Source organism: Phoenix dactylifera, unplaced genomic scaffold (assembly GCF_009389715.1).
Source record: "Phoenix dactylifera cultivar Barhee BC4 unplaced genomic scaffold, palm_55x_up_171113_PBpolish2nd_filt_p 000146F, whole genome shotgun sequence".
NCBI classification, from domain to species: domain Eukaryota; kingdom Viridiplantae; phylum Streptophyta; class Magnoliopsida; order Arecales; family Arecaceae; genus Phoenix; species Phoenix dactylifera.
In genome coordinates, this window is record NW_024067700.1 from 405,640 (window position 1) to 477,728 (window position 72,089).

At 37.2% G+C, this 72,089-nt stretch overlaps 2 protein-coding genes and 1 pseudogene across 5 annotated transcripts; 1 reads left to right on the plus strand and 2 right to left on the minus strand.

The window, feature by feature from the left end:
- The first annotated feature begins 998 nt into the window (after positions 1–998).
- Positions 999–25,911, plus strand: LOC103705671 (phytochromobilin:ferredoxin oxidoreductase, chloroplastic). Of its 4 annotated transcripts, none has more exons than XM_039116943.1 (8): positions 1,001–1,270; positions 3,094–3,213; positions 8,545–8,639; positions 20,512–20,605; positions 20,699–20,839; positions 24,818–24,922; positions 25,398–25,448; positions 25,547–25,911. In XM_039116943.1, exons 1-8 carry the CDS (start codon positions 1,178–1,180, stop codon positions 25,730–25,732), a joined length of 885 nt encoding a protein of 294 aa, XP_038972871.1. In that variant the 5' UTR covers positions 1,001–1,177; the 3' UTR covers positions 25,733–25,911. The 4 variants fall into 4 exon arrangements, with proteins under 4 accessions (XP_038972873.1, XP_038972870.1, XP_038972871.1 ...); XM_039116944.1 differs by having other exon boundaries at positions 1,002–1,270; positions 20,708–20,839; XM_039116945.1 differs by lacking the exon at positions 20,699–20,839 and having other exon boundaries at positions 999–1,270.
- Positions 25,912–27,056: 1,145 nt separating this feature from the next.
- On the minus strand, positions 27,057–34,705 carry LOC103705627 (annotated as a pseudogene).
- Positions 34,706–44,818: 10,113 nt separating this feature from the next.
- On the minus strand, positions 44,819–45,990 carry LOC103705626 (probable calcium-binding protein CML10). Its single transcript, XM_008789426.3, has one exon. It carries the CDS (start codon positions 45,714–45,716, stop codon positions 45,153–45,155), a length of 564 nt encoding a protein of 187 aa, XP_008787648.1. The 5' UTR covers positions 45,717–45,990; the 3' UTR covers positions 44,819–45,152.
- Between the last annotated feature and the right edge of the window lie 26,099 nt (positions 45,991–72,089).

Genomic DNA, 72,089 nt, shown 5'->3' on the forward strand with positions numbered 1-72,089 from the left:
CAGGCCCCAAGTGTGACCGCACATGATATTTTGTTTGAATTTTTAATTGGTGAGGACAATTAGTACAAACAGTGGTTGTTGATTTACTTGCTCATCTAGCATAAAATGTCTCATTTAGTTCACAGCTTTTACGTACTAACTCAGAGGCTTTTTTAAGATGAGATATAGAATCATGCTTTAAAAGACCAGACAAAAATATATTAGGAATATCAAAGTTAAGGATGTCCATTTGATGGGTTGGCTTGGTTAGTGATATGTCTGGTCTTGCTCTTTAAAAAAAAAAAAAATCTTTTGTAGCTTTTATAATTAAACAATTAAAAAAAATCTGAAAAAAAGGTGCTTTGGTTATATTGTTGGGTAAGTGATTCTCAATGAAGCAAAAGTATAAATATACCAGCTTCTTACAAGCTAGTCAAGCATGATTTTGGCCTCTCTTGATATAGCTAGAAAAATGAATAAATAAAACTTATATTATTCTCATTAATATATTATAGATAAACTAGTAGCTCAACCATTAGATTTACAGCTCAAATGGCTCTAGCATCTTTTTGGCCTACAAGCATCAGAACTGCTAGACATCTAGCATTTCTATTTAGTGGGAGGAAACTGGAGATTAATTGATATGCTTATTTAGAAGAAACTATAGAATTTTTCATAAAAGGAAAAATAGTTATTACCTTTATCTAATTTATTGGCATTTATACTTTAAGAAAATATTGACATTGCCGATATGTATCTAATCCATGTCTTTGTGCATACAATAGAGATAATTACTTTAGTAACTCCAATATCTAATAGCATTGCTATCAATTACCCATTAGATCACCACACAGTTCACATGGCCGATGTGGTAGTCAAAAATTAGTGCGGTACATGGGAAAGTCACCTTCTTATCGGTTTGCCGATCACCGATTTTTGTGTTGGATCAACCGTTCGGAGCGGTTATCTAAGAGGTGATCTTTCCACATCCAAAGGATGTACTTATCTATACTCCCCTCCTGATTTAATGGTGGATATGAACTTCAGTTCCAATTTTCAGATGATATCCATATCCATATGTTCCGACTAGAAGCGGAACACTGATCACTTTTAACGGAAGCCCAATTTTTAAGGGCTCTAAAGAAGCGCGCACCGCTCACTCTAGAAGTGCTCGTATCCCATCGCCTCCTTTCATCCAATGGATCTCTCTGCCCTGTCTTACCAAAAATTCGTGCACTTCGCGCTGGAAGAGACCCAACGCCGCACCACCCTCGCTCCCCTCCCTTCCCAGGTCTCTTCCCCCCTCACTCACCCCTAAATCCATCTCTCTTAATTTTTTAATTTTATATTATATTTTATCTTTTTCATTTTTTCTTACTTCCTGTGAACTTTAGTGCAGATCTTTGTGCTTGTAATTTCGATTATGGTGGTTATTGCTTCATATGCTTTCTAAACAAGTGTCGAATATTATCCTGTTTGGTGCCATTCTCCCTTTTTTTTTCAAAAAAAAAAAAAAAATTATAGACCACAGGAATTTGGGGCAGGGACAGGTTGTATCTTTCGCGCGAAAGAAGGATTGTCACTGGGGGCTAAATTAAGGCTTCTCTTTTTTATTCTAGGTTTTAGAATTCTTTTGGGCATTTTGTTGTCCAGTTTATATGGCAAGGGTGGCGCTGCTTTCTTTCCCCCTTTTTTTTGTAGTGTTCTGGCTGATTATTTTTGTTTTTTTGCTCTCTTGCTTGCTTGTTTGGTTGGTATTTTCATGACAAGTTGGGGGAACCATCCCTAACCGCCCAATTTGGGGCGTACCAAATTATACTGGCGGCGGACCGGGATAGTTATGACGGCCGAAACGAAATAAAAGTCAATGGAGGGGGCGAAGGAGAAGGAAAGAGGGGAAAAAGAGAGGACGAGCAGGGAAGAGGGGAGAGAGAGAGGAAGAAAGAGAGAACGCTGTGGCCTGGCCAGCGGAGGCCGGCGAATTGTGTGGAGTCGTGCGAAGGAGGGGCTCCACTCCGAGACCCCTGTTTCGAATGTAACAGGGGTCCCGGAGCGGAGCCCCTTCTCCACACGGCTTGCGGACCTCCGGCGGCCCTTTGCCGGCCTCCACCACCCTCCTCTCTTCCTCCTCCTCTTCCCCTTCTCTCTCTCTCTCTCTCTCTCTCTCTCTCTCTTTCTCCCATTCTTTTTCTCTTCTGCCTCCTCTACTGTGTTGGTACGGGCCCGGTATGGAGCGGTATGGGGGCATACCAACCTATGTCGCCGGACAACCAGTCTGGGCTCCAGTTCTGGCATAACAGACATAGCAACATGCAGTGTTAACGAACCTTTGAAAATATAATGCTATTTTGGACATCGATATGCAGGTTTTCGCAGTTGCTATCCCGCCTTTTGTTTCTTCCCTCGCAAATATATTTTGCAGACAGTTTTTCAATACCTAACTTTGACAATTTGTAGATGTAGGATTTAAGAGTTTTGAATATAGAATCTTTGAAGTGAATATGTGGTTAAGCTAAGAGGTTAAATTGTTTACCGGTGTCATCCACAATATTAACATACAGTTTATCAAATTATAGCTCTAGAGTGTGCAATTGCTTGCTCTATGTTTGGACCTCTCCGCTCTTGTGTATCCTGACCATCCATCTAGTACATTAGTTTGATATGGCACAGCAATTCTCTCCCAATCTTTTCATTTTAGCGCAACATGGATTTTTTTTCCTTTTGTTTAATTTTGAGCAACATGCGATGTAGATTCTTTTGACTTTCCCCTCCATCATATGACTCCATGTGTCTCATATTTGCTGATTTCGAATGTGAAATAGTTGCAATGAGGAGGGGCACCCTCAAATTCAGGTCGAAGGTTTAGAGATGAGAAAATGCAATGGAAGGTAGAAGAATGAATAGGCGCTAGTAAACTTATCAGGGACAGAGAATCTGACTTTAGATAGAACAAGACTAGATGCATCAAGCTACATATATAAATGGATAATGATTTTGCATGATCCTTGCCACCATCGATGATAAACGTCAAATTCTTAACCTTCGTTTATCTTCATTTGTTTAGCGGCTTGTTTTTGAAAATTTTGATGCAGCAAATTTAATTTCTATTATCAGGAGAAATTCAGGTCCATCAAGGCCAAGGATGACAAGACCATGCTTCATGGACTTTCATTTTCTGCCCCCAAAATTAGGCTTCTTCGTAGTTTGACAATTGAAGGAAGTGAGGCCGTGAAGGTATAGTGATTTTAAATTTCTTTTTTATTTTACTTGCTTGCATCGTTTGTTTCAGTAAACTCCTATGTCATTATTTTTTTTGGGTGAAAATCCTATGTGATTATTATTCTTCCCATTCAAGGAAAATCACATATTCCATTCAATTATTCTGGCAATTTTTTTTAAATGTTTGATTCAGCAATCAAAGTGATAGCTTGGGCCTTTAGATCCACAGTAAGTTTGTACAGATTGATATGTATGCTATATATCTACCTTATATACAATTTTAAACATTTATGAACAATTTTACAAAATGAAGATTTAAGGAAAAAGAGATATGATAGCAAAGTCAACCAACTTCTATGGGAATATTAGACATTATACATACTTTGTCTTGGGATAACAAGAAATGGTATATCATGTTTTACACTTTTCCAAGGGATGAGGAAATCTTTGAGGATTGATATCACCAAAGAGATAAGAGATGCTTTCCAAATGATGACAACCCATCTACCAGTAGATCTTCTTCAGGAAGTGGTTGTGCAACTTCAAACCTGTCTGGAGGTAAGCGAATAACAGATGCTTGGATTGATCCATCTGTTAGCTATAACCTAGCCTGTTGAAACTGAGATTTTGAATGGTAATATAATTTCCTGTACATGCTTCGATCAAGTGAATTAGCTATCCGTTTATGGATGAACGGTGGCCTGATAACCTTGCGGCTAGAGTGGGATAGCCGTATCAAAAGAACAAGTCACACCCCACTTGGAAGACTATGCGCATGGAAGTTTTATGTTGGAGGGTATTATTATCTTATTTCTACTTGGAGATTCTACAAGATATGGAGCCGGATCATTCGGATGATTAACAATCCTCGTACGGATTATGGATAGTACGAATCTCAATTCCATACAAATATCGTTGGAAAATTAAAAAAATGATAGATTCGGTCTAAAAGTGGAAGAAATAAATAATATGATAAATATTATTATTTAGTGAGAGTAAATTCTATTAAGTTTTGGCCAAGAGGTCAATACAGAGAAACAATAACCTACTCTTATCTAAGGCCCTCTCACAACTCTCTTTAGTCTCTCCCACTCTTCCTAGGAGCTTGGGACATTGGCTCGAAAGCAATTACCCTATTGAAGAGGGTTCAAAGTTGATGGCTTCTAGTTGTTCTTAGGCTGCATCTAGGACTGAATTTCTCCTTGGTCTCGTGTTCCAGCTTCATCTATTTTTCCTTTAGGAGTTGTACTTCTTAACAATCATCGGTCAGCTCTGCTTCAAAGGATGTGATCTAGATCTCTTGGGTTAGTCGATGCATGATAGTTGTTAGAAATTTTGGCCAGCTTGTGTTGACGATCATTGGCGCAATCTGCAAGAGTTAGACTGAATTGTGATGGCCGAAGCCATTAATGGAGGTTGTCAGGATCAAGCGCTACCATTACACCAAAACCAACCGGTGTTAGTGAAGGCGCAACTCTATTTTCTTAAACCCCACCAAAGGCAGCGCCTCGAGTCGACTCCGACTAGGCCTCGCCCGCCCCGGACTCCGACCTGGCCTCGCCATGGGTTCAGGGATCCTCGGGTATAACCCACCTACTAACTAAGCCATCGCCGTTGGCAGGCGGCAGGACATGCTGACAGTGACCCTCCCTGTGCTGCTCAGGGACCCCGCAAGGTATGGCCCGCACAACGGCAGAATATGTCCAACATTTTTCCCCCAACGCGATGCCTGGGTTTCGAAGTCGAGATCTCTGGCTCTGATACCAGTTGTCAGGATCAAGCGCTACCATTACACCAAAACCGACCGGTGTTAGTGAAGGCGCAACTCTATTTTCTTAAACCCCACCAAAGGCAGCGCCACGAGTCGACTCCGACCAGGCCTCGCCCACCCCGGACTCCGACCTGGCCTCGCCATGGGTTCAGGGACCCTCGGGTATAACCCACCTATTAACCAAGCCATCGCCGTTGGCAGGTGGCAGGACATGCTGACAGTGACCCTCCCTGTGCTGCTCAGGGACCCCGAAAGGTATGGTCCGCACAGCGGCAGAATATGTCCAACAGAGGTATTCAAAGAAAGCTTTCAAGGTGCTTACTTCACTCCTGATTTGGATTGATAAGTCCTTCACCATTGTTGGCCCGTTTGAGTTGCAAGATGATCTAATGTTTTGTCCACCGCATTTCATCGTTAATTATGATGGTATTCCAATTTGGTAATACAATCCATTTGCGACAATCGGTTTATCAAGATCAATAGATTGCTTCGGCTAAAACTCAGTCTTACCATGGTGGGTGAAAGGATATTGGTTGGAGTCATGAGGTTAGTCAGGAAGAAGAAGGATAAGCACCAATCAGAAGGTTGCAGGGCTTATTTATAGAATAGGCATGCCTCACCGGAAGATGAATCAAAATACCCATTAATGTGGAGAATAAAACTGGATCCCTATGAATGTAGAAGGTCCTTTGAGCAATGTGCAGACCGTTTTGGTACGCAGAAGTTGTTCCCTAAAAGGAAACATGGCAAGAACAAAAGATTCAGAGCAATTGGAAAAGATGTGATGAGATTTCCAAGAGCAGATGTAATGCTACAATTAAAGGGCAACAACCAAGACCGAAATTGCAAGATCTTTATTTTGCAGCTACCGAATTAGACAGACATTCCTCTAGCCTCTTAATCAAGGTTCGTCGTTTCGGTATCGGACTCCATACCGGTGCCACACTAGCATAGTATTGATATGGTACGTTATGATTTTTTTTTGGCGTACTGATACTCGGTACACTACTCGTACCGAGTATTGATACGGAATGGTACGATACGGTACGGTACGCCCTGTACAACCAGGTTCTGGCTGGTACAGTAAACCATGCTTTTGATCATCAACTAATGAGTTGTAAAGGCCATTGTTTATATCACATCTCAATAATCCAAAAAGTAGCTACGAGCAAGTGTCATGTGGATCGATTTGAATGATGTCAAAACAAGTGAAAGTCATGTGACCTTTGTCGGGTTTAATGGAATGCAGTCGTGATAAATTTTACCAAGTATGAAGGCACAAGCCAAAGGATGAGGATTTGGCCATGATGTTGATAAGTAGGTTGAAAGACCAAGGCAGCCGTGATCAGCTATAGTACAAGACGGATGAATCGGTCTCAAAGGTGTTCCAAAAATGACCGTACTAGAGGACGTCTAAAGTGAGGCGGCCAATATTGAAGCTATGTCAAAATAAGCCGAAGGAAAGTAATGATAGGCTGAGGTTGCTAAGATTTGAATATTAGTCTAGTAGTTGATGCTAAGCGGCCATCCTAATGGTCGTGCAGCAGTGGGAAAGCAACCTTCATCAGTTACTAGAACTGCTAGGAGTGGATGGCAACCATTAGAGTAGGCAGTTATTTTATTAATAATGAAATTGTACTTTGTAGAAAAACCTTCCAACAATCAATCCGATGTATCTTTTTATCTTATCTTAGTTTTACTCTACTGGTAGCTTTTACCCTAAGAGTAAGTGTAACTTAAATTTCAACCACAGCCTAGCTCTATATCCTTACCGTAGCCGAGCACTATACCTTTATCCACCTTCGAACAACGGTATGATGGTGGCAAAAGTTCTTGAAGGTTAAGGCACCTAGACCCATGCTACTACTCTCTATCCTCCCTTCGAGCCCCATTATCAACTTTCCGGCTGATCCAATGTTGTGGCATGCCTGCACACACTTCGTTCCTATTGAGAACTGACGTCTTTCTCCACCGGCCAAATTGAGTTCCCTGATGCTCGCCTGGATGGGATGAAAAAATGGCCAACAGTTAGCATCAGCCTAGATTAGGCTTTATGTTGATGCAAGATAGGAATGTATAAATGATGGGCCCCTGGAGATATAAAAAAGTACACAACATATGGTAAACAGGTTGTGGAGCTTTAACAGACTTATCAAATGCACTACCCCCTTTGATGGCGATGTGAAAAATGGTATCACAGAAAAAGCCACCCATAAAATTACTATAGAGTGAACCACAAGTCTCGCAACATTTAGTAGTGAACCTTCTGGTTGATCTTCATCAAGTTATGAGCAATTTGAGTATTAATCAGACAAGTATATTAAGCAGATCAGAGGCATACTATTGTTATGACAAGAAGTAGCCTTGATAAGAGTGGGCAATTTCAGGTCCTAAGTAACGAAGGTTTCCAAAGTCTTTCAGCTTAAAGTACAATTAGGGATGCTGCTTCAAATGACCGATGGTGGAAGTTTCATTACAGATGATCAAACCATTACACAGTTGAAAAACTGCAATGGTGGAAGGAAAGTGGGTATTGAAGACTGCAGTTACGCTGGAATTGTAGTATTCAATATTTTTCAAGGTTTGTGATGGTATGTGATGGAGAATTTTTCAAGGCTTGTGATGGTATGGAAGCTCTCCGATCATGAAAATTATTTGCTGAATCATTTTCTCTTGCATACAAATCTGTATCAAAATTCAATTCATCTTGTCCTGCAAATCAATCAAAACATGATGCTCTTCCATTATTCTAATACTTCAACTCTGTGATCTATTATTGTTTCAAAAATTTTGGTGCACTTCTAATTGCATGAACCTCTCAGGAAAACAGATACAAGAGAATGTTATAAGAAAGAACAGCTATAAGAGAATAAGTGGCATTCTCCTTCAATTTTTGGGCATAAACATGCCCTGCTTCAATATTTGGCTTCTGCTATTGGATGAGAAACTGTAACATGCTTCATGACATGCTTTTAGGTCTTCCAGTACTTCATGCCTTCATCTTGCTCCAACAGGTTTGCTCGAACGGTATCCAAGTCCATTACCATGTTGGATTGCTAAATATGGAGAAACGAATGCAGCATTTGATAGAGGAACTGTCCTAAGATAAATTCAAAACAATACGCTATAAGGGCTGTATAACTTGATAAATTGTACAACCTGTCAGACATTGTATGAAATTAATCTAGGAAGTATAGAATTGTGTACTAAATTTACTTATTTATTGATTTTTGTTCAGCATTCTATCTAGGTTTGCTAATTATATGCTTCCTAATAAGAATCAAGGACCAGCATTACATTGTTAGGTAGATCTGCAGTTAGTGTTTATTTTTGCAGTCTATCATTTATGATTTTTATTACAAATAATCTTTTAATTGCATATATTATAGGGATGCAATTATATTGGGATATGTTAAGATATATTTGCTTCTATTATAATTCAAAAAATTCTCTCAGTCATCAGATGTCTCATTGTATTAGCAGTTTTACCCTTCTTTTGTAAGTTGTCCTATAAATAGAAAGTAATTTTCTTGTAATTGATCTATTCATTAATTTCCGGTATCTTTCCTTTGCAGGTACTCGATTTTGCCGCATTCTCTAAACCAGAATTTGATCTGCCTATATTTTGTGCCAACTTTTTCTTGAATGCTAGCCTGAGCATTGTTGTCTTGTAAGTTGCAATGAACTAAGTAAATTCTTTTCAGGCATGATGATGCTGACATATTACTATGAATGCTTAAATTTATTCCAAAGTATATTGACCACTCATTTTGATTACCTGGCATGAAATTACTAATCTTATCTCAGTAACATGCAAGTAAACTCAGCCTTCTTTGTCAACCTGAAAGGTTTGATTGCTTTCTTGAGAGTTATTGGACAAAAAGAATAGTTGATTCAAGTTAAGGGAATTTATTGGACAAGCGGATGACACCAGCCATCAGTGTTTGGATCCCATGTCAAAATGCAACCCTTTTTAATTTGCCTCACCCTAGTGGTACAGTTTATGTTAATCTCAAAGTTTGACTAGCTGATAACAATGCAGACTGGAAATGATGATCCTCTATTTAGTTATATGAACAGATGGAGAGAAGTGATGGTAGTGACAATTGTGCCTCTAGCATATGCAACAAAGTTACAGAAACAGACGATATTCCCTGCCTCCTGTGGGTTCCATAGCATGGGTGACCCCAAATATGATTCAATCATCGATGTACTGTTGGGGGGGAGGCCCCATAAATATGTAACTGTGAAGAGTTGCAATGCAATAACATGATTTTTTGCGGGCATAACAGGCCTCTTGGTTGGTAATAACTCTTTTAGAATGGGATTTCTATTATAAATTTATATATGGTATTTAAAGAATTTCACATCCATACTCCACTGGAACTTTATATTGCAACAATTCTGACCCAAAAAGTGACTCTTGTTTCGACTATATTACAAAATGCATTAGTTTAATATATGTTGTTGCCCAAGGTGACAAGCCAAGAGGGGGGGTGAATTGGTTTCTCTTAATTTTTACTATCTTACTTATGTCAATTGATGAGTTAGTGAAATAGAACAATGCACAATACAAACACACAAGAAGTATAGTGGTTCAGTGCTCTCCTAAGCACCTACGTCCACTCCCCAAGCGACCCCTTGGGAATTCACTATAATCCCGCGGATTACAGTTGGATTGTTTTCCGGGCTCACAATCCAAAAACCTTTACACTTTGGTTTTGCGGGATCACCAAAAACCTATGTTGGTTTTACGGGCTCACCAACGAACCTATGTTGGTTTTACGGGCTCACCAACGTACCTTCACAATTGGTTTTACGGGTTCACCAATAAACCTACACCGTTGGTTTTACGAGCTCACCAACAAACCTTTACAAGGTGATTAATGAAAGAAGGAAGAAAATTGAAGCTCCTAGATGAGCAAATATAACATTTATAATCTACAAAGAAGAGTTTAGAGAATAGTTATCGCTTGATGAGACTTTTCTCTTCTTTGTCAAGAATGCTTCACTCTTCAAGGGTGGATGGAGCTCTTAATATCTCTTGGAATCTGCTCAACCACTTTCTTTTGACTCTTGAATGAAGCACTTGGATGAAGAAGATTAGGGCACTTGTCTTTCTTGTGTAAGCTTTGATATTTTGCAAAAGGATGTTTCCTCTGATGAATAGTGTCACTTTAAATAGTTTCCTTCATCCATTGGACAAGCCCAATGGTTAGAATTCAAAAACTAGCCGTTACTCACTGTTGGGAGGTCAAAAAGTACTTCTGCAGAACTAGCCGTTATGCTTCTGCCCGTGCTTGGGTCGACTCAACTTTTACTGGGGTCGACCCAACTTTCACTTGGGTCGACTCAACATTTACTAGGGTCGACCCTATCAGAACCACAGAACCTTGCATTTCAGCCTTCCTTCACTTGGGTCGACTCAACATCTTTTTGGGTCGACTCAATGTTCAGTTGGGTCGACTCAACTTCCACTTGGGTCGACCCTCTCAGGATTTCCAGAGAACCTATTTTTGAATGTCATTGCCTTTGGGTCGACTTATGTTAACTCGGGGTCGACTCAAGTTTGGGTCGACTCAAGTTTCATTTGGGTCGACCCTCTCAGGGTTTTCAAAGAACTGTTTTCTTGAGGCTTGAGGATTGGGTCGACTCATCCTTTACTTGGATCGACCCAACTACTGTTCATCCGTGCCATTTTTGCAGAAGTGTGCCAGATGGTTTCTTGATGTGCTGGGGTCGACTCAATCAATCTGGGGTCGACTCAATCCACACTTTGCTGCAACTTAAGGTTAGATTCATCCATATAAACAATGAAATGCATCTTTATCTTATTATACTAATGTATAGAGAGCGACAGACTTATAAATGATGTATCGAATTAATTTGTTACATACTCTTGATTATTGTATTAATCATCAAAATACCACTATCATCCTCAATCTCCCCCTTTTTGATGATTACAAAATATAGAGTATGAGCCTATTGATACTTATCTTAAAATTAGTTTTAAAAGGGCTCAAGTTGCTGAATTTCAGCTTTTCAAATTTGAAAGTGAAGTCTCCCCCTTTTTCATCCAAATGTTTCCAATTTGACCTTTTGAATTACTCTCCCTTTCTTTTATATTTCATTAAAGATGAAACTTCAAAAATTTGAGATAAAGCACAAGTTTCAGATTATGTATCGAGGTGTGAAAGGTATGTGCCAAATTCTGAAATTCTATGTGTCAAATTCTGAAATTCGATTTAAATCTTAGACTTTAACATTTTCATTGTTACAAATTGCTCCCCCTTAAATGTATATCCTTTCCTATTATAATGTTCAACTTGTTTGTCAACTTATTTCTCTTTCCTTGCTCAACTTATTTCTCTTTCCTTGCTTCTCCCCCTTTTTGTTATCATCAAATAGGTGCATGGGAATAGACACAATAATTAACAAACATTTCAGTTTCATTGATCAAAATGGAACATTGTAGTACAATAATGCCAAAACAAAACAAATACAATGTTCCTCAATCAAAGTACAAAGTACATGATCAACACAAAATACATATGAGAACTAGATATATATCCTAGGCTCTAATCATAATGCTAATATCAGCCTAGGGGGTATCTAATGGCTGTGATCTAGTCCTCATCCTCCTAGCATAAGTGGCGAGGGGAGGTCGAGCCTGATGGGACTGAGTCTGGCGTGGAGCTCGGTGAGCTGGATGACTCTGTGCCGAAATCTCTGACTCAGCTGCCTGGGACAGATCGTCCATGAACCTCTCTCTCTCCGTAGAGCTCCTATTTGCTCTCTAAGATCGCTGATCTCAGCAGTCATAATATCCAATCTGCTCGTCAGTCCATCAGTGATAGTCCTCACCTGAGCTGACATAAGCTCAGTCATCCTACTCCAAAACTCATCTGTGTATCTCGCATGAACAGATGACGAAGGTCCAGCCTCTGAAGGTGCTGTAGGATGATTCGTAGGCTCCTCATCCTCAGGGATGGGGTCTCCAATCTCTGGTGCATCACCCTGAATCCCAGCTCCTGCACGTACTCACTGCCCGTTCACCTTCTCATAACCCATGCGAATAAGGGATCGTGCAGTGTATGTGTCAGTGAATAGTAGATGCCTGGAGATCTCTCTCTACTGATATATCATGCCGTCGGAAGATCAGGGTGAGTATCATACCATAAGGCAGGGAGACTCTAGAATTGCATATGACCTTTCTCATCTGCCTGAGTATCATAGCTGGGAGATTCAGGGGAATGCCCTGAATAATGTGCTCCATGACAACCAGATCTCGCTCAGAAATGAGATCAAATCTTCCGCTCTTCGGAAATAAAATCCGACCTATGAAGTTGTGCAACAACCTCATTTCAGCTGAAAGAGAGCTTGCTATTACATTTTCAGAATAATCGAAGTCTTCATTCTCAAGAATCAACTGCAAGGCTCTCAACTTGTTTTCGGGCTTTTCTGGAGTTGCTCCTTCGCAGGGGAGATGAAGCAACTCACTCAAACTCTCTTCGGAAACCTAACCCTTACTCCTCGAACTTCAGATATAAGCCCTCCCATTCCAGTTTTGAGGAAGGCATAGAACTCACGGACCAATCATGGGTAGATCACCACATCTAGGGAGCAAAGATACTCCCATCCTTGCCTTCGGATCCATTCCCCCAAACGGAACCCTTCTTGATCCAAAAACTCGGAGTGGATCCTTCTCCTCGTGGTAACCGGTCTCCCCGCAAATTTCGCAAGTTGGACTGAAGGGGAGGGAGGAGGAGGCTCTACACGTGTCTCACCTTGTAGAGACACTGTAGAAGGCTCTGTAGCAGCCCTATCCGCACGGGTGATCCGTGAAACCCTCCCGGATCGCTTGGCTACGGCTCTCTTGGGTCCCATTTCTTCAAGATCTTGATGTAATCTACTGTTTGGAGATGATTGGAGGAGATTTGAGAGTGGGGAATAGGGTTTTCGGAAGAGGACAAAGTGAAAACAGTGCCCTAGATTGCTCACGGGTCCCCCTTTTAACAGTGGGGTCCCGTCGTTGGGTCGACCCTAGATTTTTCTTGGGTCGACTCAACGTTGGGTCGACCCTATTCTAGGTTGGGTCGACTCTAGTTCAGAAATTTTTCTTTCTCTTCCTTTTTCCTTTTAAAAATTTTTCTTTCTTCCAATCCTTACAAATTCTTACTGGGACAATGACACATGAGTAAGGAATCTATAGATGACTAGTTTGACTAATGTTTCATGGGTTTTTAGAAATGGGAGGAGTGTATCATGAGACTGCTTGCTCCCTTTTATATCTCCTCAATAAAAAGGATCACATATGCCTAATTTCCTCCTAAGCGTGCAAAATCTATCTTCACTCGAAGGTTTTGTGAATATGTCAGCTAATTATTTCTCAGTACATACATGCTCAATACATATGTTTCCATTTTGCACATGATATCTAATAAAATGATATCTTATTTCAATGTGTTTGGCTTTAGAGTGCTGAACCGGATTTTTAGTAAGGTTGATGGCACTAGTATTATCACACTTTATAGGAATGTTATCTAGTTTAATTCCATAGTCCTCTAGTTGTTGCTTAAGCCATAATACTTGAGCACAACAACTACCGGCAGCTATATATTCAGCTTCAGCCGTCGACAGTGCTACTGAATTATGCTTTTTGCTAAACCATGATACTAAGTTATTTCCTAAAAATTGACATGTTCCACTAGTGCTCTTCCTATCTAATTTGCATCCAGCAAAATCTGCATCTGAGTAGGCAAGCAAATTTAGACAGGAGTCTCTTGAGTACCATAATCCTATGTTTGTAGTTCCTCTTAAATATCTAAGGATTCTTTTAACAGCACTTAAATGTGACTCCTTAGGATCTGATTGGTATCTAGCACATATTCCCACACTAAACACGATGTCTGGTCTACTAGCAGTAAGGTAGAGCAATGATCCAATTAATCCTCTATAAAGCTTAATATCAATACTTTTTCCTTTCTCATCTTTGTCTAGCTTACTAGTAGGATTCATTGGAGTGCCTACTCCCTTGTGATTTTCATTCCCAAACTTTTTTAATATTTCCTTTGTATACTTAGTTTGATGAATGAAGATACCTTCTTTAGTTTGTTTGATTTGTAATCCGAGAAAGAAACTTAGTTCTCCCATCAAACTCATCTCGAATTCTCCGTGCATTAAATTAGCAAACTCTTTGCAAAGATTATCATTTGTGGCACCAAAGATTATGTCATCTACATATATTTGTACCACTAGCAGATTTTCGTCTTTTCTTTTGAGAAAAAATGTTTTATCTACATTTCCTCTACTGAAGTCATTATTTAGTAGAAATTTGCTTAATCGATCATACCAAGCCCTAGGTGCTTGCTTCAATCCATATAATACCTTATGTAGTCTAAACACATGATTTGGCAATTCATGATTCTCAAAACCAGGAGGTTGCTCTACATATACTTCTTCCTCTATAAAACCGTTTAAGAATGCACTTTTTACATCCATTTGATACAATTTGAAATCCATGAAACATGCAAAAGCTAGAAGTAATCTAATAGCCTCTAATCTAGCTACGGGAGCAAATGTTTCATCAAAATCTATCCCTTCTTCTTGATTGTATTCCTTAGCTACAAGTCTAGCTTTATTTCTTATAACTACTCCATTTTCATCTAATTTATTTCTAAAGATCCATTTTGTTCCAATTACAGAGTTATGCTTTGGTCTCTCAGTTAATGTCCATACATTACTTCTTTTGAATTGATTTAATTCTTCTTGCATAGCATTTATCCAATTGGTATCTTTTTCAGCTTCTTCATAAGTCTTAGGTTCTAACTGTGAAACAAAAGCAAGATAATCATTTAAATTTCTAAGAGAGGATCGAGTTCTTACCCCTTGAGATGGATCACCAATGATTAAGTCTTTAGGGTGTCCATATGCATACCTCCATTCCTTTGGCAAGTCTTGAGATTGTGGTGGCACGCGATCATTTTCCTTATCTTGATTTGGCACGCCATCAAGATTTAATTTTTCAAAGTTAATAATTCCTGCATCATCATCAAGGATATTTTCTTTCCTAGCAGACTCACTATCAGACTCATCAAATATGATATTAACTGACTCTTCGACTACAAGAGTTCTTTTATTAAACACTCTGTATGCCCTGCTAGATGTGGAGTATCCTAAGAAGATACCTTCATCTGACTTGGCATCAAATTTACTTAGATCCTCCTTGCCATTGTTTAAAATGAAACATCTACATCCAAATACTCTAAGATATTTAGCGGTTGGTTTCTTATTCTTCCAAAGTTCATAAGGAGTTTTCTTGGTTATAGGTCGTATTAAAACCCGATTTAGAATATGGCAAGCAGTGCTTATAGCTTCAGCCCAAAAGTACTTTGGAAGATTTGACTCGCACAACATCGTGCGTGCCATTTCTGCCAAGGTCCTATTTTTTTTTTCAACAACCCCATTTTGTTGAGGCGTTGTAGGTGCTGAAAATTGATGTGAGATACCATTTTCATTACAAAATTCTTCAAAGTGTTGATTTTCAAATTCAGTTCCATGATCACTTCGAATTGCTATTAAGGTGAGCTTCTTTTCATTTATGATATAATTATAATCTTTCAAGAATGCTGAAAATGCTTCATTCTTATGTGCCAAAAATGAAACCCATGTATATCTTGAAAAATCATCTACTATAACTAGTCTATACTTCTTCCCTCCTAGACTCGCAGTTCTAGTGGGTCCAAATAGATCCATATGTATGAGTTCAAAAGGCCTAGTTGTTGATACTATATTCTTTAATTTGAAGGATGATTTTGTTTGTTTTCCTAATGAGCATGGTCCACAAATTTTGTCCTTTTCAAAGATCAATTTTGGCACATCTTTTATTAATTCCTTTTTGACTAGTTTTGATATTAATTCCATACTAGCATGTCCTAGTCTACGATGCCAAAGCCAACTTGTTTTATTTTTCTTTTCTTCATTAGTAATTAAACATAATCCATTTTTCTTGCCTAATTCATGAAGATCTACCATGTAAATATTTCTTTGCCTTTGTCCTATAAGTACAATGCTGTTATCTTTAGGATTTGTGATTATGCATACTGATGCTTCAAATGTGACTTTAAACCCTTTATCACAAAATTGACTTATGCTAAGTAGGTTATGTTTCAAACCATTAACTAATAAAACATTTTCTATGAAGGTAGATGGAGTAATGAAAATTTTATCCTTTCCAATGATATACCCTTTTCTATTGTCTCCATAGGTTACTACTCCACCCTTCTTAGACTCCAAGGTGACAAATTGGTCTACGTCACCGGTCATGTGTCTTGAACAGCCGCTATCTAGATACCATCGTTTATCCACCTTATTAGCTGCAAGACACCCCTTCAAGAATGAGCTTTAGGTACCCAAACTATGTTGGGTCCTTTAGGGTTAGTACTTGATGTTTCTTTTGGAACCCAAACTTTCTTGGATTTAAGCTTATAATTATTTCTCAATTTGTTGTAGCTAGACTTTCTATAGTTACATTCATATGCTTTATGCCCTAATTTATTGCAACAATGGCAAGTTATATTTTCATTTTTAGCTTTTACAAATATGTTCTTTAAGTATTTTTGTTTCCTATTTGTTTTATATCCTAATCCAGCCTTATCATATACAGCTTTTTGACTAACAAGAATCATATTTAATTTGGTTGAGCTAAGTGTAAACTTGTCTACTAAGGATTTATATTTTTCAGCATCTTCTTTCAACTTGACATTTTCAGTAATTAGATTCTTGGTTTCATTTGTGAGTCTCCTACTTAATGTTTCATAGTTATTAGATAGTTTCTGCTTATCTTTGATAAGAGATTGATTTTATTCTTTTAGAACTTTATTTTTATTGATCAGTTTTTTGTGTTCTTCCATGAGTTCTAAAAATGCATCATGTAATTCATCAACAGTAAAATCACATTTAAGTTCAGAATCTACCTCATCGTCATTGGCCATATGGCAGATTTGGGCCGTCTTTTGATGATCTTTCTTTTCCGAACTTGACTCCTCACTTTCACTCCATTCAGCCATGAAGTTCTTCTTCTTAAGTTTTCTTGCCATCCACTTTAATTCCGGGCAATCTATCTTATAATGCCCGGGCTTGTTACACTCATAACAAATTGGTGTTTTCTTTTCCTTTTCTTTGTCCTTACCCTTTTCTTTGCTTGAGCTACCTTTGAAGAAGGGTTTCTTTTTATGAAATCTCTTCTTACCTCTCATAAATTTTCTGAATTTTCTTCCAAGCATAGCCATTCCTTCTTCATCAAATTCATCATCATCATCAGATTCTTCCGATTCAGTTTCTTGTTTTGGAGTGGTAGACTTTAAGGCAATGGTCTTTCTTCTCTTGACCTCATCTTCTGAATTTTGCCTCATGGTCAACTCATGGGTCATGAGTGATCCTAGAAGTTGCTCCAATTGCAGTGTATTGAGGTCCTTTGCTTCCTGAATTGCTGTTACCTTGGCCTCCCAAATTCTTGGTAGAGACCTGAGAATTTTTCGCACCAATTCAGAGTTAGTATAAGACTTTCCTAAACTCTTTAGCCCATTTATGATTTCAGTAAAACGAGTAAACATTTCAGTTATGGACTCAGAGGATTCCATTTTAAACAATTCATACTTATGTACTAATATGTTTATTTTTGACTCCTTAACTTGATTAGTTCCTTCATGTGTGACCTCAAGTTTATCCCAAATTTCTTTTGCAGAGATGCATGTAGATATTTTATTGAATTCACTTACATCTAGTGAACAGTAAAGTACATTAATCGCTTTAGCATTTAGTTGTGCTAGTCTTTTATCACTTTCATTCCAATCCATTTCTGGTTTGGGTATGATAGTGCCCTCTATACTAATTGTGGGTGTGTGAGGTCCTCTAGTTATAATATACCACAATTCATAGTCTAGAGCTTGAATGAATATCCTCATCCTAGCTTTTCAGTATGTGTAATTTGTGCCATTAAATAGAGGAGGTCTATTTGTGGATTGCCCCTCACTCATAGAACATCCCACTTGGGTTGTCATGATCTTTGACTCTTGATTGTGAGATCAACAAATACTGTAGGAGCACCTTGCTCTGATACCACTTGTTGCCCAAGGTGACAAGCCAGGAAGGGGGGATGAATTGGTTTCTCTTAATTTTTACTATCTTACTTATGTCAATTGATGAGTTAGTGAAATAGAACAATGCACAATACAAACACACAAGAAGTATAGTGGTTCGGTGCTCTCCTAAGCACCTACGTCCACTCCCCAAGCGACCCCTTGGGAATTCACTATAATCCCGCGGATTACAGTTGGATTGTTTTTCGGGCTCACAATCCAAAAACCTTTACACTTTGGTTTTCCGGAATCACCAAAAACCTATGTTGGTTTTACGGGCTCACCAACGAACCTATGTTGGTTTTACGGGCTCACCAACGAACCTTCACAATTAGTTTTACGGGTTCACCAATAAACCTACACCGTTGGTTTTACGGGCTCACCAACAAACCTTTACAAGGTGATTAATAAAAGAAGGAAGAAAGTTGAAGCTCCTAGATGAGCAAATATAACATTTATAATCTACAAAGAAGAGTTTAGAGAATAGTTATCGCTTGATGAGACTTCTCTCTTCTTTGTCAAGAATGCTTCACTCTTCAAGGGTGGATGGAGCTCTTAATATCTCTTGGAATCTGCTCAACCACTTTCTTTTGACTCTTGAATGAAGCACTTGGATGAAGAAGATTAGGGCACTTGTCTTTCTTGTGTAAGCTTTGATATTTTGCAAAAGAATGTTTCCTCTGATGAATAGTGTCACTTTAAATAGTTTCCTTCATCCATTGGACAAGCCCCAATGGTTAGAATTCAAAAACTAGCCGTTACTCACTGTTGGGAGGTCAAAAAGTACTTCTGCAGAACTAGCCGTTATGCTTCTGCCCGTGCTTGGGTTGACTCAACTTTTACTGGGGTCGACCCAACTTTCACTTGGGTCGACTCAATATTTACTAGGGTCGACCCTCTTAGAACCACAGAACCTTGCATTTCAGCCTTCCTTTACTTGGGTCGACTCAACATCTTTTTGGGTCGACTCAATGTTCAGTTGGATCGACTCAACTTCCACTTGGGTCGACCCTCTCAAGGTTTCCAGAGAACCTATTTTTGCATGTCATTGCCTTTGGGTCGACTTATGTTAACTTAGGGTCGACTCAAGTTTGGGTCGACTCAAGTTTCATTTGGGTCGACCCTCTCAGGGTTTCCAGAGAACTGTTTTCTTGAGGCTTGAGGATTGGGTCGACTCATCCTTTACTTGGGTCGACCCAACTACTGTTCATCTGTGCCATTTTTGCAGAAGTGTGCCAGATGGTTTCTTGATGTGCCGGGGTCGACTCAATCAATTTGGGGTCGACTCAATCCACACTTTGCTGCAACTTAAGGTTAGATTCATCCATATAAACAATGAAATGCATCTTTATCTTATTATACTAATGTATAGAGAGTGACAGACTTATAAATGATGTATCGAATTAATTTGTTACATACTCTTGATTATTGTATTAATCATCAAAATACCACTATCATCCTCATATGTAATGAAGCATTTTATTTCTCAGGTTTGGATCAGCCAACTAACAGCAAAATCCAGCTAACCCTTGCCTGTTTAACTGAGCCTGACAGATTTATGATTGAATCCAACGTAATGGACATTTGGGGCGTTCTTTTCTGCACTTCTTTGACATGTGAGAGTGCTCCAAATAATTATTAATTATGTTGCCAATGGATCTTGTAACATCCCTTGAGCCCTTAATATCTTGAAGATGGAGTTCTAACCACACAGACTGGGGTAAGAAATTATAGAGGGCAACATATATCATTGCATTCTCATCAATATTTTCTTTCTCATTGTTCTACATATAACTGATTACTTTTCTCACTTAATTTTTTTCTTTCATGATTCTTTATATATCAGAAAGGGATACTTCATATTTATCAGGGCTTTTTTAAATGAATCTTACACATCATTACTTGAGCATCACAAAGACATACTTATTAATTTTATTACACAAGCGATTCTTCTTTTCCACCTTTTAGGGTGCCTAAGCCCAAGCATCTGATATACTGTTTTTTGATTACTTTATTTGTACCATAATTTTGATCATTTGGATATTCAAACTAAAGGTTAGAAAGTTTATAAGCATAACCAAACCTAACTATATCTTTGTTTTGTATCATATTACCTTTGTGAATGATATATAGAAAATTCTGGAAACCTTTGTGTGTATTGACTCTGCCATTAGACGTAGCTTAGGGTGCATTTTCTGTCATGTTATTTCCACATTTTTGGCAAGGTTAGATGCTCTTTGCCTGAATTTTTGGTTATTGGACTCTTGAAAGAAAACAAGGAGTAAAGAGAAAAGGAGTATAGTTGATAATTTCAGTGATCTGGTGCACATGTTTTCTCATCTTCCATAATTTCATAGAGCTTTTGAAATTCCTCTTAACTGAGCCTTGATTGATTTCTTGTAGGGACCTTAACCCTTTATATGATGTCACTATCCGAAGTGATTACAAAGATAAGTACTACATAAAGTTAATGTCTCTTGGCCAGAAATATGCTGAGGTATCAAAAATTTTGAAACTTAAGCTACCAATTCTACCACTGACTTTTTTAAATTATACTTGCCAAATTTGTAGCTTCACATTTTTATCTAAGACTATACAGCTTCTGCCCTGGGGAGGCAAGGTTACAAGTGAATCTTTGAGATTTTTCTCGCCAATTGTGATTTGGAGTATGCTCAGCTCAAAAAAATACAAGCATGATATTCTATATTCCGCATTCATGGATTACTTTCAGGTATAAAGTTCTTGGTTGCTTTGTTTTAGAATAAGTTAAATGTAGCTTAATGATTTAAACATCGACTTCAATATTGTGAATGTTGAGAACTGGATAATCAAAGGAGCCTATAAAAATTGTGCTTTCAATCGATATGCATATGAGTTTAGAAATTTTCAGAGAGTATCGATGCACAGGGATTAAAGAATATACAAATAGCTTATTGACCTCGATCATATTAAACAATAGTCTTTGGAAGACTGTCTAAGCAGTCTCCAGATTTAGAAAATCCTTGATCATATATACTGCAAAGGTTAAAATCCTTTCTTCCATTGTTAGTGTCATGGAAAGACATACAACTATATTACCATCTGTATCTGTCCAGTTAAAAATTTGGGAGAGAACCTGCAATACAGCTCTTTGTTAATTTGTTGACATCAATTGTTCATGGATTAACTGAATTTCTAAGAACTCTATAATAAGCAATTTGGTTGTTTGATTAGTTCAGTTGCTTGCTTGGGCATTTATATAAAATAACATATATGAACCTGCATGACATTTTGAAAAATACAGAAGCTAGGTTCTTGGAAAAATCTGGCCTCTAAATTCTTCCTCTTTTTTTCCTTGTGGGGATCACATGATCTTCTTGTGGAACACCATGAAACTCCTTGGGCATACAATGATCCTCAAATACCAGCTCACCTTTCATCTGATTATGGTGCAGGGTCTGAAGGGGAATTAGAGTTTATGCCTAGGTAGATCAAGATTTTGTTGTGGGACCAAATCATGAATGTTCAGAATATCATAGTTTTTACTGTTGAACTAAAATTATATGGTATGTCTATATTATTCTTGGATCAATGAATTGGTTTTATGCCCCTTCTTATAAAATTTTGCGGATCTTCTCCTTTGTACAATAATATGTCAATATCCCGAATGGTCTTTGGGTAGATAGGTAATTGTCCTATAACTTACTACCATGTTTAATGATGATTATTAGGTTCATGGATATGATAAGGGCACTAAAATGTTCTCTTCTAAAAAAAATAGATCAATAAATAATCTTTTTTCCACCAAGGCTCTTGGTCTTGGTAATATTATTGTATCTGATCCATTTGAGTGTTCAGTAGTTAAGGATTACATGTTGACAATCTATTGCCACTCAATAGCCCTCTTACATAATTATTATGTTATCGGCCTCCAACTCAGACCTTATAGTTTGTATCAAAAATATGTATTAAAGAATATAGTTTACTGATAGTACTGTGGCTTATCCAAACTTATTTTGAGTCGAACCATTTGTGTTGGACTGACCTTCGCCACCGATGTAGAGTCTCTATGATGTAGAACAGTCTACAGTAGGGAATCTATAAAGATCTAGGATTGAACTAACCTATAGGTTGCTGGAAAATTTAAGTCAGACCTGAGTTCTATTAAAATTGAAGCATGAATGTTGGAGTTTGAACACAACTAATAATGGATGTCCTGGTGAATATAAAGAATATGAAACTAGGGTTGAATCAAGGAATGGAAGGGTTTGGTGTACTTGGAATTAAATTTAATTCCTTGCTATCCATCCTGGTTTAAGTCTATTTTTTTAATAGAAAGTGAACTCTATAGGAAACTGAAAGTGATTGACTAGAATCTGGCCTAAGGTTTTGCGGTTTAGGTTTCAACTGGTGGACTAAGATGTAAAACAAAAGAAACAAAGGATTTGAAGAGGCTACTGAACAGAGATTTGTGCAACAAGGATTAAAGCTCAATGGGGGCTGGTTTGGAATCAATATAATTAAATTTCAGGTTTAATATTCGAAGGAGAACAGGAAAAGAGAATGAGATTTAGAAGAAAATGGAGAATTGCAAAGTTGAGATAGAGGAAATATGGAAGGAAAAGGAGTAGACCTCTGTTGGGACCTAAGGATCACACTAAGCATACAAAATTACAAACTATTGGCGGAATCACACCACAAGAAAATATGATCATTATTCATATTTTTGTATCATCATTATTCATCGATCAACTATTCAAGTTCTCATAAAGCCAAGGCCAAGCTATAATTACAAACATGTAGAGTTGGCAGTTACACAAGACAAGGTAACTAGAAAAGAAGATGCAAAAAATAGAACTAATCTAGTCCCCTCATCACTTGAGGTGATGAGTTGCTAGGATTTATGTTTTTAGGAGGCTGTCTTCTTGTGGGCCTCATTGAGTGACTGCCCTATTTATTTTGTTTTCTGTTTATCTCACAAAAATAAGGTGGCATCAAAGGGCATGCAATGATTGGAGAATGCTTTCTTTCATTTTTTTTAAGAATCCAAAGAGGAGAAGGAATCCTCTGTTCACAATCCTCTTTGATCCCATCTATTATATCTATTATAAGAACACACCCTCCCTTGGACTTCTTTTGCAAATGAGGACTCTCATATTTGGCCGCTTCTTGTCATAGAGTCCTTTAAATTCCAAGGCATAGAAATCTCGTTACAAGGCTAACATTGTAGCATGAGGTTCACACTACTGTGCTTTGAACAGCACCTCCTTCCTTTTCTTCTTCCATATTTATTTCTTACTTTTGCTTCTTCAACTAATTATGTAAGCTGATTGTTAGTTATTTGATAAATCAAAATGGAAGCTGCTTTTGCATCACTTTGCGTAGATGAAAAATAAAATCATCAGTTGACACCATCCAGGCGAGTGGCCCCACTCTCGGCCACAATCATGACACTAATAGAAACAACCATGTGATTTTCTATTTTTCTTCTTTTGACCAAAAGTCAAAACACCTAGCAACTTCCATGACTTATGTGAATCTTCTTGAATAGAACAACTTAACTGTAAAAATCCATGCATTTAATAGGCATATATACATTATTCGAATTTTTATAGAGTCTATGAAGAATGAGTAAACCTGGCTCTTTAAGGCACCACCTCTTATTATTACTGAAGAAACAAACTCGCTCTAGTTGTGTAAAAGAGCTTGCAAGGTCAAGTAATGGTGATTCTGGGAGATTTAGAGTCTACATGCGGCACACAAACAGACATCTAGGCCTTTGGATCAACTTAGGCAATTTTTCCATGGTTGAGAGACTTTTAGGAGCATGAGACCACTTTAGCATCTCATCAGTAATCTATAGCTTGATTTTTAGATTATTTATAGTATGTGAACTGATAAATATAGCTTTTATTAATTTGAACCTATTTGTAGGAGTTGAATGATAAATAATTTTGGCCTTTTCTTTTGAAAGGAGTAGTGACTGGGCCTATATAGACATCTTCTCCACCATTAGGGCTTTTATGTTGATAAACTGTATTTTCTCATGAATGAATAGAACTTTTCATTCCTTTCCTTGCTTGTGAGGTGTGAGAAAGAGTGTAGGTCTATCTTGGTAGAACCTATTCGTCCATATCTTCTGCATGTTCACTTCTTTCTGTTATTTTTCTCAATCCCTTCCCTCCTCTATGCTTTGCCATGTAGGGATTGATACCTTACTTCTAATAAAGATAACAAAAGACTTGATGAGTCTGTAAGTTCAATGAGTCAAGTACTGATTCGGTCCTGAATCTCTACATAAGCTCAATAGGTTCTTTTTCTGGTTCAACTCAAAACCCAGTTGAAACAGATAATAGTTGGCGAAATTTGTTTAAATGGATTCTGGTTCCATAGTTAATTATCAGTGACGCTCAAAACTATCTGAGATGCATTGCCATTATGACAGCATTTCTAAATTATGAAGTCAATTCTGCATGTCATGTGCTATCAGTTTGAGTTTATGCTAATTTACTAGTTGATCAATGCATTTTTTAAACTTGATGTGGTACACTAATTAAAGCTATTATTGTATAGGAAATAAAATTGGACCTCATATCAGTTGCTAAATTTCTACCAGATTCTCATGTTTGAAGGAGACTTTGTTGTTTATGCCCTTAGCTAATCTCTTCAACGATAGCTAGCTATATGTGGAAAGTATTTGGTGTTGAAACTGATTTTACACACATAACAGACATGGCTTGAGTTGATGGATCAAGCAGTGGAAGAGACAGATGCACTGAAGATCCTTCGTAATCGCGAAGCACAGCATAAATATCTTACATGGAGAGCAGAAAAGGTATTTTGGTTTCTTAATGCCTAAATCTTCGAAAATGTGTGCCATGTCAAATAGCTAAAGGTACAAGAACCCACTTTTCTTTGGACTCCTGCTTTTTTGAATCGCTTAACCAGGAATTAGATTACAGCTTGCTTCAAGCCAGGAATTGTTTGTTGGGCAAGAGAAGGAAACTACTATTGACCTAGAAGCCCTGAGAAGATCAAGTTCTTATATGCTCATGCTAAGGCTTTTTAAAAGGATAGTTGTAGGATTTATACACGTCTACCATATTCAAAATTTCAATTTTTAATGATGGCTTTTTTTAAAACAGATTTTGAAGACCAGAAGCACCTTATCACTATTTTTTTGTGCATTTTTATCTTATCAGAATTTATCTACAACTTTATTTGTTTCAACTCATCTGATTATTCTTGAAAAATGGATCAGTATCTGCTAATTTAATAATGAGTTCGGCTAACCTGTGGTCATATATCAGGATCCTGGGCATCCAATTTTGAAGAGGCTGATTGGAGAAAAACTGGCAAAGGTGCCTTCCTGAAATTAAAAATTGAAGTGTTTACAGCTTTTCAAGTATTTTAAAGCATGGTTTTCATTCAACTTTTTCTCATCCTTTGCTGTGCTTAGGATTTGCTGAGGAACTTTCTTTTTGAGGGAGTTGATACCCTGGGAACCAGGACATTCTTGGATTACTTCCCTGAGTATAGATGCAAGGATGGGTCAATAAATCAGAGGCGCAGTATCATTGGGAAGTCTTATGAAACTCGCCCCTGGGATGCAAAAGGGGAATTTATTGGTAGTGAACCTGGATAACATGTTCATCCTTATGTGTGCTGCATTATTTAAATTTTTTTATTTTCTACTAGATATATCATTTTAGATATCTTTCCATCTCTCTCTCTCTCTCTCTCTCTCTCTCTGGTAGTATCTAATACATTTACAGCAGAACTTTAATCAATGTTTTCATGATAGGAATTTTTCCAGTGTTCTCATTTCGTTTAGCTCCTGAATCAGCCCCATGCTTGCCCATTATAAGCCAGATCATGATTACTCATTAGATCTCTTGCTCAATAAGAAGCCGTGGTTAACTAAGGTCAAATTGTAGGAGTTGAAATTTGCAGTCACTAGGCCTTTCTCTTAATATGGCTCTATGCTTACAATTTTAGAGGCTCGACATTGTAAAATGTCTTGGAATGTGTTATTGCTGTCGCTCATGAGATACCATATTCACTAGTTGAATCTGTAATAAACATATGTTTTTCTTTTTCTTCGACATGTGCTTCGAATGGCTGTGGATAAGAAGATATTCCAAGCATTTTAGGAGAGTAGCGGACGTATTAAGTATATGATTTAGGGTTTGCTTGCATGCTTAATCTTGACTAAAGACTATGAAAGGGTCTCCCACTCTTAAAGGTGCCACCGTGAATTGGACCGTGAGGCACATACAATACTTGAATTTTAAAGATTAAGCATAAATGCTTCAGAGTTCAGAACGAGTCATGAATATACTTTATTCAACTAACTCTTTTCAAACACAATTCTCTCTGATATGGACCAAGAGGCGCCTAACTTTCTCTCGGTACTCTTTCTCCAAGTATTCTCATTACATCTTGCATACTTGTCCAGCCTCATTCCTACGTCTCGTAGTCATCTAGGGTTTTTAATTTTCATAGGCATGTCGAGCTGCTGATTGTTACCTCAATACCAGTAGAACAGTGACGTAGGCTGCTTGCTGCCTTATGACCAGTGTTGCATTCTACTTTCTAAGAATTCTAGAATTTTTACCAACTCGAAAACAGATTTAACATTGCATGACTTTCACTAGCTTTGTTTCAGTTAAATTTGAATCAATCCCAGCTGGGGCAGGGAGCTCTTCTAGTGTGTAAAAAAGTATTATTGTTTTCCTTGAAATAATGGTAGGGCCTCAACCAACCATCTCTAAGAAACATGCATGTCATTTTGTTTGTTTTATTTATGTCATGATGAAATGTGTTCACTGGGCATTCAAATGTCAAGGTCTATTAGAGGAACTCCTAAGGTTTTTGCAGCCGCTGTTAGAAGACATTGTCCTTGATGCTTACCACCCTTATATATATTGTGGGTGGGTATTCTCTCCCTTTCTCAAACAAAGATAATGTTGAAGGTTGGCATTATTATTATTATTGTAACTTAAAAATAACCAGGAAACAACTACAAAAAGAGAAAAAAAGAACACTAACCAGGATGCAGGGGTCATAACTCTTTGTAGCATAAATAGTGCTATTAGGAGAACATACAGAGAGGATCCCTTCAGATTAAGATATTTGGGAGAAGTTGGTTTAGGCATCGCAAAAAGAAACTATATAAGAGATTCTTCCACATCTGTACACAATTTGAAAGGGTCTTGGTCAAAGTTAACCAAGTCCATAAGGTGAAAGCACTCAACCCAAACCAACCTCCTAAATATCAACTCACACAATTCTGATCAGGTCAGCATATATCTGTCTGTTCAAAACTCCAAGCAGCACAGCAATCAATTTCTCATGATCAAATCGAACTCAGCAGCACTTGAGAAGTACTAAGTCTTTAGGAACTTCCATTGTCATGTACCAGTAATACGGAACCTACACTATGAACAAGAAAGGTAATACCAAAAAATGGACAAGGTGAAATATATCATCCAATTCTATCACCAAAAGAGTTGTCCCAAGAAAAGGCTTAAACAAAATCATTGCCATGATAAACAGACAGACAAACAACCAAATAATTAATTGCGATAAAAATAAATAAAACTTTGCACTACATTCTGCATTAGCTTAAACAAATTTGACTGCTAATTCCCCTTCCCAGCTTTTCTGCTTCTCAGCAAATCAACCACCTCATCACAGAGATGGTGCATGCTCTCTATTCCCTTCCTTACCCTCGGGTCATCAACCAACCCAACTTTGAAACCAATCTCCTCAAGTCTTCTTCCTGTTCCACCTTTGACAACACACCTATTGGCAACTGAATTCAGGATTAAGTTGGCCCTCGAGGATCTCCACAAATTTGTGTGGAGATAAATGGCACTCATGTTCGTCTTAATCCAATGAGAAGAAACAAGGTTTGCTGTCTTAATCCAATATGAAGGGATGCTATTTCCATCCCATATGGCCTTCAGACTGCACCTACTACCTCTGGCTCAGCCAACAGCAGAACAGTGGCCAAACATTTAGAGCAATATTAGCTGGCCCTCCTCGTTTCCAGATTAGATAGCAGATCCACAAGAGTTGGAAGTTGGTGATGCAAAGATCTTGTGGTGGAGGCATTGATCCTTACGTACCTAAAAGAAAGGGCCAAAGAAAGAAATAAGCATGAATAATGCCGCAAATAAGAAGATCAAAGATAATGAATCAATTCTGATGGCTCTCTTCCCATTTTTATCTTTTAGAATCAGAAGAATCAGAAGAATAATAATCAAAAGTTACCTTAATATGACTGGATTTCAACAAACAAAGCTAGATATCTTATGTGGTCAACTAGCAGCAAGGAGATACATTGGCAGAAGAGGCAAGCCTGTGCCTTTATAGGAACCAAAAGGCCACTGACAGCAAAAATGAGTCTATGTGTCCATGTAGATGTGTTGGATTTGCATCAGCAGAATTCAACCGTCGATGTGCATCTATTAAATCCATATCAACGAAGTATCATGCATCGATACACATTTTATGGATTTATATCATGGATTTATATCATTAAATTCACTCTGCAAAGCAGCTTGATTGTTCAGATAAATGGTTACAAAATGTTGATTCATTATATCCTCCATAAAGATATCCTTATGAAATTTTAAATTTAGTTGATTAGATATCATGATTTAAGCAGACTCAGTTAATCCGACCCATGCATGGATCAACTGAGTGACGGATGCGTGCAACTCGTGCGGGATCATACAATTATCGGTGCTAGTCCTGTTATATTACAGATTTATACACTCTGAGATAGCACACATTGTAATATGATGATAAGGGAAAATGATAAAGACTCTAACAAAGTAAAGGTAATGAACGAAAGACATCTCATATCGAGAGACGAATCGAGATGCGGATTGGGTGGCCTCCTTCATGGCAGAGCATTCTGGTAGCACATTGTGGAAGGATTATGATAGCGTACCCTTTCAGTTCTGAAATATTTAGTTTTCTGACTTTGCTGGATATATTCATACCATATGGGTATGACTCAACCATTTCGTCCGAAAAACAAAAAACAAAAACAAAAAAAAAAACAATGGTGGAAAGGCATCCACCATATGTCTACTGTTGCTGCACTGCACTTGTGGTGAAATGAAGCTTGCACATCTTTAGACGAGAGAAAAAAGTGAGAACAGAAGAGATAAAGGGAAAAGATTAAGAGAAGAAAACAGGTGATGGTAGTGTTACAAGAGTAATAAAGATAGATACCCACATCAGTTTTATCATGGTGTTTCTTTCTTATTCTATTTTTTTCTGAAAATCTTTCTAGGGTTGGTCAGTTGCAGCAGTATCCATCCTTCAAATATGAGATTATACAGTTAATGTTTAACTCCATGCAAACAAATAGTTATAAGGAAAAGTAGCCCTAGTTCAGTGCTCATAAACGTAAAGGTTATGCTCATTGCAGTTCAAATACTCTTGCAAAAGAAAAATAAAGGCTGAAAGACTTCAACCTACTGCAATTATGCATTTGATTTTAAAATAACCTATCTTCCTAAGAAGAGTTTTGAGTCATGAAATTCATGCAAAATAAGCATAGACGATTGCAACATACCAAAATTGTTAATCCTGTTGATGGAAGAAGAAAGGCACAGTTATGAAAATACAACATACAAGACAGGTTTAAGGGCTCCATCAAGAAATAACAAAAGTGAAGTTCTTTGATATTTTCATATTAACAAATGCTTCAGTTGCAGGACATGATGCATTTGAATGAGAAAGGCATTGATACTGCTAGAAATGTCAAGATCTTCCCCCGTACATGGAAAATTCAGAAGAATTGACTTTAGGATGCCAGAGAAATTGTTGCAGATTAGCCTTCTTTTCAAATTATCAGTCAGAGAGGCCATTAGCTGATAGGACTGGCACATAACCCTCTCGGTAAATTGAAATACTGCCACTGAAAATAACTATGAAGATGTGAAACGGATGCCATCCCTACATTTACCCGTGCAGTTTCAAACTGACCCATCGAAGGATATAGATCTCATTTTTCGTGTATCTTATTGCTATCAATACCACCACAATGTGACATCAAGCTGTGCTGGTAATGCAACTTTCCATATGTACACTCTTTACAACTGCATTTGGAGAGGAGCCTTGATGTCGCTCAAAGTCACTATTCATGTTCACCAAATTAAGAGATTATTTTCTTACTGTGCTAGATACAATCCGATTATGAATTCTTTCAGGCTGCAACAAGTCACCCTCAGAAACCATAATGCTGCTAGACACAGTTTTTGTGTTTCTGTTACCAAGCTCATGTGTATTGATATCTGTATTGACCGAACTTCTATTGGAGGTTGTCACTATAGAATTGTTAGAATACAGGTCTCTACCAACCATTTGAAACAATGTAGAGTTGGATTGTGTAGTTAATGTTCAATTTCATCTTCCCTTGACCAATTCCTTTTCTGCTCAGACTCAAAATCAAGGTTCTTAACAAAGTTAATAAATGTGTCCGCAGAAGCTGTCCTCATAAGAGGACCACTCCAAGAATTAAGTTCTATGCTCTCCAATTCACTGTCACTCCCATCATGCAAGCTTCGCGGAGCATAGATATTCTTGTTTGATGAGTTTCCCATGTGACCAGACCTTTGGCGGATTGAAGCAAGGGCATCTGCAAATGCATCTTCTTCACTGGAGCCCACTGAGTCCTCTCTCGAGATGCGATTCCATGAAGGGATCCTTCTAGATGGACTGACCTTAACTGTGCTTGTGAGCCCATGAGAAGCGGCAGACCTCATAGCACTCCTCTTTAGCCTTCGCATGTGATTAAGAAGGGCAACACATTCATCTAAAACAAGTTCAATAGTGCAGTTTGCCTCTATTGCAGACAGCTTCTCCCAAGTACATCTCCTCCCCTGATTGGCAGCCTTTTGAAGCTCCGCATATGATGGGTTTTGTATAATCTTGGAATACTAATAGTAGAAGAGCAAAAAAAAAAGATGAACATATTGATCCAAATGTGAAAATAGCAGTCCATAATGTACAATATGAAGAATAAAATAATTCTCAGATACCTGGGCAAAAGTAGCAGGCATTACTACAGTTACATCCCCTTCCCACTCTTGAGCAAACAGTTTAGCAATCCCACCCAATGGAAATCCAAGTTCAAGAATTTGATTGCATCTATGTTTAACCTCCATCTCGGCAAGATGAGCAAGCTATTTACCACACAAAAAGGAAGAATAAGATCAGCAAGCTATTTGATAGCGATAACCAGATCACAATTTCTGAACTAGATAAAAGAAAAGTCAGGATCCGGAATTTATGATAAATAAATAGATTCAAGCATAGAAAACCATAGAAGCAATATAAACAATAGATTTTTCAGAACAAAGAATTATAAAATCTTATAAATTTGAGAACTTTTGCGTTGACATGTGGTCATCATCTTTAGGTGCAGGTCTAATCATTTCAAAGGTTTCAAAGTAATGAAAAACTCTAAGACAGAGTGCTGAAATATAGAAAGCCTGCTGCACAGCAAGACTTCTAAATTGTGGCATTCAAGAATGAGTTGACACAAGGAAAGATGAAAAGAGCTTTAAGTACATGAAAAAACTACCTTGGCAGCAAAATTTCCTCCATAAGCTCTCACAAGTTCCTTCAGTCTCAGCAGGGGGGCAATGTGAGGATTAGCTTGGCTGACAATGAAATGGTTCACATTAAACAACTCCTTCAACTGTATGATGGGCAAATCACTCTCCAAACTCCCATCTCTCCATCGGCGGGATGAAGATCCTGAAACCTTCTCTGGTTTCTCAGAAAAGGGTGCATGGAAAGGAATAATATCCCCAAATCTATCCTTCGCCATCAACTCTTGCGCCTCAAAGAGGCCAGGATATGCACAAGAAGCAGCAACAGCACTCCATATCACAACATTCGGTGAAGTTAAGTAGTTAAGGCATCTCGGTGGCTCATGCTTTCTAGGAGAGCAAACTGTTATACCAAGAATTCGACCGGTCATGTCGTAAGACTCCTGAAATGTTAAATTGCTTGTGAGGTGCCTCAACATCTTCTGCAACTGCCTAATCTCGTGGACTGCACCATATGTCATAACCCTCTTAACCACAGCCAAGATTGCGCCCATATTATCAAAGAACTGCAAGGAATGCCAAGAACCATCAAAGAAGCTCTCAAGTTCAGGCCACGTTCGTGTAGCAACAATTGCACACATGATGGAGCCTACACTAGACCCAGCAATTATGCGCGGCAGAAGCTTGCTCTCTACTAATGTTTTCACCACGCCAACATGGAATGTTCCTAGTGATGCACCACCACTTAAGAGCAGTGCTGTCCTGCCAAATGCATGCCTCGTTTCTTGCATGAAAGCAAGCTTCTCTTCCAAGAGCAACTCCTCAGATTCTGAATTGCATACCATTTTTAGTTGGGTAGAGACCTCATCAATGTATTCCTTAATGAGTTTGGGCACCTGCATCACCACAAATATGTGTTTCTTTTCAATCCAATTTTCATGGTGAACTGCACAAGAACATTTACATGAACGCTTGTGATGACTTTTCCCCGAATAGCAAAAGAAAAAAAAAAGCAGCCATTATATTTCTTGACTATAACAGCTCTTCCTAGTCTAGTGCTGAAATAACAAAAGGATAGGTTCACTCAATTTGGATGTCTTGCTACTTATTTAAACAACTCATGGCTGCCTTGTGATTATGTCCCAAAATAATGGATTTCATCTTTGGATTTTGTCAAATTTGATGTTTTGATTATATCAATACAGCTATATCTTGATTCTTTGTTTTCTTTTTTCTCAGCTTCAATGTTTCACTGAATTTTGATAAAGTTCTTGCTAAATTATGAACTTCTATCTGTGGCAAATAGTCCTTCATTCAGACTTGCAATCATGGAATCAACAGTATGGTTGCGAGGAGATAAAACAAATATATGAAGAGGGAAGCATGCAGACAGAAGCAAGACAAATTATCAAAGTGACATATGATATGTGAGAAACAACCAGAGCATAAAAGCAGGACTAAATAGCATAGCTAACAAAATACAAGCAAAAGAAATGTTTTTGAGACAGCTACCTGAAGTCTGCCCTTGTGGAGCTGCGGATTACACATATTACCCAAATTCCTCACCAGATCAGCACGCATACAGAAAACTATGTCCCTTAAGGATCTTTCCTCCCTGCGGCACCGCAGCTCCTGGAGCTTGTTCCTCACCAACTCCTCATCATAGAGGTCAGACTCACTCATCCTCAGCATCTCCTTATCGAGCATCTTTGCCGCATGGGCCCATTCGTCATAGGTCAAGGCACCCCTCATCATGTTCTGCCAGAACTTGCGGCGGTAGGCCGACTCCGCCTGCGACCGGACATTGGTGAACTGCCTCAAGAGGAAGGCAATGAGGGTCACCACGACAAGGATCCCCTGGGTGTTCCTGGGGTGGAACCAGGACAACACAGGAACTACACCATTCGTTAGCCTACGGAGGAAGGCATAGAGGGCCCGAGCAATCTGCTGCCAGAGCTGCAGCATCGAGCGGCAGAACAGGACCCGGAATGCGATCGTGCGGCCGATGATCGTTGAGGGGCCGATCGAGAAGGGATCAACATTGGCGTCATTGCTGATATCCATCTCCTCCTAGAAACTAACCCAAGAAGGGGAAGATAGCAGAGCTTTTGAGCATAAACCTGGAAAAGTTGGAGCTTTATAGGCCAATTCACAAACACATTGAATGCCGCAGCAAAATCTCAACTTCCCTCCAAAAATGGATCCAAGAGAGGGCAAATGCTTCGAAAAGAGGGGACTTTATCCACAAGGAGAGCCAAGGAGGGTTGCGGGTTACAATGAAGGGGAAACAGAGAGGTTTACAAGAAGCTCACTAGGAGGAAAACTGAAGCAAGCGTCGATAGAGTTCGGAACACCGAAGGAAGGGAGGAAAGAAGGGCAGTGACGGAACAGAAAGAGACGTAGCTCTCTTTAACTCCAACTTTCCGGAATCTCTTGCACGAAATCGGGGAAAGGACCGACCTTTAAACCGAAAAAGCCTGGAATTCGGGATTCATGGGGACGTTGATTGAAGAGAAGAAAATATAGTCCGAAATAAAGCGACGCCCATCCCAAATATCGATTCACATTGAGAGAGAGAGAGAAGCTTTGCGTGCGTGGAAGAACTCTCCGAAGATCGTTGGAGGAAGCAAAAGAATGCGCATCCCAACAACGTCTGCTGAGCTGAAGAAAAAAAAACAAGAGGAAGATACGGAACGAGGGGGTGAGGAGGCGGGGAACCGAAAACGACGGCTTTCTATAGGAGGAGGCGACGAACCAAAAACGATGGCTTTCTTGTGCGAACAGAGCAGCAGTTTGGGGGAGAGAGAGAGAGAGAGAGAGAGCTCAAAGAGGAAAGGATGAAACATTAATAGGATAGGAGAGATGACGAAGATGATATGCTGGATATGTGTTGGATACTTGGATTGGATTTGATCTGCGACAGTTTTGAGAGCACAGTATATTACAATCATGGACATCATGAGGTGGATGGATATAGTCACATAATTTTTATTTTTTGTTTTTATTTATTATAATTCAATTTTGAATTCCATGCTTTGGATTAGGATCCTCTCCATAATCTTTTCCAAATTTGCTAGAAAGCCTTCATTGGATGAAGTATATGGGTTTTTTAGTGATTTACTGGCCATTTCTACCCCTTATGGTCAAAATAGGCTAGGATTTAAAGTCAAATTCAACTCGTTCACTTAATAAGTTTAGTAAAGTCTACTTTGACATCAAGATAGCGTTGGGTATAAAATTGATAAATATACTAGATTTTTGAGGAATATATTGCTAGATTTAAATGAACTGGGAGTAATTTTATTGAATGTTATTTTGAGCATATATTTGATTTTATAAAAATTTAGGTTTCGAACTAGGATGTCTATATTTAATTGCATGATACACTATGACTTTTCGCGCATAGATGATACATGACTTGTGTCCAATAGCCGTCCTAGATCACTTTAAAGATCTAGCGTTGTGATTACCATTGTAGCATTATATTACTTTAACTATTAAATTCAAAGCATCTAGATCCATTTTTTTTTCCTATTCTTCACCCATATCCAATCGCAATTAATACGAAGATAGAACCACTGGTTACTAACTTGTGATTGACGAACACATTTTGCTGATTTGCATGATATGGTGTGCGATCTCCAATATAGCTGGAGATGGTAGCATGATACCTACCTTATTCTCACATGATCCACTTTACCAATGGGTGATTGGAAATTTAACCAAGGCACCCATTTTAAAAGCAGTTACAGTTCTTATCTATCAAGATGCATGGGCTGCAATTAGTGAATGAACCGGAAAGGCCTTCCCTTGGGATTTGGGTGGAAGCAAACAGCTTGACACTTACATGATAAATGGAGAACTAAGAACTCCATACATCTTACAAGGTTGAAGACAATAAATATTTAAGAGGTAATTTTGTTGATTGTACCTTCACTCAAAGATTTAAAGAAGCCAATCAAATAGTTAATTGGTTCTTTACCAAAAAAAAAAACAGAAGTTGATTGGTTAACGAGACATGGTAAAGAACTACATAGGATGTGTATTTGGTTTTACAATTGTACATCGGAGATCTTTGCGTTAAGTGCTCTACTAAGAATTGATAATAATAATTTAATATTTAATAATAATAATAATAATACTTACTTCAACATATCATAAATGATCCTCTCAACAAATTTGATTAGCAAATCTAAAGGTCTAAATGTTTATTCGGCTCATATTTATCTTGTAGGCCAATCTATTTCTGGTTAATAGTTGTTATAGAGCATATTAAAGGTATGGCGGGCTCACTGGGCTGGAGATTAAAAAATTGGTAAATTTAAAATTCTAAATTATACAAGTAGTTAGCTCTAATATCAAGCTAAGTGCTAGATATATAATAGATTAGACGATCGGCTTCTACATCAAGCCCAGGTGAAACTCATATAATGAAAAAGCGAATAGAGGGAGATCAAAATGGTGGCACTAACTCGAGCTTTCACCTGGTAGTTTAGAACGAGAAAAACAAGAAAAAAAGAAAGTAATGGAGAAGCATTATCGCAGAGTACCCTAGAAAGTATAGGTTTTATTTATATCTTCCTCGGTACGTCTCGGAAGAAGTCAAAATGAACCCGATCGAACTTGCAGATCTAGTGAAGAACGAAAAAAAGAATAAAATAAAATATAAAAGAGCAAAAATAAAAATCAGAAGTGGCTAAGAGGAGGAAAAAATTTTCTCCATAATTTTTTAATATTTTTTTCTATTTTTTTCGTGTGCCGAAAGGAGGAAAAACGAGGGGATTTATAGAGTTTTGTGCAGGGGTATATCGGTCTTTTTGCGGATGCATCCGTGGTAATTAAGTGCGGGTGCTGGCTCACGTAATTCCCAACGGCAAATGCACATGCGGCCCAAATAGCCGCATACGCATTTAATTTTTCCAACAATCCCCCACAAAAATTAATTTTTAAATAATTTTAAAATCAAAACAAAATGCTGGATATCTTATATTATGTAATAGGTGTAGGTACCTTTCGGTTTGAATCTTCACTTAGTGACAATTGATTACATCTGTGGAGCTAAGGTGGTCTTAACCTTGAACCTCGGTCCATGGCTCAGATTAAATCAACAACATACATAATATAGTCCGATTTGGGTTCTAAGCAGATTACACTAATATGGCCATGCGCAGGTATCTTTCATGTGCTTTTTAGAAAATCACCCACTTCTCATAATCACGGCCTCACGACTACATATTTAGATGAGTTTTAATAAGAAAGCTAGTAAGGAAGCTCCTGCCTCTTGGATTTCGGACTCATTAAGAGTTATACAAACAACCTCATCCTACCGCTTCCTTTTATGAGCACTAACGCCATAGGGATGAGACAAATATAAAACAGTGCTCCTCTTAGTCACACTCCGGTTTGTTTCTACCCATTAAACCTTTTATGGTTGGGTTCCCACCGTGGTGATCTATCTTTATGGGCTAAGCCCGATCCCCCTCAAGGACTCTAGAACTACTGTTCTAGACAAACTTTTTGTAGATTGATCAGTCAAATTATTTTCTGATTTTACAAAATTTAAAGTAATAACGTTATTTTTCAATTGATATCTTAATGATTTATGGCACACTTTTAACTGCCTGTTCATTTTTACATTGGTATTTTCTTGGTTGCACTTATCTATCGCAGATTTACAGTCACAATTTAAGAAAATAGGTGGTAAAGGTGACTCATCTACAGAAAGGTCTATAAGTAGATCTCTGAGCCACTCAGCCTCAGTACTAGTGGTATCTAAAACTATCAGTTCATACTCCATGGTACTCCTATATATTAAGATTTGTTTGGTGGATTTCCAAGACACAGCAGTACTTTTTATAAGAAAGGTATAGAAGTCATATCCAAAAGTTTTCTCTACCTTGGATCTCTTACTCTTCGTAGGTTCTGCTTCTACTTCTATTTCTCTTGTTCTTATTCTATTAGAGCGACTAGCTATACCACTATCTACTCTAGTCCTAAGTGGAAATGTGTCTTCAAAATATGTTACATTTCTGGCTTCTACAATAGTGATGTTACTAATATCATTTTTTTTTTGAATTAATCACCAAAAATTTATTGGCATTACTATTGGTTGCATATCCTATGAATATGGTATCCACTATTTTGGGCCCTATTTTCTTTCTCTTAAAATCAGGTATTTTTACTTTTGCCAAGCACCCCCACACTTTTAAATAGCTAAGATTAGGTTTTCTATGTTTCCAAACTTCATTTAGGGTTATATCATTATTTTTGGAGGGAATCCTATTGAGGATATAATAGGCTGAAACTAGAGCTTCCCCCTACAAATTCTCTGGTACTTCTGAGCTTATATTGCTCTTCAATTATAATCGAGTTCAAAACTTAGGTTAGCGTGAGACCTCCTTAGGTATGGCTCAGAGTCTTAGCAAAATCAGATCAGAAATTGGGTAGTTCGTCTATCAGACAAGCTACCTATAATGATTCATCCAAATTGGTTCCATTGACCCTAAACTGGTGGATCAGGATTTCAAAATCATGGATTTGGTCATCATAGGCTTTGAATCCACCATCCTAAAGTTATTGAAGTCGGAGGCCTTGAACCTTTTTACCCCAGCATCATCAAGACCATATTTGCTATCTAGGATGTCCTAGAGTTCTTTAACACTTTTGCCTGTGTAATAAATATCATACAGCCTTTCAGAGAGGGCACCTAGAATTCTATGAATGCAATGATAGTCTATCTCATCAGGTATCTTAGAGGATGTGCTGGTGGAGACAGAAGGTTCAGTGTGGAAGGAGGATGAACTCCGGTTTGGGTTTTGGTGAGTAGCATATGGTGAAGTAGTTGGGTTGGACCTGTTATCAACTTCAGTGGTGCTCTCACCTATGGCCGAGATCAACCCTAATATGGTGAGCCAAAACCGCATTTGGTTCTGCTACCGCCTACAATTATGGCCATCAAATTTTTCAGGTTTAGCACTAAGGTGGTCACTAGTATTTGAGGCTATAGGTTCAAGGTTATAGAAAAGAGACAGAAATCTGGATGAAAGCAAAAAGTTTATATCAAAAAATTGCACAAAAATTTATATTAAATTTTGAATGTCTAGTTGATATATCAAAAAAAAATAGCCAAATCAGCTCCAGATCGGTGGTGGAGCATTAGGCTCATTTAAGTACCAGTCTTTTTTAGGCACGCATGCCTTTTTGACAAGCTTTCCTTCGACACTATTAGTTAGTGGATATAATCACTAGAAATCACATAAATTCAATTTTTACAAAAGCCTAAGTGCAAACTTAAAATTGTTATTATGGATTAATCAATTTTTAAATTTTCTGTTAGAATTTTTCGAATTAGTAATAATTAATTATTAATTTAGTGCTAGCTAAACAATTATTGTAATTAAAATTTAATATGTCAATTCAATGAATTATATATTAGAATTGATTTATTACCTTATTAGAATAATTGATTACTAATTTTGTGTTAGCAAATTAATTATTATAATTGAAATCTAAAATGTCAATTTAATGAATTATAAGATTTATTACCTTATTAGAATAATTGATTACTAATTTTGTGCCAGCAAATTAATTATTGTAATTAAGATCTAAAATGTCAATTTAATGAATTATAAGATTTATTACCTTATTAGAATAATTGATTACTAATTTTGTGGTAGCAAATCAATTATTGGAATTGAGATCTAAAATGTCAATTCAATAAATTATAAAATCTTCACCTTATTAGAATAATTGATTACTAATTTTGTGATAGTAAATCAATTATTGTAATTGAAATCTAAAATTTCAATTCAAAGAAGAAAAAACGAGGGGATTTATAGAGTTTTGTACTCGTTTTTTTGCGGATCCGTCCGTGATAATTAAGCGCAGGTGCTGGCTGATGTAATTTCCAGCAGCAAATATGCACGCGGCCCAAAAAGCTACGTGCGCATTTAATTTTTCCGACAAGGACTACATTATGGGTCATCATCATTACAGTCAGTAGCCATCTAAATTATTTCTTATTGAAGTTTTATTTTCCAAACAAGTATACTTTTCTCTCTCGTACAAATTTATTTTTCAGTTTCGTGCACATATGGTCTATCTTATTATTTGGTGCCAGAGGAATTGGAGCGTCTCATGAGTGCCAGTGCAGTATATGAAGGGAGGTTGAGTGGAGAGTTGTCATGTCAGCCTACCGTTAATACAGCCTGAGCAACTTCCTATATGCATGAAATGTGCAGGCAAATGATTTTCCAATGCCATTAGAGCTTATTGCTACTACTGTATTAGTATTGTGCATGGTTTGAGAGTCCAAACCTTTGCAGGAAAAACGTGCACAAAGTGGGTCTCTAGAATCAGGAAAGGTGTCTCCACCATCAACAAAACAAAAAAAAAAAAATTCAAATAGTGGAGTCCAAATTGGGTGCAATCAAAAGGGAAGTTACCATTATAATAGTAAGATAAAGCAAATTCCTGGTCAACATTAGTCCCACTAAGTGTTCAAATATCTAGCACTTTTCAAGAGCACTTTTAAGGAAAAAAATGCCTTGAGGTGCCCACTAAGTGCACATAAAAGGTTCCACGAGCCCGTTAATTCTAGCTTGGCAACTTGACATTTTGCAAGCTATAGCAAACCTCTCATGCTATGTGGCGAGAGAACTTTTCATATAAACAAAACCGGCACCACCTAGCATCGTTACTCCTCACAAATGCATCTAGGAGTGCAATATCATTACTATATTAAAAAAAAAAAAATGCAACAATAATTCGTTTGGTTAGTGTTGCCATTCATTGAAATCCTCTATCATTATGTTCTCTTGCAACATAAAACATTGTAGAAGAGCCAGGCTTCACCTATAATTAGCAATATACCCACGCTACGCTGTAGTATTTAATACATTTCAAAGAAAATAGAGAGAAACATTTAGCTCTTAGGTAATATAAAAAATCTATAAGCATGTCAGAAACTAGTAGAAGATAGGATTGAATATGACGCTGCGCAACAGTGCTTCATGATTATAATTTAGTTATCCCACCTTCATATAAAGGCATATATAATCATCATGTATTCTTAGATAGTCATCTATCACTTCCTCATTTTTTGCAGGATGATCTGAAAAATATATATAAAAAAAAAGAATGTTTAGGAATTGAAGGGAACATATGTTAACGATATATATCTATGTGTTGGGGGAAAAATGGATCGTTCAAGGCATATGATCAAATCGTCGACGCTCAATGACGAACGTGACGACAACAAGCATACTCTCAGTAGTCGCGACTTTGAGCGCCCGACCTCAAAGCGCTCGATCTCAGAGCGCTCTGTCTCAGCATTGACGACCCCAGAGCTCACGACCTCGATCTCTGCATGACCTTGGCGGGCATGATCCCGGCAGAGTTAAGCCCGATCGACCTCAAGACCAAGAAAGATCCAGTCAAAGGGAGAAGCAGACCTCCCCACACCAACGAAAATCAAGTCCTCCATATTCGGGATGAAATCCCGCGATCTCCGCCTCAACGGCTGTCAACATTTGAATGCACACGATCTCAACGAATCACCAGCTAGCCCGAAATCTCGGGCTGTTTACGGTAATTCATTGATTCGCACAATCACGCCCGATCACCGGTAACCGCTACACCTCTTTCTATAAAAAAGGGGGAGAGCTTTAGGCAGGAGACTCTCTTCTTCCCCCCGAGCCAAAAAATACATCCATACTTTACTTCTCTCCATTACTCCTCTCCATTGAAAGCCTCTCTCTGACTTAAACATCGGAGGGCCTATGCCGGAACCCCCGGCCACAGGCTTCTTGCAGGTCTGCCGGAGACAGCCATCCGCCGCCGCATCACCAGTCGAAGCTCCTCCTCCTCGGTCCACGATCATCCCTAGGTCCAATTTCCAGCAACACTATGTATGGTAGGGTTCTTGGTACGCATCCTTTTTTTTGGAAGAAAGTCAAGTAAATTCCTACATTTTTTTGAAAGTAAGAGAAAAATAAAAATTCAAAAAGTTGAAAGTGATGAAAATTTGATTAGTATTAATATTTGCTGATCTGCAAGGACCATGCATCATAAATTCTACAATGCTTTCATATCCAATTGGATCAGCATCTTTATCCAGTATTTCTACAGAAATTATAGAATCTATATCTGCAACTGTTGGATACTTATCATTTTTGCTTAACTAAAGTAGTATATGAATATGTGGCAAACCGCATTTCTAAAACTCTATCGTATATAAAACTGAGAAAAAATATATATAAAGTAAATCATGCGCTGGGATTACATGAAAAAAAATCAAAATCTATAAAAGACAAATCATACATGCAGAAGCTTTTCTGAAGTATTCTCTTTTTTTGTTATCGAGCATCAATTCTTCTACTTTCATCTTGAAAACTCTGCTCATAATATCAATTCTATCTTCTAGTTTCTGACCCAATATAAATCTTAATCCAAAATGAATTTCAAGCCATTGAGCATTATAGGTAAATATGATGAATAGATTAAGATGTCCATAGCATCTACAAATAACTAGTGTGTCCTGATAATTCTGAATCATATATCTAGGACTTTTAGTAAAACTAGAGTAATATAATTCTTTTTCTAATTGCATTACCATCAACATCACTTCTTACAACAGCATGTTTAATACCTTGATAAATTTCTAATCTAAGATCATTTTGATTTCTTCTAATATAATCAAGTCTTGCTTCTTCAAAGCACGAAAAAGCATCTGTTATATATTGCTGGAATAGACAACCTCCTTTAATCAATGTTTTACCTTCATTTATTCTCTATATATTAATAGTTATATAAGCATGCATATAGATAGATACATATACATGTGAATAAACTCATTGAACTATTTATATTTTTTACACTATTAACTATATTATTTGTATTTCTTATATCCATGTAAATTTTTGACCCTTTCTTTTCTATTTTTTTTTCTAATATATACACATGAATACATACATAGGATAGGAAGAAGATATGTACGTTTATACATATGCACATAAAGCTGCACCAAAATTTTCTCCATTGAATGATTCTCCATAAGGGTGGAATATTTTCTTATACTTTATTAATTCTTTTGCCATTTCACCAAAGTCAGATATTAATCTTTTGTGCCTTGAGCAAAACCTTGTGATCCCACCTTAATTGCATGAGTTCCACCTTAAGTTGTGCATGAGCATTATACATCCTCTCATACAAATATTTAAAGTATTCTTTATCAACAAAACTGAAATCCTCAATTTCAAATCCAAATTTTTCTTTCAATTTTTTGATTGCAAGAAAAGCGTTATCTTCATGCAAACCACTCTCACCCTGAACATCCCCAAACTCTAGCTACCTCTGATACTTCATCTTCCTCACCTAAGAGGACATCTATAAAGGATCTAAAAAATGCACCCCTTAATTCCACACCGTAAATAGGAGGAGGGAGGGCTAACTTACGAACAACTTTATCCAACACTAATTTTGGAGATATTTTAATAAAATCCATGTTTGCAATTAGAAAGGATAATATAATCAAATATCAACCAAAATACATGATAGATAACTAATAAATAAATAAATAATGCACCTAGAGAAAATAATAGTATGAATATATGATAGCAAAGGGGAAAAAATAACATTTATTCTTTTGCAGTAGAGCAAATATCTGATGTGTATTAATTTATTTAGAGGTGTGTCTTGGGTTGCTAAAGTGTATATATTAAAGAAGCTTAAAATACATATCAGACCATTGAGTACATATCACCTTGCCTAACCATGTATTGTGCATTGATGAACGCAATCCATGAGTATAGAAAAGAAGGGACTTCGTATTTCGAAGGAGGAGAAATGGACCAACACACAATCCATGGCCATAAAGAGGAAGGGACTTCATATTTCGGAGGAGGAGAAATGGATTTGGGAAGGAGGAGATAGGCCTCATAAGCAAACAGAGAAGGAAAGATGGCTTGACAAGGAATAAGAGAGGGATACGGGTGGACAACCTGATGGGTGACATTTCACATATTTTTTTTGAAGTCATGAGATGGATAGACTCCCTCTTTGATTCTTCAGTTTTCCCTTTAAAGATGGGTGTAATAGGATATGTTGTAAAAAAATAAAAAAACCAATAAAAAAAACAAAACAAAACAAAACCACCCGATACAATGCAATAGGATACGTGGCAAGAAAAAGAAGACCGCCCCATACAATCTTCTTGGGTGCAAGGTGGGAGGCCTAGAGGAATTTGTTCCCTCCTGATATCTAGAATGGAAAGAAGCAAGGCTTATTGGGGTTTGACAACAGAGATTCGCGCTCTTATTGTTGGGCACACTACGAGGCAAGAGCTAAATAATACACTATAGTCTGGTAATCAGCATGATTTTATCCAGGATGCAACTGTGATAAGGACAGAGTACACGAGTCGAATGGAATCAAATTGGTATGGGATGAAAAGATGGGTCTCAATTTCCTTAACTAGGAATAACATTTGGTATTGTTTGGTATCAGGACCAACCTGACTAGCTTGAGCTTTCTTTTGGTCAGAAGCAATGCCACAGGTTAGTTTCATATTCAGAAATTTGACAGTTAAGAACAGGATCTGGAGTCTACCTTTTATAGCATTATAGTTAAACCTGCCATTATTTACTAACATACAAGAAACATTTTTTAGTCCAAAATAGACATCGTTGGATGAAGACCATGCCACTTTTCCTTCATAATATTCCTGCAGAATTATCACCGCAGTAGCATTACATACTAATAGTACTATTTATCCATAAAATAATAATCATTATAAAGGGCATTATTATTATTATTATTATTATTATTATTATTTCAATGGCTGCTAGCTTAAAACTATGATTTGATTATATTATCACAAAAATCAAACATATTAAATTATTCCTGACATTAAATGACACAGAGAAACAAAGGAGAAAATAATCCTTGCAGCATATTGTTTTGAATATGCTCCAAGAATTATTATAATAACACAACCTAACATAATTACTGGAACCAATGAATCCTTAATAAACAATTAATTAAGGGACTGCCCCAATAATTGGCAGAATACTTTGACCAGACTGATCAAAACAATGACACCAGCATCCATATCGAAGTAATATTAATTAATCTCAAGAAATTATAAACAAAAGTAGGCATAATTAGCTGAAAGCGATCCCAGATTGTATTAAGAGAGAAAATGAGAAGATGGCCAATTTGTGCACAATTAATTACATCAGTAATCAGCATCCGGCTTTCTTTCTTCTCAACAGCCGGATCAAGATCAGACGGTCATGATAACCACCCCAACCCCAGACCCACATCAAGAAATTTCAAATCCGGATCAATGAAACCCCAAAATAGCCCCAAAAGGAGAAGAGAAAAGTAAAAAGGAGATCGAGAACGCGGGGATGAGAAAAGAGAGAGAGAGAGAGAGAGAGAGAGGGGGGACGAGGAGGAAAAGAATTCCGAATCCAAGCCCCCTAATCACTCGATCTTGTTGGCGAGGGGGAAGCCGGATCCGTTGGCCATCATGAGCTTGAACTCCTCGAAGGAGATGACGCCGTCGCCGTCGCGGTCGACGCCGTCAATCATCCGTTTGCATTGGGCGACGGAGGCGCCCTCCCCGATGCTGCGGAGGACGCTGGCGAGCTCGTCGGCGGAGATGGCGCCGTTGCGATCGAGGTCGAAGACGGAGAAGGCGTGACGGAGATCCTCGAGGGCGGTGGAGTCGTCGACGGTGCGGACGTTGAGGTCGACGAACTCGTCATAGCTGATGAAGCCGTCACCGTCGGTGTCGGCCTCGCCCATCATGCGCTCCAGCTCCTCGTCGCTGGCGGGGTGGCCGAGGCTCTGGAATATCGCGGCCAGCTCCGGGGACGAGATCCTGCCGTCCCCGTTGGAGTCGAACTTCTTGAAGACCCACTCCAGCTCGTCCGTGGCCCCGGCGGGGCCGGCGGTGGGGGAGGTGGGGGAGGAGGCGGTGGCCGGGGAGGCCTTGGAGCGGCCGCCGCTGCGGCAGCGTCGGAAGAGGGAGCGGATGCTGCCCATCGGAGACGGACAAGGGGAGGAGGGCGGGGTCTGGGGATCAAGAAAGCGAGAGAACGAGATGGGGAGGGATCGGATGCTTGCTTCTTTCGATAAATGAGGGCTCGGATTCTTTGGAGGGCGAAAGAGGAAGGGAAATTGCGGGATTCGGTTCGTTTTCTTTCCGCTGGGGGAGATCTAATTTGGCGCGCATTTATAGGGGAGGAGGAGGGGTTATTCCGTGAGACTAGGGACTGGCGGTGCGATTGCCGCCTTGGGCATTTGGATTATTGCCTCATCAGGAAAGCGGTGAGTGGATTATTACGTGCACCGCCCAAGTAGTCGTGGCAACTAATTTCACTGGACAAAGTGCTTTTTAATAAAATGATGCATATTTGGGGTCATGCATCAATGTACCACACGGTAGTCTAAATAAATATGTATTATATATTCCGTAAAGGCATAGCCAATGCTATGTATCGGCTACGTTAAAGTGGTATATCTCATCTAATGACAAAGACTAAGAAGTAATATGAATGGTTCAGCCATCAAGGTGGTAGCTTGATGGTAAGGAGGGCGATAATTCCACTCAAGTTGTCCGGGTTCGAAACATGCGAGTGTCGATTAAATTAGGAGACCGAATGCCCCACGTCTAGACGGCTCGTTGGCGGATATACTTTTCTTCCATTTGCACCAAGGTGGCGCTGGGGTGACGTACCCACACGTCAGACGGTGAGCTTACGAATCGGAAAAGGCACGCGAAAACCTATCATCTGTATCGAATATTCTCTGGTGGAAGGGGGGCCCAGTGGGAGCTGCTACGCGAGTGGGCTGATCCCTCCCCCCTCCTATTTTCTACAAAAAAAAAAATGAATGGTTGTTCAAAAACTATAATTTTTCATTACAAAATCTATGGTAGGACTTCCAAAACTTTGCTCTTTGGAGGTAAAAATATTTTAAAAAAAATGATCAATTATTGATCAATTTATTTATATTCTTATGCTCTGATCAATGATGTAGGGTTGGTAAATTAATTTTTCATGTACAGTATTTATCCATAAAATGGACAGAGATATTTATCTAGGAGATGGATAAGTTAGTTTCTCATCAGCTAGAAAAAGTGACTTTATTTTTTATTCCTCAAATGCCTCCTAGAGAAAAAAAATTCGTTATTAGGGACCCAGACTGCAGGGTGATTGTGGCTGGTGATTGTCATTAAGGGCTCAGACTCTAGGATGATTGCGGCTGGTGGTTGTCAGATCTTCAATACCTCTATCTCGGAGGCAGAGCTGAAGACTACCTTGATCGGCCTAAGGTAAGCCCGGCGCATATTGCAGGCCAATACCTTCGTACTTGAGGGCGACTCAGCTATTGTCATTGGATGGATCCAGCAGAGTGTGGGAAGAGTGGGTAATTACCATCTGCTTCTCAGGGATATTCGAGAGATGGCGAGGGTGGGATGGCCCTGCAGGCCAAACAAGTGTATCGAGAGGCCAACGAGGCAGCAAATTAGGTAGCTTCTTATGTGGCTAACCACTCTGAGGAGACCCTATGACTAGGAGAGAGAGGGTTACCAGGCGGGTGTTGGAAAAATTAAATATGCATGCGGCTTTTTGGATCGCATGCGTGTTTGCCGCTAGGAATTACGTGAGCCAGCACCCACGCTTAATTACTGCAGATGCATTCGTGGAAGGCGCGGACGCGTCCGCAAAAAGATCCATATGCCCTTGCACTAAAACCCTATATATACCTCTCAATTTCATCCTATTTGGGACACGAAAAATTAGAGAAAAATATCAAAAAAATTCTGGAGAAAAGTTCTTCCTCTTAGCCACTTCTGATTTTTATTTTTGTAATTTTATTTAGTTTATTATATTCTTTTATTTCATTCTTCGCTGGATCTGTAAGTTCGATCGAGTTCGATTTGGCTTCTTCCAGAACGTATCGAAGAAGAAGTTTAGGGTCGTCGTATCTCTGAGGAGGATTGCCGAAAGATCCGTATATGGGGGCAAACACTTCTTTGGAACAACGTCTATGCGCTTCGACCTGCCGTCAATCAGGCTATTTTCTCTAACTTTTATTTTTAATTTAATATTAGTAGATTTGTGTGATTTGTTATTTTATGATTTGAATTTATTAAATGAATAGATTTATTTTCTGCTAGAATAGATTTATTTTATAATAAAATAGATTTATTTTGATACCGAATAAAATATATATTTATTGTTCCATTTAAGAATTTCTATTAATTGTAATTATAAATTTATTTGCTTAGTTAGGTGATATATTGCTAACAATCCAAAGAAGTGTTTGGTTTATTTTTTTTGTTAATAATATATAATTCAGTAAATTATTCTAAAAAGATAATAATTTGTTTAACCTCCAAGAGGTTTATCATACCTCCATTTGGACTCCTGAATGAATAATTTTCAGATCTCATTCAAATGAAAAATTTGAAAATTGGTTAATAAATAATAATTAATTTATTGAATTGACTTATTATATCTCAATCAATAAATTATATAATTCATTGAATTGATTTGCTAGCACAAAATTACAATAATTGATTTGCTAGCACAAAATTAGTAATCAATTATTCTAATAAGGTAATAAATTATATAATTCATTGAATTGACATCTTAGATCTCAATTACAATAATTGATTTGCTATCATAAAATTAGTAATCAATTATTCTAATAAGGTAATAAATTATATAATTCATTGAATTGACATTTTAGATCTCAATTACAATAATTGATTTGCTAGCATAAAATTAGTAATCAATTATTCTAATAAGGTAATAAATTATATAATGTATTGAATTGATATCTTAGATCTCAATTACCATAATTGATTTGTTAGCACAAAATTAGTAATCAATAATTCTAATAAGGTAATAAATTAAATAATTAATTGAATTGACATTTTAGATCTCAATTACAATAATTGATTTGCTAGCACAAAATTAGTAATCAATTATTCTAATAAGATAATAAATTATATAATTCATTGAATTGACATTTTAGATCTCAATTATAATAATTAATTTGCTAGCACAAAATTAGTAATCAATTATTTTAATAAGGTAATAAATTATATAATTCATTGAATTGATATTTTAGATCTCAATTACATAATTGATTTGTTAGCACAAAATTAGTAATCAATTATTCTAATAAGGTAATAAATTATATAATTCATTGAATTGACATTTTAGATCTCAATTATAATAATTGATTTGCTAGCACTAAATTAGTAATCAATTATTACTAATTCAAAAAATTCAAACCGAAAATTCAGAAATTGATTGATACACAGTAACCAATTTAAATTTGCACTTAAGCTTTTCTACAAATTGAATTTATGTGATTTCTAGTGACTATATCCACTAACTAATACTGTCAAAGAAAAGCTCGTCAAATGGGCATATATGCCTAAGAAAGACTGGTACTTAAGTGAGTCTAGTGCTCCACCACCGATCTGAAGCTGATCTGGCTATTAGTTTTTGGATATATCAATTAGACATCCAAAGTTTAATATAAATATTAATGCAATCTATTGACATAAACTTTTAGCCTTCAATCAGGTTTCTGACTCTTTTCTATAACCTTGAACTTATGGCCTCAAACACTAGTGACTACCTTAGTGTCAAACGTTAAAAATTTGAGGGCCATAACTTTAGGAGGTGGCAGAACTAAATGCGATTCTGGCTCACCACATTAGGGTTGATCTCAGCCATAGGTGAGAGCAATACTGAAGTTGATAACGGGTTCAACCCAACTACTTCATGACCTACTACTCACCAAAACCCAAATCCAAATCGGAGTTCATGCTCCTCCCACACTGAACCTTCTACTTCTACCAGTACACCCTCTAGGACTTCTGATGAGATAGACTATTATTGTATCCATAGAATCCTAGGTGCCCTTTCTGAGAGGCTGTATGTTATTTATTACACGGCCAAGAGTGCCAAAGAACCCTGGGATATCCTAGATAGCAAATATGGTCTTGATGATGCTGGGATAAAGAGGTTCAAGGCCTCCGACTTCAATAACTTTAGGATGGTGGACTCAAAGCCTATGAATGACCAAATCCATGAATTTGAAATCCTAACTGTTGCCCAAGGTGACAAGCCAAGAGGGGGGGGTGAATTGGTTTCTTCTAATTTTCGGTGCTTTAAACGTTTTCTCAATATAAGTGCGGTGGATGATTTCTTAAGCTATTAGAATGATTTAAACTAGTGCAAAGATAGAAGATGATGCAAGAATAAACGGAAACACAAGCACAACACAAACACAACAATATATAGTGGTTCGGTGCTCTCCTTAGCACCTACGTCCACTCCCCAAGCGTCCCCTTGGGAATTCACTATAATCTCTCGGATTACAGTTGGATTGTTTTCCGGGCTCACAATCCAAAAACCTTTGTTGGTTTTACGGGCTCACCAACGAACCTATACACTTTGGTTTTCCGGGTTCACCAAAAACCTTTGTTGGTTTTGCGGGCTCACCAACGAACCTTTGTACTTTGGTTTTCCGGGTTCACCAAAAACCTTTGTTGGTTTTGCGGGCTTACCAACGAACCTTTACAAAGTGTTTAACAAATGAAAAGAAAAGATTCAAACTCCTAAATGAGCATATGAAACAATATAAACTACAAAGAAGAGTTAGAAGGTATTTATCGCTTTGAAGTCGCTTTGCTCTTCTTTGTCAAGGATGCTTCACTCTTCAAGGGAGGATGGAGCTCTTGATGACTCTTTGAATCTGCTCAATCCCTTTCTTTGATTCTTGAATGAAGCCCTTGGATGAAGCTTGCCTTGCTAGGGTTCTCTCTTGAATGCACTTAATGTATTTTCCCAAAAGCTTGCTTCCTTTAATGAATACTCCCTCTTAAATACTTCTCCAACCTCCAAATAGTCCTTTCTGACCGTTGGATTGAAGAAACTAGCCGTTTATAGCCGTTGGGAGTCCAAAAAGCATTTCTGCACAACTAGCCGTTATGTTCAGCCCGTGTTTGGGTCGGCTCAACCTGTCCTTGGGTCGACCCAACCTTCACTTGGGTCGACTCAAACATTCCTTGGGTCGACCCTCTCAGAAAACAAACTTGAAATTCAGCCTTCCTTCCCTTGGGTCGACCCAACCTTTCTTTGGGTCGACTCAACCTTGGGTCAGCTCAAACTTTTCTTGGGTCGACTCAACCTTGGGTCAGCTCAAACTTTTCTTGGGTCGACCCAACCTTGGGTCAGCTCAAACTTTTCTTGGGTCGACCCAACTTTCAGAAAATTCAGAATCTTGAATTTCAGCCTTTCTTCACTTGGGTCGACTCAACCTTTCTTTGGGTCGACTCAAGCTTGGGTCGACTCAACTTCATCTTGGGTCGACCCTCTCAGTAAATCCAGAGAACCATTTTTCCTTCATGTTTTGAGGTTCTTGAAGTTTGGGTCGACTCATGCTTACCTTGGGTCGACCCAACCAACTGTTCATCTGTGCCATTTTTGCAGGAGTGTGCCAAATGATTTCTTGATGTGCCGGGGTCGACTCAAACAATCTTTGGGTCGACTCAATCCACACTTTGCTGCATTCTCAAGGTTAGATCCATTCAAATGAACAAGAACATATATATATTTTCAATTTAAACAAATATACTGAGAGTAATGAACTTATAAATGAAGTATCAATTTAACTTATAGCTTGCTCTAGATAATTGCTTGTTAATCATCAAAATAACACTATCATCCTCAATCTCCCCCTTTTTGATGATTACAAAATAAAGAGTATAAGCCTATTGATACTTGTCTTTAAAATCAGTTTATAAAAGGGATTAAGTTGCTGAATTTCAGCTTTTCATATATCCTTGTGAAATCTCCCCCTATATCATTCAAATATTGCCAATTTGACTTTTTGAATTGCTCCCCCTTTCATTTATAATTCATTAGCAATGAAACTTCAAAAATTTGAGATAAAATATGAGTTTCAGCTTATGTATCGGGGTGCTAGAGGTGCGTGCCAAATTCTGAATTTTTATTTGCCAAATTCTGAATTGTGATAGAAATTTTTGATTTGATGATTTTCATTGTTACAAATTGCTCCCCCTTAAATGTATAAGCTTTCTTATATGATTTCCAATTTGTTTGCCCATTTATTCCTCTTTTCTTAACATACTCTAAACACGATTTTTACTTCTCCCCTTTTTGTTATACATATCTTTACTTCTCCCAAAATTAATACTCTTTCTTTACTTCTCAAATGAAGTGCTCTTTCTTTTCTTAAATTGAATACTCTATCTTTTCTTCTCCCCCTTTATATACTCTTTTCTTCTCCCCCTTTATATACTCTTTCCTTCTCTTCTCCCCCTTTTTGTTATCATCAAAAACATATATATGGGAAAGGATGCAATAAGGAACAAACTTCAGACTTCATTGATCAAAATAGGAACATTTTCATACATTAATGCCCAAAATAAAGATAAGTACAATGTTCCTCAATCAAGATTTAAAGATATAAGGGAAAAAACAAGATACATATGGGAAAAAGCAAGATACATATGAGAACTAGATATCTAGCCTAGGCTCTAAACATAGATCGTGAGACTCTCTCGGATTGCTTGGCTACGGCTCTCTCGGGTCCCATTTCTCCAAGATATTGAAGTAATCTACTGTTTGGAGGTGATTGGAGAAGATTTGAGAGTGGGAAATAGGGTTTTCGGAAGAAGACAAAGGGTAAACAGTGCCCTAGATAGCTCACGGGTCCCCCTTTTAACAGTGGGATCCCGACGTTGGGTCGACTCAAGAAACTTCTTGGGTCGACTCAACGTTGGGTCGACCCTATTCTGGGTTGGGTTGACCCAAGTGCAGAATTTTTCTTTTCTCTTCCTTTTTGCTTCTAAAAATTTTCCTTGCTTCCGATCCTTATAAATTCTTTCTGGGACAATGATACATGAGTAAGGAATCTATAGATAACAAGTTTGACTCATGTTTCATAGATTTTTAGAAATTGGAGGAATGTATCATGAGACTACTTGCTCCCTTTTATATTTCTTCAATAAAAAGGATCACATATACCTAATTCTCTCCTTAGCGTGCAGAATCTATCTTCACTCAAGGGTTTTGTGAGTATGTCGGCTAATTGTTTTTCAGTGCATATATGCTCAACACATATATTTCCATTTTGCACATGATCCCTAATAAAGTGACATCTTATTTCTCTTTGTTTGGCTTTAGGAATGAGATATTTACGATGTAAGCCGGAAGTGATCTCTAAATGTAGATTCCAAGGATAGTTTTGAAATCAAGTGTAGATGGAATCTTTTTCAAGTTATTTTAGGGAGTATCAAGAATAATATTCAAAGAAAGGCACGGATGAAAATCCAACATTTTTTTTTTTTAATATATTAAGTATATAGCAAAATGAGAGCAATCTAATTAATTTTCAGAGTATAGTATAAGATCAAATAAAGATCAAACCTTATATACTTGAAAAACATAAGATTATGTTGAATCCTTAATTCTTAATGACTTTAAAGTTCTTTCATGATATAAAAGTATTGGGGCATAGACACCAAGACATGAATTTATGCAATGTAGGATATATAAAATTCAGGGCTTTGAAAGTTCTTTTAAACCTCTCTTAAAGACTTTCTTTTACTCCTTTAAAGATCATAGCATCAAAATCAATTAAAATGAATTGGCTCATGATTGAAACACTAAAGTGCAAGCCAATAAGAACTCATTAGTAGATTCCAAAGTAAATTTCCAATACTAAGACAAATGGAATCCTTTTCACTTAGTTTTCAAAACAAATGATTTACCAATTAAGTACAGATAAAAATCCAACTTTCAAAAGATATTCAACGAAGCACAAAGTTTAATACCACTTCACATTTAGTATTCTTTCTCTTATCTTTAGTTGAATTTCAGATTTTAATGATAAACGTGAATAAAACTGAACCTTTATGATATCAAGAATGTAGAGTGATCTAGAATTATTCAAAATTTATAGCAATTACTCTTTTTAATCTTTTAAGAACAAGTTATGCTTCCTCTTAATCTTTGAGAAAATGTACTGAAATATTAATCAGAAAATGATTCATTTGAAGCTCAAATTCTTTCAAAAGCATTTACATTTTCTTTCTTTTAAGAATCATTTGAGTGAGCTGAAATATTTCTAGACTTGAGATCATTCACTCTTTTAATAATATATATACATATATATTTTGATGAAAGTCTTTAACAATGTAGGAGAGAAAAAAATATATAGATGATCATTGAAGTATATGTATTTATAGAACTCAATTTCTTAATCAAGGTTTTTCAGCAATATAATATATGAAGCACAATAAATCTTTTCAATATCAAAATAAAATCATATATTAAAAATATTTGTTTGCAATCAAGATCATCAAAAGACACATCATTCAGACCAATATTAGTACACTTTGAAGATAAGAAATGATATGTTTCAGATGCGTATCGGGGCAAGCAATCAAGGCATCAGAATTATTCTATTTTTCTTAAGCTGTAATTTTATCTAGAAATTCATGTTGAGTTTAAGCTTTTATATAAAATCAGATTCTGAATTTCATAAAGATTCTCAAGGAGGCTTTCAAAGTTGTAATTTGAGATATGTATCTTCTCATTGTAGCTCATCTTAAATCATTACGATTGAAAATACATATTTCAAGAACATTAGAGCACATCCAGAATCTTTGTAATTCATATTAAATTTTGGTACAAATTGGAGGACATGATGTTCTAATGTTAGGCAAGATAAAAGATAAATCAGAATCAATTCATTTTGCCTAATTTGCAAATTCAAATTATGCTTTTCTTTTATTTTTCAAAATATATTCATTAAAACAGAATGATGTTGTTGTTGGTAGTAATATGTTTCAATCAAATTTTATAGGCATGAAGCATTACAAGTTATATTCAGGAAAGATCTTTGGTATTTGAATATTGAAGACACATAATTCAAAATATCATGTCACATGCAAAACATAATATGCATTAAGTCATAACATCATGTATTAAAACATTAAGAGCAAGCATGTCAAAGATCAAAATTTATTCTTTTCAAATAAACTCTCCCTATTTATATATAATTCTACACTGATTTTATCCTTAAGGTGTATTTTCAAGTGATCGAAACTTCATTTGGCTTTTCACAAGCTTTATATATACTTTTATTTATCTTGTCATTCATTTCCGTATTTTTGAATTTCTTCCTTTAACCATTTAGTGAACATTCTAATCTTCATTTCTTTTGGTATTACTTTTCTATGCTCTATACTCTATTTGCTCCCTATCCGGTGGAGTTGGAAGGGGCACGAGGTACTACCACTAGCCTCCCTCTTGTGCCGTCCCTAATATGCCCTACACCGAATAGTTGGGTTAAATAGTGCCGGGTACTACCACTAGCCTCCCCATTGACACCATCCCTATAATGAGCAATGTAGAAATGTTCAACTGTTTTCTTTAGCAACAAGATATTCACTCCAAACTCTCCCTATTTAAATATAATTAATTACGGATTTTATCCCTTCCAAAAGAATGTTCACACAAGTCTCACAAATATGCTGAATATATTATGCTTGCGCTGCTTTTACTTAAGATTGGAGTATTTACTTAGCTTTTACTTCTTCTGAGCAATGTTCATTTTCTTTTTCTTTATCTCTCTCTCTTTTTGTTATTTTCAAGTAGTTACATGAAAGAGCAGAATAAAGAATTAATCTAATATGCTGCATATAAATATATATCATGCAAACAGCATTTTCATTATGCCCAATGATTCATAGCTTATCACAAGTTATTTTGAATTAGAAACTTGAGGCATAAACTTGTGTATTTCATGGTTATGCATTATACAGGCAAAAGTGAACTTCAATTTAATCATACCATGAAACAATTATCATTAGCATGAGAATGAAGCATGATATCAAGAAGATTAGCAATTAAATGTTTAATCATGCTACCGTATAATTTCAGACTATTGATTTTGCTCAACTAACTCACAAGAGAAGAGTTTAGATTACCAGTACATTTAGCATTCTTCAAGCCAAATACCTTTTAGATTCTTTATTCCCTTGGCTGAAGAAAATCTTCTTTTTTTTGTTTCCAAGGGAATGTTTATTGTATCTTTCATCGAGGTGTCCTTCAAGTTGAAATTTCTTGCTCACAAATCCTGTATCATTAGCAAAATCTTTTTCTTTTCTAGAAGGCAATTCATTAGGTTCTCTAGGATACAAAAACATTCATACAACATATTTCTTAACTAGATGACTCAACATGAGACATGACAATAATTGAATTTGAGTCACTTTACTCAAGAGATTGCCTAAATATAAGCAAGCACAAGTCACTTGAACTAAAGAGATAACTTCATTAAGTAAAATGGTTCAAGGACAAGCATGTGAGGCAATAGAAAGATTCATCAAGATCAAATCAATTTCTTATTGTCAGAAGCAATTTAGCTTAGATTCTATTTGCTTAAGATAATTATTAATAAGATATACCAGTTAAGTTTTAATCAAATTATCTTAAATAGTTGTGTCTATCAAAATTCTGATTGTTACATAGAATCAAAATGATAAACTATATTCTCAATAAAGGATCTAGTTTTAATAAGAATAGTATGAATTGATATCTCTACAACTAGTATCTTTTCATTGAATATTCTATATGCATTGCTTGAAGAGTAATATCCAAAGGAATATTTGTTTTACCAGATTTGACATTATTTTCATAAGAATATATCAAGCATGACATGTATGACTGAAAAATATAAAAGATATACAATATATCATTTTCTATTTTTCAGACGATCAAAAGGAGTTTTCTAATAGAAACCATATGTATGACAAGCAATGATGATAGCTTTTAACAGAAATCATTTAAGTAGATGACTATCATACAACATTGTCTTTTTCATTTCTTCAAGGATTCTATCAACTCTATTTTATTTATGGTGTTCTTGGTGTAGAAACAATTGTATTCAATATTATTTTCTGTGCACAACTCAATAAGAAATTGGTTTTCAAAACTATGCCATGATTTCATAGTTTGCAAACCTTTTTCATTTGAACCCTTTTTGTGAGTTTGTGCCAATGCAGAAAATATTTTAATTTAAGTGCCAAGAACAAAACCAATATTAGCTTTGAGAAATTTTCCACAATTACAAAATCAGAAAGCTTATCTCCTGGGTTCACAATCCTAGAGATCCAAATAAGTTCTTATGAAGAGTTTTCAAAGGCTAAAAGGTGAAAATAATATTTTCAGATTTAGAAATGATTCTAGTTTGTTTTTCTAGATGACATACATAGCAAACTTTGACCTTGCAAAAATTAATCTAAGTGAACCAATGACAAGGTCTTTTGAGATTAAGTCCATACTAGTATGAGTTGATTTTATATGCCAAAACTAGACTCTTTAATCTTGGTATTCTTAATACATATATTTAAAAAAAAATACCAAGTAGACATTCTTATGTTTATGATCAATAAAGGATAATGCCATGGATAACAACTCTCAATCAAGCATATAGATAATTCAAAGAGTTATTCTAAGAGTATTGATTAAGCAAATTATCCATCAATAACTGAAGCATAATATAGGAAGATGGAGTGATTTGGATATATTTTCATTTCATACCAAGAGTATCGCCTATATCACAGAAATGATTAATACTAGCTACAATTTCAATATGAGAGGATGCAAGGATTACTAATTTCATTATTTCTTCCATTTTGGTCACTCTTCTTAATTATATTTTAAGTTCTATTCTTTAACACGTGTCTAGAGAACCCATTGTCCAGATAACATCTTTCATTGGAATCTTGGGTAGCTAGACACATTTGCTAACAATGATCATGTTTTCAACTTAGAAACCCAAGCTCTTTTGGGTCCTTGCAGGTTAGCTATAATTGTTCCTTTTGGAACCCATATTCTCTTAATTACCATTTTGTCTATTAGTTTGCAGGTTTTAGGAGTACAAGTAATATACTTCTGCATACTCTTGCTAAATTTAAACAACATAGATTTAGCAAAAATAAATAATGAATTTTCAGTTTTCTGTTTTTGTTTATTAGTTTCACCAGATTTGTGAAAAATCGTTTTAGGATGAATAGTGGAGGATTTAAGAAATATATTCTCGAAAGATTTTTGAGTGTACCAAGGTTGATATCCCAATCCAGCTTTGTCATATACAGCTCTTGAGTTTTCTATCATTAAATTCAGTTTTTCAGAGCTGGGAGTGAATCTTTCAACAGTAGGTTTCAAATTATCAACTTCTTTAGTTAATTTTTCATTATCTTCTGAAAGCAATCCATTGTTTTTCTTAAGTTTATCATGGCTTTCAGTGAGAAGTTGATTTCTCTGATTTAGTTCTTTATTTTCTTTAATTAAGATTTCAATTTTATTATTTAGTTTTAGTTTTTCATCTATTAGAATTTGATTTTCACTCTTCAAGTTCTTGTTCCTACAAATAAGTTTCTTATGTTCTAAATACAAATCAGAAAAAGCATCATGAAGTTCATCGAATGTAAAATCATCTTCAGTTTTATCATATACTTCATATTCAGAAGAGGAGACACTTTGTGTTTCAACACATACCTCGTTCTTGTGTCCCACAAGGCATAGATTTTCAATATCTGCTTGCCTCTCATCTTCTTCAAAGCTAATTTTTGATTTGCTAAAAATGTTAGTGCTTTCATATTTAATCTCTAGCATATTCCATATGTCTTTAGCAGTTATGCAAGAAGATATGTAATTAAATTCACTATCATTTAATGCACAAACTAGCACATTCATGGCTTTTGCATTTTGCTGAGCCATTTTCTTATCATGATTAGTGCTTGTGTGTGGTCCATTGACTATGATACTCCATAAATCATAGTCATGTGCTTGAATGAAGATGCGCATGCGTGCTTTCCAATATGTGTAGTTTATACCATCAAATAGTGGAGGTCTATCAATTAGTTGTCCCTCACTCATAGAACATCCCACTTGGGTTGTCATGATCTTTAACTCTTGATTGTGAGATCAATGAGTACTATTAGAGCACCTCGCTCTGATACCACTTGTTGCCCAAGGTGACAAGCCAAGAGGGGGGGTGAATTGGTTTCTTCTAATTTTCGGTGCTTTAAACGTTTTCTCAATATAAGTGCGGTGGATGATTTCTTAAGCTATTAGAATGATTTAAACTAGTGCAAAGATAGAAGATGATGCAAGAATAAACGGAAACACAAGCACAACACAAACACAACAATATATAGTGGTTCGGTGCTCTCCTTAGCACCTACGTCCACTCCCCAAGCGTCCCCTTGGGAATTCACTATAATCTCTCGGATTACAGTTGGATTGTTTTCCGGGCTCACAATCCAAAAACCTTTGTTGGTTTTACGGGCTCACCAACGAACCTATACACTTTGGTTTTCCGGGTTCACCAAAAACCTTTGTTGGTTTTGCGGGCTCACCAACGAACCTTTGTACTTTGGTTTTCCGGGTTCACCAAAAACCTTTGTTGGTTTTGCGGGCTTACCAACGAACCTTTACAAAGTGTTTAACAAATGAAAAGAAAAGATTCAAACTCCTAAATGAGCATATGAAACAATATAAACTACAAAGAAGAGTTAGAAGGTATTTATCGCTTTGAAGTCGCTTTGCTCTTCTTTGTCAAGGATGCTTCACTCTTCAAGGGAGGATGGAGCTCTTGATGACTCTTTGAATCTGCTCAATCCCTTTCTTTGATTCTTGAATGAAGCCCTTGGATGAAGCTTGCCTTGCTAGGGTTCTTTCTTGAATGCACTTAATGTATTTTTCCAAAAGCTTGCTTCCTTTAATGAATACTCCCTCTTAAATACTTCTCCAACCTCCAAATAGTCCTTTCTGACCGTTGGATTGAAGAAACTAGCCGTTTATAGCCGTTGGGAGTCCAAAAAGCATTTCTGCACAACTAGCCGTTATGTTCAGCCCGTGTTTGGGTCGGCTCAACCTGTCCTTGGGTCGACCCAACCTTCACTTGGGTCGACTCAAACATTCCTTGGGTCGACCCTCTCAGAAAACAAACTTGAAATTCAGCCTTCCTTCCCTTGGGTCGACCCAACCTTTCTTTGGGTCGACTCAACCTTGGGTCAGCTCAAACTTTTCTTGGGTCGACTCAACCTTGGGTCAGCTCAAACTTTTCTTGGGTCGACCCAACCTTGGGTCAGCTCAAACTTTTCTTGGGTCGACCCAACTTTCAGAAAATTCAGAATCTTGAATTTCAGCCTTTCTTCACTTGGGTCGACTCAACCTTTCTTTGGGTCGACTCAAGCTTGGGTCGACTCAACTTCATCTTGGGTCGACCCTCTCAGTAAATCCAGAGAACCATTTTTCCTTCATGTTTTGAGGTTCTTGAAGTTTGGGTCGACTCATGCTTACCTTGGGTCGACCCAACCAACTGTTCATCTGTGCCATTTTTGCAGGAGTGTGCCAAATGATTTCTTGATGTGCCGGGGTCGACTCAAACAATCTTTGGGTCGACTCAATCCACACTTTGCTGCATTCTCAAGGTTAGATCCATTCAAATGAACAAGAACATATATATATTTTCAATTTAAACAAATATACTGAGAGTAATGAACTTATAAATGAAGTATCAATTTAACTTATAGCTTGCTCTAGATAATTGCTTGTTAATCATCAAAATAACACTATCATCCTCACTAACCCACCAGCTTAGGGCTAATGGGACCAATTTGGATGAATCATTCCAAGTAGCCTGTCTGATAGATAAACTACTTAATTTCTGGTCTGATTTTGCTAAGATCCTGAGCCATACCCAAGGAGGTCTCATCCTAACCCAAGTCTTGAACTCTATATTTATAAGCTCAGGAGTACCAGAGAATTTGTGGGGGGAAGCTCTAGTTTCAGCCTGTTATCTCCTCAATAGGATTTTCTCTAAAAATAATGATCTAACCCCATACGAAGTTTAGAAACATAGAAAATCTAATCTTAGCTATTTGAAAGTGTGGAAGTGCTTGGCAAAAGTTAAAAAAACTGATTTTAAGAGAAAGAAAATAAGACCTAAAATAGTGGATGCCATATTCATAGGATATGCAGCCAATAATAATAATTCAGAAGAAAGTGATATTAGTAATAACACTATCATAGAAGCCAGAGATGCAATATATTTTGAAGACACCTTTCCACTTAGGACTAGAGTAGATAGTGGTATAGCTAGTCGCTCTAATAGAATAAGAACAAGAGAAATAGAAGTAGAAGCAGAACCTACGAGGAGTAAAAGATCCAAAATAGAGAAAACTTTTGGAGATGACTTCTATACCTTTCTTATAGAGGACTCTCCAACTACTTTTGAGGATGCAATGAAGTCCTTGGATTCACTCTTTTAGAGAGAAGCTGTGGACAATGAGATGCAGTCAATTATCCAAAATTATACTTGGAAACTCACTATTTTTTTTCTAGCTGTAAAACTATAGGGTGCAAAAGAATTTTTAAGAAGAAACTTAGGTCTGAGGGCTTTATAGATAAATTTAAGACTAAATTGGTTGCCAAGGATTTTACACAGAGACCTGGGGTAGATTTTTTTTGATGTCTATGCACCTGTAGCTAGGATTACTACTATTAGGATCCTAATAACATTAGCCTCCATCCATAAATTAGTGATTCATCAGATGGATGTGAAAACAACTTTTCTAAATAGAGACTTAAACAAAGAATTTTATATGGACCAGCCAGAGGGATTTATAATCCCAGGCCAAGAAAAGAAAGTTTGTAGATTAATCATATCTCTCTATGGTCTTAAACAAGCACCAAGCAATGACACTTAAAATTTGATAAAACCATACTGACATTTGGATTTAAAATTAATAGTACAGACGAATGTGTATACCATAAGAGAGTTAGAAATAAACTTGTGATTTTGTGCCTCTATGTAGATGATATACTGATCTTTGGGACAGATCTTCAGATAGTTGATAAAGTAAAACAATTCTTAAGTCATAAGTTTGATATGAAAGACTTGGGACAAGCTGACTTAATTTTAAATACCAAAATAATTAGAAGTGTAAATAGTAGTAAGTTATCCTAAAGTCATTATGTTGACAAGGTTCTCAATAAATTTAATTATACCGATTGTCAATCTATCTCTACTCCTTTTGATCCCTCTACATACCTTAAGAAGAACTTAGGAACTCCTGTCCTTCAAGGTCTATTTGCTCAGATTATAGGCTCACTAGAATTCCTAGCAAACTACACCAGGTCAGACAAAGCATATGCTGTGAATAGACTTAGCAGATATACTGTTAATCCAAATAAAGATCACTGGACAATATTAAAGAGAATCCTTAAGTACCTTAAGGGTACCAAGTCCTATAGTTTGCACGTTAGTGGGTTTTCTATTATTCTGGAAGGCTATAGTGATGCCAATTGGATCAGCGATACCTTAGATGTTAAATTCACCACATGATATGTCTTTCTCCTAGGAAGTGCTGCTGTGTCTTGAAAATCCACCAAATAAATCTTAATATCTAGGAGTACCATGGAGTCTGAACTGATAGCTTTAGACACTAATACCATAGAGGCTGAGTGGCTTAGAGATCTACTTATAGACCTTCCTGTAGATGAGTCACCTTTACCACATGTTTTCTTATATTGTGACTGTAAATCTACAATAGATAAGTGCAACCAAGAAAATGTCAATGTAAAAATGAACAGGCACTTAAAAGTGCGTTATAAATCATTAAGATATAAATTAAAAAATAATGTTATTGATTTAAATTTTATAAAATCAGAAAATAATTTGGCTGATCAGCTTACAAAAGCTTTGTGTAGAACAGTAGTTCTAGAGTCGTCGAGAGGGATGGGGCTTAATCCATAAAGATAGATCACCACGGTGGGAACCCAACCTTAAAAGGTTCAATGGAAAAAAATAAATCGGAATGTGACTAAGAGGAGCACTGTTTTATGTTTTCCTCATCCCTATGGCGCTAGTGCTCATAAAAGCAAACAGTAGAATGAGTTTGTTTGTATAACTCTTAATAAGTCCGAGATCCAAGAGACATGAGCTTTCTTGCTAACTTCCTTATTAGGACTTACCTATATGTGCAGTCGCGAGGCTGCGATTATGGAAATTGAGCGATTCTTTAAAAAACACATGAAAGATACCTGCGCATGGCCATATTAGCGCAACCCGCTTAGAACTCAGATCGGGCTATATTATGTGTGTTGTTGATTTAATCTGAGCCATGGACCGAGGTTCAAGGTTAAGACCACTTTGGCTCCACAGATCTAATCAATTGTCACTAAGTGAAGGTTTAAACCGAAATGTATCTACACCTATTATATAATATAAGATATCCAGCATTTTGTTTTGATTTTAAAATTATTTAAAAATTAATTTTTGTGGGGGATTGTCGCTGGAAATTACGTGAGCTAGCACCTATACTTAATTATCGTGGATGCATCCGCGGAAGGCGCGGACGCGTCCGCAAAAAGACCCATATGCCCCTGCACTAAAACTCTATATATACCCCTCAATTTCATCCTATTCGGGGCACGAAAAATTAGAGAAAAATACCAAAAAAATTTTGAAGAAAAATTCTTTCTCGTAGCCACTTCTGATTTTTATTTTTGCAATTCTATTCATTTTATTTTATTATTTTTATTTCGTTCTTCGCTAGATCTGCAAATCCGATCGGGTTCGATTTGGGTTCTTCCGAGACGTACCAAAGAAGAAGTTTAGGGTCGTTGTATCTCTGAGAAGGATTACTGGAAGATCCGTACATGGGGATAAACATTTCGTTGGGACAGCATCTACGCGCTTTGACCTGCCTTCAATCAGGCTATTTCCTCTAACTTTTATTTTTAATTTAATATTAGTAGATCTGTAGGATTTGCTATTTTATGATTTGAATTTATTAAATGAATAGATTTATTTTGTGCTAGAATAGATTTCTTTTGTGATAAAATAGATTTATTTTGATACCGAATAAAATATATATTTATTGTTTCATTTAGAATTTTCTATTAATTGTAATTATAGATTTATTTGCTTAGTTAAGTGATATATTGCTAACAGTGCGTTCTGGGACTTATTATTTTTTGATTTCTTTGAATGTATTTGTACCCCCTATATATGATACATCTAATTCAGCAAAAAAGAAAGAAAGAAAGAAAGAAATCGGTAATAAAATACTTCTTATTATAAATAGATAAAGTTACTCCCTCTAAAGCTTATCTTATCCATTTATCATTAACTTGTATTAAAAAGGTTTAATATACAGATAAATAGCTATATATGGAATTATCAACCTTTTTTATTTCCCAATCACCTAAAGTAGTTTCTTTTAATAGAAATTAATGCTAATTAAAATTTAGAGGGATGGGCAGCTAAGGATGACCAGCCCATCCTTCTGATCACCCTCCATCCATTTTTGCGGTCCGGTATCGATGGGATCATGGCTAGGCCTCTGTTGACCGCGTGATACAATTCTTAGGTGAACCATGGATACATGATGAAGTAGGTATAGCACACATCAAGGGCAACATCGATCAGTACCATGGCGTTTGTGTTGATGACTGTCATGCATGGCAACGACATGCATCGATTATGTGTTGGCCTGCAACTGGGGACGGGGAATAATGCCGACATGGAGAAGGTAACGGCTAACATTTTTAAGGAGTGACTGTTGTTTTATTTCAGAGAATATTGTGTTTGCAATGTGTTTTAAGTTCTTTGTTTTTTTTCAAACAATATTGTGCTTGTAAAACCCGTGGCCGTTGTTGCTCGCCTTTTACGACATGGTGGTGCACTTCGACAGGAGCCGACCGTGCATGCATGGGACAATATTCCATCTACCTTGGTTTATTTCGTGCACGTTCTCAAGATGCAAGTTTAAATGCGTAACATGTGCGCGGTTTCGACAAAAGGCAAAATTATTTCGTAGGATAGATTCCCCGAATCCAACCCCAAGGCCCGTCGCCGACCAAACACCTCCGTTATCTCCAGTCCCTGATACACCGACATGTCAAAGCACAACAAACAATATTCACATCATACATTTTATAAGAAATTAAGAGCATCTATGGAATCTTTTTTTTTCTCCTTTTTTTTTTTTCTAAAGTAGAAACGCGGATTCGGATGTAAAAAAAATTGTTTGGTTGCCTTGTTTTTTTATTCCTAAAAAATAGCTTTCATTGTTTATCCGAAAACTGAAAGTAAAAATTGTTTTGTTTTCACTTTAAAAAAAAAAAAAGCTTCCTTCTCTATATATATCCCCGACTTGCTTTATGCAGCCCACCTCTCCTTGACTTCCTATCTATTCGGCTTCCTTTCCAACTCGTTCTGGCGCCCTCGGTGATCTTTGGCCCCATCATCGCACCGTCCTCTACTCCTTCGGCACCGCCTTCTTCGTTGCCTAGCACATCCTTATCATCGACATTCTCACTTTCAATGTTCTCGCTCCACTATTGTCGGCTTCCTTATTTTCAATGCTTACTGCCTCTCCAACACCTCCACCAATGCCTTCATCACCTACATCCTCCACTCTCTCCCGCTCTTATCCTATCCTGGTTCGTGCCTTCTCCAACCGCGTCCATGCAATGGTTGTTGGCTTCACCAAAGCCAAGTACTTCCCCAAGTGCCTCTTCCTCTGTCCTAGAGAGTTAGAGTTGATCGTGGATCGGGCCTTCAATCAGACTTTGGGCTGCCCACGGCCCGGCACGAAGAGGGTCGTGCCTGGCATGGCCCGATAGCTACAGTGCCGGGCCGTGCCTGGCACGGCCCATTTAAAGGGGCCGTGCCGGGTCACAGGTTACTGGCCCGCGGGCCGACCCAGGCACGGCCCGCTTCGGGCCTGGGCCGGCACGACCCGCTCTAGGCCCGCGGGCCAAGCACGGCACGGCCCGCAGGCCAGCCCGACACGGCCCATCAGGGCCTGGGCCGGGCTGGCCCGCGGGCCTGGCACGGTCCGGGCCTGGGCCCGGCCCGGCCCGATAAAAATTAATGCTTCATAAATTTTTTTAATAAATTAATAAATATTGAAAACTAAGGATTTATGAATATAAAGCCACCTTAATGGTGGGGGGTTTGGCATAGATTCCTACCAATTTATTAATTTAAATCAAAATGGTACATGAAGGGAGGTTTGGACCTTGGTCTGACCTCCAGAATACAATAAGAAAGGGGCCAAAGGGCCGAGATTTGGACCTTGGTCTGACCTCCAGAATACAATAAAAATGTACAATTATAAAAAATTAAGAAATCTTACTAATCATCAGTGATTCAGTGAATCAGTATTCACTCTTCAGTCTTCAGTAGTGTTTGTATCATCATCATCAGAGGATGTTGTATTATGTCCACCTTTATCTTGAAGTCTTGCCTCAGCATCCAACCAATCTTTGAAGCAGAGAAGCATCTCCACCGTTTCGCCCATCATCCTACTTCTCTTTTTGTCAAGAACACGCCGACCTGCACTAAAAGCGGATTCCGATGCTACCGTGGACATCGGCACAGCTAAAATATCGCGTGCAATTGCAGACATAACAGGATATTGATTTCTAACACTCTTCCACCAAGATAATACATCTAGATTCTCTATTTGATTTTCATCATATGCAGACTGAAGATCATTTCGTAAATAAAATTCTAGTTCACTACTTAAAGATGAAGAAGATGAAGATAAACTTGAAGCATGTGTGTGTCTTCTCTGTGCAATGAATGAAAAAATAGATGACGAATGAGAACTACTAGAAGAAGGAATAGAGGTTTGTATTTGTGTTCTAGATCCACGAATTTTTTCATCATATATAGCATAAATATCATAAAGAAGTTGTTTTACCTCATTTTTAGCAGGTTCAGGATCTTTAATCATATTTTCACAGTATGCATCAAGTAAAATTAGCACGCCATTTAATTTAACTCTAGGATCAAATACAGCAGCTAAGTTATGCATAGGACATATCTTGTCCCAATACTCATTCCATTTAGATTCCATTAGGTCAATAATAGGCATTAAAACATCATCATATCTATGTTCTGCAAATTTTTGACTAATTATATATGCTTGTTGTAAAAATGAACATGAAGTTGGATAATAAATACCAGAAAGAACATTGGTAGCATTATAAAAACTAAGCAAAAAATCTTCCAAAATTTTTCCTTTATTCCAATCAGTTTCAGTCAATGTAAAGCCTAATCCACGATCATTAATATATGCACTTAATAAGTTTCTATATGGGTATGCATCATGTATCATGCTATATGTTGAGTTCCAACGAGTAATTACATCAAGTTTAAATTTTTTAAAACGTTTACCATGATTTATACATAGTTCCTTAAATTCTTGAAGTCTTGATCTTGAAGCATGAATAAAAGAAACTGCATTTCTAATTTTACCAATCACATCTTGAATCATACCCATGCCAGCTTGAATAGAAAGATTTAAGATATGACATGCACATCTAATATGCAATAAATTTCCATCTAACATGGGATGCAATGAGTCTTTTAATAATGCAACAGCGGAATTATTATTAGATGCATTATCAAAAGTAATAGACATAATTTTATCATTAATATTATATGAACATGCAGTTTGATAAATGATATTTGAAATTTGTTGCCCAGAATGTGGAAAATCAAAAGCACGAAAAGCAAGAATACGTTTATTTAATTGCCAATCATTATCAATATAATGAGCAGTAATGACAATAAAACAATTACTACCTACAGATGCTGACCAAATATCAGAAGTTAATGAAATTTTTATATTTACAGTAGAAAGTGATTCAATTAAACTTTGTTTCATTGCTAAAAAGTTAGTCATAGTTACTCTTCTAAATGTACGCCTACTAGTTCTTTTGTAAGCAGGTTGTAGGTTTAATTGAACATATTCTTCAAAATTAAAAGATTCACATAAACTAAAAGGTAATTCATCCTTAACTATCCATTTTACAAGTGCTTTTCTTTGATTTTCATGATTATATGCAAAATTACCTACAAGTAATCCCCCTTGTATATTAAGGGTACTTTGAGTTTGAGCATGAGAATCATGCATCCTATGACTCTCTTGATGTCTTTTTAAATGCCCTGTTCCCCCACTACTACTACAACTATAAAGTTTGGCACATTTTTTACATTTAGCTTTCCAGACTCCATCAACCATAACTCTATCAAATTCAGTCCGTACAGCACTAGTCCTCTTACGAGAAGAGGTTTGATCTTCACTCGGTTCACTAGTTCTAGAGGAACTAGGAACATGGGGTTGGGGATTAGTTTCTTCTCCCTCAGAAACAGGAGGAATGCCAAACTGACTTTCCTCAAAAGATGACATATCTAAATTAATGAATTAAAAAAATAAAAACTAACCACAAGGAGGATTGGAGGAATTGAGTAGAGGGTCGGAGGGCAGAGGCAGAGCCGCAGAGCCGAGATTCTGAGCTTCCTCTTGTGCTCTCAACAGGAGTGACCTTTTCTTCTCAACAGGAACCTCCTCTTGTGTAGCACTTGAACACTTGCTAAATGCAAACTAAAAATTAAATTGCTAGAAGAGCACTTTAGAAGAGAGAAATAATAGTATTAGAGAAGGAGAGAATAGTTGGTTTGGTGTGGTGAGAATGAGGGAGGAAAGGGCTATTTATAGAAGGCCAAAAAAAATTTTTTCCCAAAATACCCCTCAATTCAGCCGTTATTGGACTGTTGGGAGGGGTAAAACCGACTTTTTCCCAAAATAGCCGTTGGAAACGGCTATTTTCCTCACCCCTCACCGTTGCGGGCCGTGCCTGGCACGGCCCGTTTGCACCCGTTACGGGCCGTGCCTAGCACGGCCCGTGGCGTGCCGTGCCCGGCCCGGCCCGCCAATAGACGGGCCGGGGGCCGGGCCGGGCTTCCTTTTGCGCCCGCGACGGGCCGTGCCGGCACGGCCCGCTTCATAAGTGGGCCGGGCCAGGCACGGCCCGTTTAGACCTTGGGCCCGGTGGGCCTGGGCCGGGCCGGCCCGGCACGGCCCGATGCCCAACACTACTCTACTCCGATTTCTCTATCTCAGGTTTTATTTACTAAATTTATTTTCTTAGTTCTATTGTTTAAAAAAAAAAATTGTGACCACCAAATATGCTTGTGTTATTGAAAATCTGAGAAAAAACTGAAATACAATTTCTTTTTCTAGTTTTTTTTTCTAAAAAAAGATGGCAGCGATGCCAAATGCAGCCCAAGCTTTGTTATTGTTGATCTTTGTTAAAATATTAGTTTTATTTATCTTCTTACTACAAGGGTAGAAAATGTGCATTGAAGGGAGAGTAGATATTGGGATATGATGTTGAAGCCAAAAATTCAGCTTGAGGGCGCAAATAGTAGAAACAAGTTGTTAAGTCACAAATATATTGTTATGATGATTGATAATGAACATATATTACATATGTAAATCGTTGCATAAGTAAATGGCATTATGGTCTTTATATGGTTGGAGAATGAGTTTCTCTTCAATCTTGGTATCTTAATAACACTATTAAAATCATAATTAAATAACACAAAAATTAGTTTTAGGATTTTTAGGACAGATCTAAAAAGCACAAAAAGGAGCATAAAGAAATACCAAGTAAAAGAATAAGGGAAGTGATTATTATCTAGGCTATCAGAAGCATCATATTTCTTCTTTTTCTTCTATCATGATCTTAGGCACGGAATCATATTAGATTGGAGTGCAGATTAGAAAACGATGCAGACCTAATGATATCTTTATATTTCTAAGCATAAAAGCTACCAATTTTCAGAGATAGGGGCAAAAAATAGCTGGTTCCTACGTAGTAGAGTAAAAACAAAAATGTTTATTGGGTCAATTTTCTCCCCTACCTCCCAGACTTTGCCCACGTTGGGATAGAGAGGGGACAAAGAAAAAGGGAAGGAAAATTTAGAACTTAGACAATGAAAGGATACATGAGAGGAAAACCTAGCCGGGGAAGTCAGTATATAAAACATAATATTAAAATCTTCTAGGTTATTCTACTCTTTCCATCCACTAAATAGTTAGAGGAAATATGTTCCTTATATTTCTCCTTAAATGCAAAATCTTGTTGTAGCAAATCTTAGCTATCTTTTCTATGTTGTTATAAATCGTACAATTTTATGTCCATACTATGTCAATGACTGAAGGGATCAATAAATGAATGGCTTTGATCTACTAAGCAATTATAAAATTAACCTTTTCAATTAACGTCACAATTTGCGTTCTCAAAGTATTATCTAGACAAGAGAAAGGAATATAAGACATTTTTTTCTATGGCTCCATTAGTAACCATTAGCAACTATATAAACAGATGGAAGAAATCTCCTCCTAAATAGAGATCTTTCTTTCTTTTTCTTTTTCTTTTTTTTTTGCGCTAAAAACGGTAGCATCATACATAATGTGCACAGATACAACCAAAAAAATTAAAAAGTAAAATATCACGGAGAGCACGAGCCAGCTTCGCCTCACACACCTATATATCGGCCCCTGAATGGTTAGCAACAAAGGAGATCTTTCTTAAGTTATTCTTTCCCTCGTGCCAAAACTTGTTGAAGACAGAAAGAATAGCGAGGATGGTTAGGCAAAAAAAACTATTTTGCCTTATTATTGGTGCGATTTGAAAGAAAGATGGAAGGATGAGGTAAGGGAGATAGAAGTAGGGGGGACACAAGTGAAAAGGAGAATGAAACTAGTCCATGATATTTTTTATTTTGATATTTTTCGAGCCTTGGGGCTTAGGGTTTGAGTTTGGGGCAGCTATTTTGTATTTAAAAAATACCACAAATTAGGTCTATCACCGTATTGCCCCTCCCAGAATCTAGGATTGCTAGGAATATGGTTAGGTAATCACAATATTTTTTCTAAAAAAAAAAGAACCTATAACTAATATGGAAGACTGATACGCTTTCCTTTGCCACCTTCTTTGTTCCATAACACTTGTGGTATTCTTTGTTAGCTTACTAGGCATATCATAGTTCATATAATATAATTTATTAAAATTACATTGATAGTACTTTAATATTTTTAAATCATATTTAAAATATATTAATTAATTTATTAGTTTGGCTAATTATTCTAGTAATTATTGCCACTAAGAACTGTCTAGTCTCAGGCACCACGGCGAAAGGGTTGAAATTGAGGAAGGTAAGTGGTGTCGGTCGCTGCAGTTGAGATCCTCGTCAGATAGTAGTGCTCCGACCTAAAACAGCACACAACAAATAAGTCCTCTAGTCGGAATGTATCAAGCGAAAGACCCTTTAATATCTAAGTCGGTGTAGTTATCAGGGAACAGAAAGAGCTTGTCTCTTGGTTTGTTAAAGTGTTCTTCTTGCTTGCTTACCTCCTTTGCCCCCGCCTCTATTTTTTTTGTGTATAGCCGATGGAGGAACTTATCTACCACTAGAAAATTAGGGCACATTGGTCGATCAAAAGTGACTGGCCAAAATATAGCTTGGACATCAAGTGTGAATGCTTTGCACATAGATGGTATCCTGCTTGTCACATCGGTGGGATCTCGATGATCACTAGGTCTCCTATTAAGATGCAGCCAATCATGGAGAGCTTCTGAATGCAAACTCAGCAGTATGGTGCTAGGCCCGCCCAGTGACCGCTTCCAATCTTCTACATGTTGACATTGTGACGTGTTTTGATTGTTTGGACCTTCTGGCCTGCTACAACCGATTTAGAGGCATATTAATAAAAAATAAAAATAGTAATTATTTTTTTTTTTCATACATGGCATGTGCTTACTTGCTAGCATATAATTGAGTAAATTTTGTATATTTGGACTAAGGTTAGATTCATCAACTTTTCATAACTTTTAATATATTTGGACTTAAAAATTCGAGCTACCTGTGCTAATTAAAATAAAAAAAAATCTTGATGCACTTTTATTATTGGCTGTGATTGGAAAATGTATATTGGTGAACTTAAACTAGTCTTTAATTTCTATTCTAATCTCTAATTATCAGGGTCCACGCGTCATCACTCATTAGACTAGCAGGATTCCAGCGACGTAAGGGGATCAGCACGAAGTGAGGTTATGGGAAACGGTTTCACAAAATAATTAATTATTAAGGCCACAAACGCGTGAAACTGAAAATAGGGAGCTGGGAAAGGCCTTGCTGGATTTATAGTTCACGAGAAGTTGCGCCCACCAAACGCGCTCACATCGGCGGGGCCCGTTCAGGGTCGCGTGTTGAGAGCCGCAAGCCTGGGTTCCTAACACGCAAGCCTGGATTCCTAAGATATGTGGGGGCAAACGCGTTGCGTGAACTTAAGAACTAGACACAGGGCTAGGCCGTTAGTGTTTGTGAAAATAATAAGGCGTAATGAATGGTATGATAATAGAAGATTTTTTATGATGGGTCTTGTGATCTGTCACGAATTATGGGAGGGTG

Bases quoted from the DNA above. Each gene is read 5' to 3' on its own strand.
- LOC103705626 (XM_008789426.3), bottom strand. From the start codon at position 45,716: ATGGGCAGCATCCGCTCCCTCTTCCGACGCTGCCGCAGCGGCGGCCGC.
- LOC103705671 (XM_039116942.1), top strand. From the start codon at position 1,178: ATGGATCTCTCTGCCCTGTCTTACCAAAAATTCGTGCACTTCGCGCTG. The intron at 8,640-20,511 runs GTAAGTTGCAAT...GATTTCTTGTAG, and splicing joins AGCCTGAGCATTGTTGTCTT to GGACCTTAACCCTTTATATG. The intron at 25,449-25,546 runs GTGCCTTCCTGA...TGCTGTGCTTAG, and splicing joins TTGGAGAAAAACTGGCAAAG to GATTTGCTGAGGAACTTTCT.